Source organism: Cheilinus undulatus, linkage group 16, assembly GCF_018320785.1.
Source record: "Cheilinus undulatus linkage group 16, ASM1832078v1, whole genome shotgun sequence".
Classification (NCBI taxonomy): Eukaryota; Metazoa; Chordata; class Actinopteri; order Labriformes; family Labridae; genus Cheilinus; species Cheilinus undulatus.
In genome coordinates this window covers 39315316-39376738 of record NC_054880.1, presented here as the reverse complement: position 1 = coordinate 39376738, position 61423 = coordinate 39315316, and the positions used below count along the sequence as shown (strand labels likewise).

Sequence of the window (61423 nt, the reverse complement as noted above, 5' to 3'; positions counted from 1 at the left end):
GATGGGTGAGTGAATACTTTTGGCAATATAGTGTATCTCAATCTTTTCCCTGCTGCATAGGTGATAGGGGCTAATCTCATTGTTAATGCCTAAAAATTGAATCAAATACAAAAACAAATACAATAAAACATTCATTAAACCAAATTATTTATTAAATTTAGTTCATTTAAAAGTCTGGCCCACACAGTCTGTCAAAACAAAATCTGGACTATGTACAAATGTAGTTGATGACCCCTGGTGTAGGTGCATGTTTTGTAATAGACTTTGGATTACAAAGGTTGGCGAATTCAGGGAATCAAATTGATGCATAAAGTATTCACTAATTATGAAAGGATAAAGTAAGCAATCTAAGCCATATATCCTTGCATCAGAGTGGATATTTGTGCAAAGTTTGAGTGAAATCCCTTAAGGTGTTCTTGGGAAATTGCATCCACAAGCAAGAGATAAGCATGAGGACCTGTGACCTTTGACCTATGACCTCTAGAATCTAATCTCTCCATTCTTAAATCAAAAGGGGTATTTAAGAAGAGTTTGAAGACAGTCTCTCAAAGTGTTGTTGATATTCCGTTCACCAGAATGGCCCAGATAGACATCCAAAAGCAAAGTTCCTCTAGCCACACAAATCACCTGTGTAGCGGCATAAAATAAAGCCTGCACAAGTGCAGAACAGATCAGACTACCTACACTCTACAGAAAGACCTTTGGGTGCATGGGTTCTAGGCAGTTATTTGATACCTGCCCGGGTTAGAGTTCAACAGAAATGGTGGTGGTTGATGGTTAAAAGCAGCAGATTTGTTAGCAACAAACTAACCCTTTTTACCTTTTATTGTGCTTTTTTTCAGTGATGCACAGCTCATTTGTACCAGGCATTAGAAATATGAGAGTCATGAGATGATGAATCTTGAGACAGAATCAGAAGTTCAACCAAATGTAGAATAATATGATGAAAAATTGCTTTCACTTTTCTACTATTTTTGAATGCTGTCAACAAAGAGATAGCACTCTGCAAATAGCTAAGCATGGCTGTTATCACTGCAGCCCCTTTACACCACACCTGCACCTCCTCTTGATATATTATATCAAAAGAAGTGCATCTAAATATGACATCACCCTTCATCACTCTCCGTCTTCCTGTGGACGGATGCTTGCAGTGCCACTGTCGTATCCCATTGCAGTCACAGTGGCCGGGCGGCGCTGCGAGGCATGGCGGGAGTTTTTATGGCAGTCATTTGGGCCGCTAATATGTCATCTCCATTAGCCGACTTTTAACACTCGCAGATAGATGGCCCTGTGACATTTATCTGTGAACGGCTCGTATTTTAGCGGTTAAATGGCCGGCGATGTGCAGGAGTGCGTGCAAAATGAGTGTGTGTTTTAGGCATGAGGGGAGGAGGAGAGGAGAGGAGAGGAGAGGGAGATGCATTGACTTTTAATGATGCTTTATGCAATAGCACTTTAGAGGTAATAATCACAAATACAATGCATGGTGTCACCTTTGGCCCCTGCAGGAGAGAAGAGGCTTTCGACTCGGGCCTTCATCCTCGACAGCTGAGGTAGACTGCAGTCTGCAGCATCAGCAAGAAAAACATCCTGCTACAAAAGAGTACAGCTAATTAACTTAGCAGCCCGTGGAGATGTGATGAGAGGTTGAGAGAGAGAGAGTGAAGAGTAATGTAAAGACTCTATGGGAGCAAAAATAAAGGGCAGGGTGAGAGATATGCGGGCTAATTGCTCATATGGATTTTGCCATTGTTGGCTTTTGCAGGGTCAGAGAGGTGAAGCCATTTGCTGCAGCGGCTTCAGGTGAAAGTCTAAATGAGATAATAATTTAGACCCATAAACTAATACTAATATTGGCGTCCACCACATATATTGAAAAGCATTAAGGAGATTCCAACCATAAAACAGCTGTAAATATGATCTACTATCTTGTCATTTAACTTATCACATACACAGGCACCTTTTCCCCCTCGCACATAAAAACACCATCTACACAGCTGCATCAAAAAACTGAGATGATGTTAAGTGTCGTTTTACCCACAGGAGCTCGGTCACCTGTCCACGGGCTCTGAAGTTGACTAATGTGACAGAAAATTAACAATTAAAAATTTCACACGGGCCCAGAGCTGCCGCAACGTGCTGCGTTCACAACTCAGTGGACACCCTAATTGCTTTGAAATACAATTGGGTTTGGGCTTTGTTTTGTGTTTTGGAGGTATGAAGCGCATCAATGCACACTGGAAATTGAGTTATAAATTACCGAGATGAAATAGACATGTACCGTGAATACTCAATATCCAAATGCTAGATGTTCCCCGCTGCAAAAAGGCACACACATATACACACCAACACAAGATGCCACCCCTCGCAGTTGCATTTCATTTTGTCAGAAAATTGACTCGCTCTGAACCATGTGTGTGTGTGGCGCTGTATTCCTGTCATGGGGTGTGTTGATAAGGTCAACCTTAACAGCAAACAGAGATGGAGAGCACCAACCACAAACCAGGGGGACTGTGAAAATGACAGTGGATGAGGAAAAGAGAGAATGTTCGTTCATCCACAGCTTCCCCAGCAGCAGATATATGTGTGTGTGTTTTTTCAGACACGTCTCTGTGTGTATGTACGTGTTTGCCGTGTGAGTACTGCTCTGTGGCTGCTGTGTGAAGTCACTGACAGCTTCATTATGGCCTGTGCGCACAGGGAGACAGCACCATCCAGGGGAAGGAGAGAAGAGGACAGAGACACAGGACAGGCCAGGTTTACTGCAGGGCCAGCCCACGTCAACTCAGCTGTTGGAGGGTGGGGGGGGGATTCAAAGGAGGGGGGGCAGCTGCTGTCTCCTTTAATGAGCCTTCGTTTCTTTCATCAGCTTTCAATTTATAGGGCTGTCCAGCACTCCTGCATCCACCCAGATCCCTATAACACACACGGTTTGAAGCTGTCTTATTTCTTACAGGTGATTCCCAAGTGTGATCTGTAATGGTTAAATTAATTTGTCATCTTCCTTTAATTAGAACCTCTCACCTGGGAAAGGAGTGACAGGGGTTTGAAATGTGACCCAGCTTGTCATTATCAAAATGCTGCTGGAGATTATTCAAATTATACATCCACATAGAGTGCCTAAAAAAAATATTCACCCTCTCGGATGTTTTACCCTTTTACTGGTTTTGTAAACCAATCATGGTCATAATTTCACTTTTTTTGACAAATAAAATCCTCTTTAATGTCAAAGTGAAAACAGATTTCTACACAATAAAGTCAATTAAACAAAACTATGCAATGTTAAATAAGTGACTGCATAAATATTCACCCCTTTCAAGTCAGTATTTAGTAGATGCACCTTTGGCTGCCATCACAACACTGAGTCTGTGTGGATAGGTCTCAATCAGGCTTGCACATCTGGACACTGAAATTTTACTCCATTCTTCTTTGCAAAACTGTACAAGCTCTGTAAGGGTGCACAGGGATTCGGCATGAACAGTTTTTTTTCAAGTCCAGTCAAAAATTCTCGATTGGATTGAGGTCTGGGCTTTGACTCTCTCCAGAACATTCACCTTGTTATTTCTGTGAGGCTTTTTCTGTCTGCTTCAGGTCAAAAATAGGCTGAAAAATAAATCTTCTTCCAAGCTGTAGTTCTTGTGCTGACTAAATAAGGATTTTTTTGCATTCATTTTACCCTATATCTTTACATGCCTTCCAGGATGGCTACCAAGAGGCATCCCTACAAAATGATGCTGCCACCACTGTGCTTCATAGTGAGGATGGTGTGTTTGTGGTGATGTGCAGTTTTTGGTGTGTACCAAACACAGTGTCTTGTCTGATGGCCAAAAAGCCCCATTTTGGTCTCATCAGACCAAAGAGCTTTCTTCTACTTGACCATGGAGTCTCCCACGTGCCTTTTGGCAAACTCTTGTCTTCATTTAATGTAAGTTTTCTTCAAAAGTGGCTTTCTCTTTGCCAGAACCCAGCCCACAAGTTGTTGCATGCAGAGTCTCTCCCATCTCAGCTGCTGAAGCTTGTAACTCCTTCAGAGTAGTCATAGGTATCTTGGTGGCCTCTCTCACTAGTCTCCTTCTTGCACGGTCACTCAGTTAGTGAGGACTGCCTGATCTAGGCAGATGTCCACTCTGGGGGATGTTCAGTGCCTTGGAATTTTTTTGTATCTATCCCCCGACTTATACTTTTTAATAACCTTTTCTCTGAGTTACTTGGAGTGTTCTTTTGCCTTTGTGGTGTAGTGGTAGTCAGGAATACTGTTTAGCCAGTGACAGGACCTTCCAGGCCCAGGTGTCTTCATACTACAATCACTTGAGACACATTCATTGCACTCAGGTGATCCCTGTCCCCCTCCTTGTGAGAAAACTAGCACCAATTGGTTGGATCTCTGTTGAATTAGGTCAGTCACTTTGAAGGGGGTGAATATTTATGCAGTCATATATTTAACCTTACATATATTTATTTAATTTACATAACTTACCAGAGATCTGTTGTCACTTTGACAGAGGTTTTATGTCTTTATTTTTAAAAGCCAAATTATATTGACCATGTTGATTTATAAAACCAGTATAAGGGCAAAAAATCCAAGGGGCTGAATACTTTATATAGGCAATGTTAGTATAAAAGAACATTTTCACAACCTACATAAACAATAACATTGCCAATATTTTTGTGCATTGGTGGGAGCTTTCCATCAATTGTTGATTTAAAAAGAAAAAAAGTGCCCTAATCTGGTATCTTGGACTTCTGTTTTAATTTTTTGGTGTCACATAGGTTTCATAGCAGTTTGGCAAAGTTTATTCTTCTGGTATTGTGACAACCATTTTTGTATTGCTTCTCGCCTTGATAGAGAGATCTCAGTGGGACTAACCTGGGTAACTACAGAAAATATGGTTTGTTTATTGCCATTCAACTAAAAGATACCTATACAGTTTTGGATCCACAGGTATGACTCTTAATGAAAAAAAAAAAACTTTTGTCCACTTGCTGCGATCACATTAAAGACCCTGTAAAGTGCATATAAAACTGTATTAAGGTTTGCTGTATGCACGTCACTGCTCTGTGATTTTATATCAGTATTAGGGGGGCGGGGTCATTCCCCACTGTGGGCTTATGACATCACCAGCCTACATATTGGCCCCACCCAAATTAAACCCAGCCAGGAAAGAGGTGAAAAACTTTCTGATGGTCTTTTCACATTTAAAGCAACCATATTCAAGTGTTAAGACACATTTTGGATTTCACTTTACAGAGTCTTTAAGCTAAACTGTGAGGGCGTCCAAAGTACTAAAACCAATTCCTGGTTATACAAAGAAACATACTGTTTTTACTACTTTTAGGTGTAGGCTGCCATTGTGCAATACACTCTAGGTAGTGATGTCAAATGATTGCCTTCTTCCAATGTTGCTTCATCCTTGGGCTTTTAATTTAAACCCAGGTGCAGTTTTAGTAAAGAGGGCAATAAGGAAGAAGTTACTGTAAGGAAGACTGAGGTGCACAATTAGACGCGAGAACTACAACCATTTGATGTCAGTACTGAGTGGAATGCACAACAATCTACATGTAAATCTATTTTTGCAGTTTCTCAAAGTGTAGAAGTCCAGTGTTTTATGCAGCTTATATAAGACACTAATAGTCCATGTCTTTATTTGCAGGGTTCCCTTTAAGTATTCTTCAAAAACATACCAAACTGATTTTTACTGCCTGATGAAGATTATTAACTGAACTCAGACTTAAACTACTGACATGCACTCTATGTAGTTAACACTAACATTTCTTGACAAAAGGGCATAAACTTTGATGTAATAGTGCAGAATTTCTTATTTTAGATCTGAAGTTGGAATCATCCAGCAGCACTGTAGACCTCCATCCCACTGCTGCTTTTACTAGTCATCCAGTGATGTCTACACTCCCTCTACTGGGCTGTAACAACAATGCATGACTGTAGTACTGGATTCAACAGTACGGGTCAAAGACAAGCTGAAGAAAAATGGTGATGGTTGTTAAACCTTGCAAGTATTTCAGACATCACAGATTCTCTCTATAAAAAGGACTATTTATTCATTAGAAAATTATACAATTCTTATTTTTGTAAAATCTCTCATTCGAAACACATTCTTTGCCAGCCACAGCACAGCTTCAGTACAGATAAAAATATACTTAATACTTAAGAATTCCTTTCACAAATTTAAGTTTACTTTACATTTTTTTAAAACAGAAGTATTTGTGTACACAATTAAATCAACAAAGTATGACTTTAAGAAAAAAAGTAAATGATTAAAACAAATTTGACAATAATGCTGATAACAAAAGTAAAACAAAGCATTCTGCTCTAACTGATTAAGAAAAGCGAGAGCTCTATGTAGTATCACAAACAAGCAGATAAATTAATGACCACAGGGCAGGTGGTCAGGTAAAACTGCTGTGCTTCAGGACGCACCTAACGAGGTTTGGGATTGGGTGAGACAGCTGCACAGCTCAGGGTCTTCATCGGGGGAGTCCGAGAACGGGAGGGGGCTTCCTCGCAGCGTGGTGTCCACACTCAGCCCAAAGCCTGACGAAGAGGAGCTGCTGAGAGGGGAAGGGGAGGTCGTCATTGTCAAGTACAATGATTTAAAAAAAAAAAATTAAAAAAAAAAAACACAGGGAACAATTAGCGTGAGCTCTACCTTTCACTGTCAGAGTCACAGGAGGACGACTTCTCCAGCCTGCTGATGTAGCTGCTGCTACTGCTGGTGCTGCCAGAGCGCTGAATAGCTTCACCCACTGAGTAGCGTGTTTTACCTCGAGCACACCGCTCCATCCTTCTGATGCTCAGATCAGACTGGAGGAACAGATGGAGCCGACTGTCTGACAACAGCAGAGGTGTATGAAGAACACTAAAGGAAAAAAGGGGATTAAATGATGGCAGGTGGAAAAAGTACACAACTATATCACTCATGTAAAAGCAGTTACTGAGGTTAAATTTTACTTAAGTACTGGTCAATAAGTCTTCAAGTAAAAGTCAAAGGTATTTTATCTAAAGTTACTATAAGCAGGGCCACTCAAAGGGGAGAGCTTTCTGGGGCCAAGCCCAGTGGAGGGCCCATGGGGTCAGCAATATGATGGTCCACTGTAAAGTTAAGCTGTGATATCCATATTTATTTTTTTACCTGAATAAACTCTTACCAAAACAAATACTTTTATGCTGTAGTATAATTATTTAAAATGTAATCCTTTACAATGCAATGGAATTGTAGAAGCAGCAGAAAACACATTAAAGTGGCAAAAAAAGGTGTTTAAAGTCACAAAAATGGGTCAAAGTGGCCAGAAAAAGTAGTGCAAAGAGATTAAAAGTGGAAAATGGGTTTGAAGTGGCTAAATTGGGCATAACAATTAGTGAAACATGGTTGAAATGGGCATAAATGAAAGAAAAAGTGGGGAAAAGGGAGTACAAAGTGGCAAAAAAGGTAGAAAAGGTTTAAAAGTGGGAACAATTTATGTAAACAGGAAAAAATAGTTTAAAGGGGTTAGAAGATGCAAAAATAAATAATTTTAACATCAGAACCCAATAGTTTTACACTTCTCAGGTCAAAAGTGAGAAAACCATTAGCTAAGATGCTAGCATCAATGCTACTAAACCAACACAAACACTACATACTATCATTAAAACACAGCAGGGGAGGGAGGGCCCGTTCTCTAGGTTTGTCAGGGGCCCTACCAATTCTGTGGGTGGGCCTCACAGCAGTAATCCACCAGATACATGACTAAAAGGACTACGGGTCCAAGTAAGAGCAGTTACTCTGGTTGAAACTTAAGTACTGATTTCAAATGTACTCAAAGAAGTACAAATACAGGAAAAAACTAAGTAACACTAGTCTGAGTAAATGTAATTAGTTACTTTCCACCCCTGAATGATGGTAACATTTAACCATTTAAACAGTGTGCAACACAGGGGTGTAGCAAAGGGATTTTGGGCCCCCAGAAAGATTACACAGGGCAAATGCAAATTTCAGTCTGTTGACCAATTCAGTCACTTTTGGTTCAATGATGACATTAATTACTAAGAAAAAATAAATAAAGACACTTCAGTGCAGACTTCTTAAGGGCCCCTTCCCAATATGGGGCTGGGTAATCAGTACCCCTTTTCCCCTCTGTGCCTTGCCCATGGTGCAACATCATCTGTAAGTTCAAAAGAGCACCCTTCAGCAGATAATTTCTTCACATCCTACAGGGTTGTAAGAAGAGTCTTAAATGACTAACATACCACAATAATCCAATTATTGCCGCCGCTTTAACTGCCCAGAAACTCACTTTTCCAAGAACTCCTGCAGGCCCTGCATCCTGTTAGAGATCTGCTCCTTGTTCCTCAAGCTGATGAACGGGTTCCATGGCGGCAACTTGGGTAACTTTCTGGATCAATGTAGAACATGCATTCAGAACATTGTAAGCAATAGGGATCTATTAAATGTCAAAGCAGGGGTGTCCAAACTCTTCACTCAGGGCCACAACTAGAACATTCAAGGATAAATGGGTACTATGAATACCCCTCTCCTGTTCATGCATTTCTTCATCCCTAACCCCCCTTCTTTCTAGTCCTTTCCAACCTCAGCACAGATTCAGCAGAGGGCCGTCAACATGAGCCTGGTCTGCTCAACATTCCTGCCCTATAATAAAGGTTTTTGTCGCCACTATTACAAGGCAAACTATTGCTAGTGCTGTGCTCATAGTGGTTAATTCTGGCCTCTATTATAATAGAGTATAGTTTTTATTCTAATATTAATGATCAACACTGGTCTCCATTATAAAAAGGGTAGGATATTTTCATGGTTAAGTTCAAGTTGTAATATTGGATTTATCCTGTTTCTCATTTCCTTTTAGAATAAAAGCAGGTATGTGTTAAAAAGTGAATTACCCTTAAATGAGAACAGTTTCAGTTTAGAAATTGTTTTAACAGCTCTGGAATCGAGGTACCATTGTTTTTGTTGGCAGCATATTTACCAATTACAAAGCACATCAATAAATTCTTGTCAAAATGTTTGTCTATAGAATCAAGACAGCAGCACCACCTAGTGTCAGAACCAAGTGTAGTTCAGTTTAGCACGACTTTCATGTTCTCATGTGGGTCATTTTATTTTTTGTATTTGCTGCAGGCCAATCAAAAATGGAGATGTTGGAATATAGGCGGAGCGAGGTGGGGGCTTAAGTCCCGAATATTTTCTTAAAAGCACTCAATCTTTCGGGTTGGTTGAAAGTATGTCGCTTATGCATGCTATGATAGAAAGATGGAAAAAGAAATGAGTGATAAACAATTGGGCCTTGCTGATAACATGAAAATTTGATTCTTATAGCTGAACATAATTTTTTTACAAGTCTGATCATTTTTAACATTAACATCTTGTGCGCACACTGCATTCAAAGTACTTTTAATAATTTTCAAAAAAAAAAACATACATTTTAGCCTTTTTTGAACTAGTTCCAGTTGTAAACTTTAACATTAACTTCAAACCCCAACTATGCAAAGTAACTAAAAGAAATATACATTATTGAATACATATGAACATTATTCAACTTCAAAAGGGAACTTTATCAATTTAGAATGATAATGACACTTGTAGCACAATAAAATTGAGAAAAAAAACTATGTAAGCACTGAGGGTTTTTTTAGATTGAACTGTATCATTTTACCCAAATGATGCGCAGATTTGTTGGCATTTTGATTCTAAATTTGTGTTTCAAATTGAGTAAAAATTCTTCATACAACTGCCAGATAAGCAAAACTTTCTTTGGAAGCAGGCCCCTGGACTGTCCTTTGTTAGGGCTTAGCCCGGGATATTTAACATGTATGGCTCCGCCCCTGGTTTGGGCCCCCATGCAATAGAGGATATGAATTTAGAATATAAACTTTTAGACATACATGATCAAAGCGTTCTGCTCCAGACAATGACGCAGCCAGACAAACTCGCTGTAACGCCGCCTCACACAGGAAGTCTTCTTACGAAAGCACATGCTATTTGTCTGCAAAGAAAAACCAATGTTAGATTTGTAAAGGCTCCAAGGTGAAATGATCCAGAAGAGAGAGCAGATTTCCCAAGAGTACTTACATGGACACAGATCTCATAGTCGATGTGTGTGTGCCAGAAATCATCCCTAACAAGCCTGGGGTCTCGAACACATATGCTGATAAACTCCTATAAAAGCCAAACACAAGGTCAACAAATCTGAAGATGCATGGGTCTTAAGTCATGACAATGACAAAAACAAGAATTTTCTAGCAGCTCCTGCACTTGACAAAAATGTCGAGTAAAAAAAGTGCCCAAAGATGCCCCAGTAGGGATTCAGGGTGGCTGCTTACAGATGTGGAGAGACTGTCCAGGATACTGTCCATACTCGTCAAAAACCTGCAACAGAGAAAATTACATTAGTCACTTAATTGGTATATGAGCAAAAAACTGCCCTTAATTACCGACGTGACAAACAACTTTACAGCTTAATTTAAAAATTAGACCGGGTTGGTTTTACAGTAATAACCATTCAAAGAGCCAAAGTCCACATTTATCAATGCTAGATCTGCTTTGCAAAACACATGCCTGGCTGCTGATTAAAACTTCATGAACTCAAAAGAGCAGACATTTGGAGCTGATATGGCATACCAATGGGCAAGGTAGGACTTAGCGTGCGTGTCCCTATTAAGGTTCCCTTAAAGCCTTCAAGCTCACAGGTACAGCCTGGAACAATTAGAAAGCATTTTCTGGCACTCTATCGACCTGCCAGCTCCTTTCCCATTGTTTAAATTAATATTTCCATGATGATGGATCTGCAATAAGTTGGAGCAAGTTCAGAAGAACTTTCAAACATTTGCCCTTTGATAAGAGCACATGAAAAAATACAGATAGTCAGACCTATGCTTAAATTCCTCAATATTAAAGGGAATATATGACTTTCACCTGAAATATCAGAGCATGATTTAAGCTCCTGTTCTGCTGTTAAGCATGTGGAGCTTTTGTTTACAACAGTTATCTCGTCAGTCTCTGAGTCTGAGAAGCTGAAGTGATGTACTTTTTTTATCCTACAATGCAGGGCTTTGTGATATGGCCTAAAAATAGAGTAGACCTCATTATACCAAAGCCAATTTATGATTCTGACCGATTTTCTTTCCTGGTTTAAAAAAAAAAAGGAATGAACAAGGAATAGGTCAACGAGTACACGTGTTGAGGAGTGTGAGGAAAAACACGCTGGTGCACAAATGATCCAAATGTTTCTCATTCTGACGCAGCATTTCTGACCAGCCCGTCCTGTGCTAAACTGGGTAAAGCCCACGAGGAGCGGTGGAGGAAGAGAAAATCTAGATTTTCTACAAGGACGATTTATCATAGAAATGACTTGTGGCCTTGTCTACAACAAGGAAAATTTCCCTCGCTTTCTCCTTTCACAACCACTGTCTTTGCTGATCTTGCCGTCTCCATCAAAGTAGCACCAAATAAACTGCAGGTCAAATCTGTGAGGGACTTCATCTAATATTCATATCTGCAAATTTATGGGACTATCATAATCTTATAATTTAAATGCATGTACCTTTTCAGACAACTTCTGCCATGTGTTTCAAAGCAGACTACAGTGAGATTGGGTTTTACTGTGACACTTTTCCCTCATATTTTCACCCAATCAAGTACATTCAAATTTATTCTATAGAACATTTTAAAAATTATCTTGCTAAAATGCGTCTCAGACACAAAACAGTTTAAAAATACAGAGCCAAAACTGTTAATACAAGACAGCAACATGCTGTGTCAGAAAATCCATTCAAAGGTGTAAAACCTGAGCAGAGCTTGTTTACAAGTACAGCTTTAACAAACACAGTTAGAAACCTCAGTGACACTGAACCCAACCCCACTATTTCTGCATAACAAGTTGCAGCAAACACAGTTTTAGGAAATAACTAGGGCTTACATAATACAGTCACACTGCAGAGGAGCAATTATAGGCTGATGCAACAAAAGAGCAATAACTCAAATTTCGGAAGAAGACAAGTGGATGACAGAGTGGTAAGGAAGAGCCTCAAACATCAACATGTGCAGAACACAGGCATCAGCAGCATCCCAGTTAATCATTTCGACTGGCTGGCCAAAATCATGCTAAGATTATTCATTTAAGTGATTGAAAACTTACAACTTAATAAACAGATCGCTACCATTCCAGAGGTAGTTATTATAATAGGCTAATACCAGTCTAATTAAGAACACAGCAGCAGATATGTGAACAGGTTAAAAGCAATGGAGCTATAAGTTTGGACTCTGTTTAAATTTTGCCTTTCAACCTACCTTTCCCGTCTTCCCGTCCCGAGCAGTGGCCCGCAGTAGTGTTTGAAAAACAACCACGAGCAGCTCAGTGGTGTGGCTTCAGGCTCGCGCTGCCCCAGACTGAACTACTTAATGCTAAAGCTGTTTGCTAATACAAACTGCTAGCTGCTCAGCGTGACCTCTGCCTCTTTAATTCTTCACTGCCCAGGGTAAACCATGTCACTCTTATTAAAATACCCGCTAAATACTAAATAAAAATGGTAAAATAATGCATGTATGTTATTTCAACCTAGCCACAGAGACAGACGGTGGCTTCCCTCAATAGAGAAATGAGTCAGGCTTTGCACCTGTGCTTAATGATTTCACCACGTGATCAATTTTAAATGGTTTCACCTGGCTGGAGGATTGGCTGGCGGGTTAAAAGGCTGGAATGCAAAATTAATAGGATGTGTAATTCTTTAATGGCCTCAATAAATCAAACTGTTTTGTATGAAAGGGGATTAGTGCAACTGAATTTATTTATTTAGATGCAATTTATGTTCCAAATATTAGAATTAAGTCAGATTCTGAGATTGAAGTCATAATTTTAGTCATAATTCTGAGATTAAAGTCAGAATTCTGACTTTTTCTCAGAATTTGGAATTTCACATCAGATTTATCACTTTAATCCACGAATTTCAGAGTTGTGACTTTTATAAAGAATTATTACCTTTTTTATCAGAATTATGATTTTCTCAGAATATCGACTTTTCCCCTCTGAATTATGACTTTTATCTCAAAATTATGACTTTTTCTCAGAGATATGGCTTTTTCTTGTGATTATGACAGTAATCTCAGAAATATGACTTTAATCTCATTAAAATTACTTTAATCTTATAATTATGACTTTCTTTTTTTCTCAGAAAAATAACTTTAATTTCAGATGTATCACTTTAATCTCAGAAATATAACTTTTTTTTTTCTCCAGCCATTGGCACTGCTATTTGCTAACATAAGCTATCATGTCATTTTAAGACAAGATACTGTTTTTATTTTTGTTGCTAACATGTTTACTGTGCACAGTGCGGTCTCAATTTCATTACAAAAAATAGGAAAAAAAAATTCTTGTCAAAATGTTTGTTTACAGAATTAGTATAGTAGTACCGCCTTGTGCTGAAACTATTTTGTGCAATAAATCCAGCACAAGCTTTATGTTCTAACGTGCCATATTTTATTTTTCATTTTAGAATTTACTGCAGGCTAATCAAAAATGTACTGTAGGCCACATTTGGCCCCCAGGCCATAGTTTGAACACCCCTAATGTAGACAGTCTTCTTTTTTTAATTAGCTCATGCTGAGAAGTTATAATCCCCATTTATCATAGACACAAATCATAAGTGTATAAATTCTCAGCAGGTAATTCTTGAAATTCATCGCTGATTCAAGCTCTTTTTAAAGTGTGCCAAACTTTTAATAGGCCTTTAGCAGTGTGAAAAATTAAAATAGCAAAGAAGCAAAGAAGCAAAATTGTATGTCAGAATAGCTGAACTTTTAAAAGAACGGGCTTTTTAAAGGAAAATGCAGGGAATAAACATTGAGTGTGTATGTATTGTGGCCTAGATTTTTAAAACGTGCTCTAGCCCTAATTGTATTGCAGACTTTTACTACTGGATCCCACAGATTTGTTTTCACTTAAAAGATTTTCATTGTATTCTTTGTGAACAATACAAAAACGCAAAAAAGAAAATCCCACAAATAGAAGCTATAATCCTGCAAAATGACTTCATCCACAGGAATTACAGTAAAAACAACAGCTACAAAAAACAGTGCCCCTGTTGACCTGAAACTAACTATGAATACTCTGATTTTTCAATGTAGAGTTTGAAATGCACGAGGATTTTTGCAGCTATGTAGAGTGACGTCTGTTCCTGAGGTACTGCAGTGACACCATACAGACACAATAAGCATTTCCCACAGAGGAAAAAAGAGGTTACTGCGAAAGAAACAGTTAAGCAGCACCACGTCTTAAGAGGATTTAGCGATATTCTGTGATCAGTGTATTAAAGTTCAATTACACTGCACCCAGCATTTTAACAGTTTCGATCTTATTTCATTTTCTTAAGCTGACTAGACTTTAGTTTACCAAAAGACATTGCTATTTTTGCTTTCAATAGCTTTCACTACTACACAAAGGCTGATAACATCAAACTTTACTCTGATAAAGCAGAATTATTCCCACAAAACCCACACCAAACATAATAGCAGTTCAGATTAACAAAGAACTTCAAATGGTTCATACCTTGACCCATGAGACATCTGTTCGAAAATCCTTTGCAACCTCAGAGTGGAGAAAAAAACACCTAGTAAGGCCTTAAGTGCCTCACGTAGAGGCTTTAAAGGAGCCTACACTGCTCACTTGTATATATAGGTCACCTAATCTTTGCTCATATCAAAAATAGGAGGTCTTTTAGTGGCTCCCGTTCACTCTCAGGCAGTCCTGCGTGGTGACAGGAGAAAGGTTTTCCTTCAGTTTCAAGCCTATAGGTAATCAGATTGTTTGGGTATGGCTGATAGGTGCAATACAAAAGGGTCTTTAGACAACAAACTGACTCAGGAAAGGGCCCCATGATCTGGACTATAGACACCAACATGTGCTGGAAAAACAAAGCCATAGATAACAGCCTAGTAGTGCATTCACCTCACACACACCTATTTCTCTGGGACGTTTTGTCACTCTGAGATTTTTGTTCAAACTTACCAGCTTTTCAGAACAAAGTTAAGGTTTATACATCATTCAGCAGCATAAATCTGAATAAGAATTAGAAATGCTTATATGAGATAGGATAGGATAGGATAGGATAGAAATCAATAAAATACAACATCATACATTGTGAATATACAGGTACAGCTAAAAAAAAAATGGAATATCATGAAAAAGTTCAATATTTTTGTCACTCATTTCAGAAAGTGAAACCCATATATTATATAGACTCATTACACATAGAGTTAAATATTTCAAGCCTTTATTTCTTGAAATGTTGATGATTATGGCTTACAGATAATGAAAACCCAAAATTTTGTGTCTCAGAAAATTAGAATATTGTGAAAAAGTTCAATATTGGAAAGTCATGGTGTCACACCCTAATCAGCTGTTTAACTCCAAACACCTGCAAAGGTTTCTTGAGCCTTTAAATGGTCTCTCAGTCTGGGTCAGTAGGCTACACAATCATGGGGAAGACTGCAGACTTGACAGATGTCCAGAAGACAGTCATTGACACCCTCCACAAGGAGGTGCAAGGTCAAAGGTCATTGCTAAAGAAGCTGGTTGTTCACAGAGTGCTGTATCCAAGCATATTCATAGAAAGTTGAGTAGAAGGAAAAGTGTGGAAGGAAAAGGTGCACCAGCATGAGGGAGAACCGGCCTTGAGAGGATTGTCAAGCAAAATCCAGTCAAAAATTTGGGGGAGCTTCACAAGGAGTGGACTGAGGCTGGAGTCAGCGCATCAAGAGCCACTACGCACAGACGAATCCTAGACATGGGCTACAAATTTGGCATTCCTCGTGTCGAGCCGCTTCTGAACCAGAGACAACGCCAGAAGCGTCTTACCTGGGCTGTGGAGAAAAAGAACTGGACTGTTGCTCAGTGGTCCGAAGTCCTCTTTTCAGATGAAAGTACATTTTGTTTGTCATTTGGAAATCAAGGTCCCAGAGTCTGGAGGAGGAGTGGAGAGGCAAAGAATCCACGTTGCTTGAAGTCCAGTGTGAAGTTTCCCCAGTCAGTGATGATTTGGGCTGCCATGGCATCTGCTGGTGTTGGTCCACTGTGTTTTCTGAAGTCTACAGTCAGTGCAGCCATCTACCAGGAAATCTTAGAGCACTTCATGCTAGCAAGCAAGTGCTACAAGCTTTATGGAGATGCTGATTTCATTTTCCAGCAGGAGTTGGCACCTGCCCACACTGCCAAAGGTACCAAAAGCTGGTTCAGTGACCATGGTGTTACTGTGCTTGATTGGCCAGCTAACTGGCCTGACCTGAACCCAGAGAGAATCTATGGGGTATTGTCAAGAGGAAGATGAGAGACACCAGACCCAACAAAGCAGATGACCTGAGGGCCACGAGCAACCTGGGCCTCATTTACACCTGAGCAGTGCCACAGGCTGATCGCCTCCATGCCACGCCGCATTGATGCAGTAATTTATGCAAAAGGAGGCCCAACCAAGTATTGAAGGCATAGAAATGAACATACTTTTCAGAAGCCTGACATTTCTGTTTAAAATGTCCTTTTTTATTGATCTTATGGAATATTCTAATTTTTCGGAGACACTGAATTTTGGGTTTTCATTATCTGTAAGCCATGATCATCGAAATTTCAAGAAATAAAGGTTTGAAAGACTTCACTTTATGTGTAACAAGTCTTTATAATATATGGGTTTCACTTTCTGAAATGAGTAAGGAAACTTTTCAACTTTTTCATGATATTCAAATTTTTTGAGATGTGCTACTTATGATTCAGTACAAAATTATACAATATGAAGCAATACAAAATGACACCTTAACAACTATCACATTTTTTAACAGATCCTGTATAATTAACAAGTATATTTTTTGTGATATGATCTTATATGATGTATATGATGATATGATTTGATGATATGTGATACAATGATACATGATATATGAACTGATGGTGTATGATATGACATGACATGATGTGTAATGATAATGCATGATATATGAATTTATGATATGATTTGTATATGTTATATATATGTTACACTATGATGCTTTATGATAGACATATATGTTGACACATGATAAGATATGATACTATATGTTTATATGATGTGATAATATATGATTTGATAGATATATGTTATGATTATATATGATGATAAATATGATACAACATGATTCTTTATGATAGACATATATGATGATACATGATAAGATATATGATCATATATAAGATGATATATATGTTATTTTATGATATATGATGTGATTTATGATATGATATGGTACAATATTGAACAATCTGATACAACACAATATGATATAATATAAAAGTGCACATCATGATACAATATGAAAATCAACCATATGTTACATTATGATATTGTACAGTATGGCACAAAACGGTAAAAATGATATGTGCAAATGATAATGGTACAATACAGTATTATGCAGTATGATGTGATTCAGTATGATATGATACAAACAATATTTAGTCAATCAATCAATCAGTCAGTCAATCTTTGTATTGCGCCAATTCATAACCAAAGATATCTCAAGACACTTCACAAAGATGGCAGGTCCAGACCACATCCTCCATTGTGACCAGCGTTAATCATTAACATTATAATAACGACTATACCCTATTATATGATACAGTATGATATGGTACATTATGATACAGGGTGATATGATCTGATATGATACAGTAAGATTTGATACAGCACAAGATGATACAATATCAAACAGTACAGTAGTATACAATTTAAGTCAGTGCTACATGATATAATGTAACTCAGTAAAAGATGATACAATATGATACAGTACAAAATTATACATTATAGCACAGCATATTATGATATTCTTTGGTACTTGACATTATGGTACAAAATGAAATAAATTAAGATACAATATAATTTGTCTTGGACTTCAGGTTGTCACACATTTATGTACCTCCATGGTGCCATGATATTTATACATTACAGTATTATACAGTATGATGCAGCATGATAAGATACAACATGGTATGGTACAATATGATATAGTACGATGTTATATAATATTATACAAAATGACATGATACAATATGATATAGTGCCATATGCAATATTATAAGACAATATTATCTATCTTGGACTTCAGTGTGTCTTACATTTATCTGTCTCCATGGTGTCATAAGTGTAAAAAAGGACAACCATTCACTTAAACAGTTTGAACAGTGAACACATGCCACTTTAGAAAAATAAATAACAGATGTAATGTGTGTTACACCTGGTATTACAGTATTATTCCCACATCAGACTCAACATAAATAAGGGGACAGAGAGAACATATTGGAGCAGAAATAAGAAATGTGTAAAATATATGTGAATATATATATATATATATATATATATATATATATATATATATATATATATATACACAGCACAATGTATGCAGTGAACTCAGAATAAATAAATTCAAATTTATAGGTACAACCTGCACCCCCAGCAGAAGACATTTTTGTCTGCACAGATAGGTGGGATCATTATGATGTAAGAGCACACTGGTGTAAAATCCCCCCAAAAAAGGGTCAAAGGACAACAACAGTACAAACATGTTTGTTTCTGTCCTGACTCCTGTTTTATTGGCTGGGTCTCATGTATGTAGACGTGTGAAATTTGCATACAGTGGTCGACTGTGCTGCACTGATAAGAGCTTTGATTTAATCTAGAGACATTATTGACTTTAAGATGTCCAGTAAAATGAACCTCTTATCTTTTCCATATGTACAGGTGTTAACATGAGCCTGCATCCTGCACTTTATTCCATCTCAGCCTCGCAGCAGAAGCAGACCTAACTGTGTAGCTGCTCTACATGTAAGTAAGCATGCTGCTCCTGTCTGCTGCACTAGTCTTTTACAATTCAGCTGCCAATAATGAGCATTTAATTTCCTTTTAGTAGTCCCTCTGAACATTTTCAATGAGATGCCAGTGAAAACTAATGTGAACCTTGTTGCCTTGGAAACATCATTTACACTAATGCTCTAGGGTGCAAAGTCCATCTCCCATGCCCTAATGCCAGTCACAAGACTTCACCCTACTGCTGCAGAGCCCTGCCATCTGGTGACACGTCCCAGCAGAGACAGCCATAACTGCTGATCGCTGCTGTTTTTGAGGAGCATTACACAGTATTATGCTGATGATGTAAGAGTGTGTCACTAAGAATAGCAGGAGAGGAAGCGATTAGCTCTGGCAAAAGTAAGTGTTGGAGAAATCTGCTTGTTTTACATAGTTTGCTGTAATAAAGAGTCATTTAAACCTGAGCAGTTACTCCTGATTATTGGCTTTTTAAGTTTTCAAGTACACCTAAAGTGGTAAGACAAGGCTGACTGTAGTCTAAATTGGAGTCTCCTCTGGTCAGAGGAAGATGATGTCTCAACTGTGCCAGTGTTTATACCTACTAAATGTGAAAATAAGATACAGCTGTATGTAGGATGTATGTGCCCTGTATGTCCATTTTAATATCAATAGTGACCTATAAATATACAAGCACTGACTGACCTGAGAAAATGTATAGCATAGTTGTGGAAACACATTCACAGACTGAAACAATTCCTGGTGGATAAGACAAATGTTATCAAGCCTGCTTTGGAAATGCTAACTCATGACTAAACAGCAAAGATGTGAGAAAACCTAGGGACCTTTAACTATGATGGATTTAAATTTAACAAAGGATGGAGTTAAAAACTGATCTCTGTGGACAGTGCAATTTCTAAGCATGCAGATCTGTAATATACCCTCTAAATACGTCATATCCTTAACATTTATCACATTTATATGCTCAGTTTAATATGGATGAGCTTTTTAAAACAAGGAGAAGCGTACTTGTTTTATTTGGGCTGTTTTTTCTTTTGCTTCTTTTTTGTTGGTAAATGCACCAACTTTATATTTTTATTTCAACTTAAAGGAAGGGAGAAGCTTTAAAGAGTAATTATGTCATTTGTATGTTTGGGAAATAGTTGGGAGTGCCTTACTAGTGAGGCACTATATGGCAAAGGGATAGTCCAGCTCCCAATTACTAGGTTAAAGTTCCTGTAAAGTTAACCCTCTATGGTACACAATAAGATGCCAGATGGAAAAAAAATATTTGTAGGTTTTTTTTTCATAAAACAGTCTGAACAAACATAGTTTATATAATAATAATAATAATAATTATTATTATTATTATTATTATTATTATTATTCAGGGGGTACTTTTGGAGTTGCATTGCCTTCAGGCAACACTGTCCTATAATGTAGTGGTTCCCAAAGTAGGCCATTGGCCCCCCCAGGAGGGCGTGGCAAGGCAAGGCAACGCCAAGCAACATCCGCTGATGACTTCACACTGCAAAAGAGGAGCAGTTCAGTGATGTCACATCAGATTCAACAATGTTATTGTAGTTCTAGTCTAAGACATTGTCAGCATTTTGGACTGGAGTGGAGGAGAAGTACCTTCTGCTTGGCTCAGAGCCTTGGCCACAATCTTTCCTTTTGCAACATCCTACCAGTGTGAGACAGGATTTTTTCTGCTGTTGCTTCAATTAAGACGTAAACAAATCAAAGCTGGACATTGACAATAAACTGGTTGTGGCAGCACAGCTGCGCCCAAAACTCAGTAAGATCTGCAGCACCAACTAAGCCCACAGTATTCACTGAAATTATTGCAGGACTTGGTGTATAAATCTTGAAGATGATCATTAAGTTTTAATTTTCAGGGAAATGTTCATCTTTAGCAAATCAGATTTTTAAAACTCTGACGATGTATTTGTTAAACACTGAAATGTTTTTACATGTTAATATGGACAGTGAGGGAAAGCCTGACAGAAAAAGTTTGGGAACTGACTTACAGGAACTTTAACAGCAGAGTTCAACTACACAAAGGTTAGAACAGAGCTGTTCATATCAGGGAGCAAAGATAGAGTAATTAGCAGTTCCAAATCCAACTAGGGAGGAAATGGAACCCCGGACAGGCAGTACAGGAGGCAGAGGCAGCCCTTAGACACGCTGAGATTGAATCCGATGAAGCAGTTCAGGCCAGTCAGTGGATTTGGATGAGTACTGCCAGCTGAGGCAAAAACAAAGGTTGACGAAACCTCTTAATTCCTCTAATCATTAGTTTCTCATAATCTGCTCTTTTCTCTCTTCCCTCACGAAAATGAGGGAATGGGGGGAGGTAGAGCATCAAGATACACCAGGTGGAGGTGTGTGTTAGCCCATGTCAGGGTACCACACCCTGAGCTCTGCCTTCCCATCTTTGTACTTTTTTTGTACGTGTAGCTAAAGGTTCGCACCAGGAATAATTCTCTTTCTGTAGTTGAAATTATGAGTGGTGTTTGGGAATGTAGCACCAGCATTGTAACTACCTGGAGCTTGTATGTACTGAGTCTGGGTCTGTTGAAGGTGGCTTTGCTTTTTGGGCCATGTGGTAAGGTAGGTCAGATAATGATGTCTCGTGTTCACAGGGTGGGTGGTGAGAGCCAGCATGGAGGGGGTGCCTCCTGGATGCTGGAGATCACTGTAAAGGGCAAAACTATCTAGTGTTTATTCAGAATCTAGGCATCTACCATTTAAATGTAAAAGCTCTATCCTATTGTACCAAAACTGAACTCAAAATACAGTGGCAAAAATTGTAAACTTAAGGGCTACTTTCTCCTGTTTGCCCATGCTTATCCATCCTACAGATGTTCAAAGCCCCCATTTGGGTAATTTTATAGTAAATGAGTGGCTGTACCAAACCATAGTAAGAGAATATTCTATATTCTAATGTTTTCAGACAGTTTTTTTCATGAGCTGTAAACCATAAAGATTAAAACAAAAAATTCACTTTGCATGAGATGAATACAGAAAGAATGGAAATTTAACTTTAAGTAAATCGCAGAAATTAACTGAACTTCTACTTGATGTTCTAGTTTTTGAGATGCTCCTGAACATGAATGGCAGCTCATGGACCTTCATGCAGCACCATTCAGGAAATGAATCACAAAATTAAATCAAAATGTTTGCCTTCAAACCTTTGTCCAAAGCAGCAATAGTGAAATACTTTTAATCATCTAGACCCAAGAACATTAGTGTTGAACAGTTTTAACATATTCCAGCTCATTTTTCAAACATTAAGATCACCAATTAACACCAAAACTACTGATATAGCCATTACATCAATGTTTAGCTTGCAGTCAACTCAGACTTTGTGCATTGAACATTATTTAACGAATTACTTGCAGCTGAATTTGGTCACATAAAACCTTTATTAGAACTTCAAATAATATTTACAGGCCAAGTATACAAAAATGCATTTTAGAACAAAGACAAAAATACCTTCTGCTTAGGTTGATACAGAGGGTGGTCGACAGTTTAACAGATAAAATAATCAATGAACCATGTACTAAATGTAACTGTTTATTAATATGGGGGTTGGCGGATTCTGTCAAAGAGTATGCTTTAAACTAAATTTCCTTCAGATCACATTTGATTGATACTGAAAGACGTACATCACAACACAGTCACCTGCTCACTTACAATTCACTCAGCTCATATGTACAACATCTCTCTCCTTGACTGCCCACATTGCAAAGATTGAAACAACTTCAAAAACAACTAAATCACTAAAACTAGACAGCAAGCCAGAGGAGGACAACTCATTCCTGAGGACAAGGGCATAGGTGGTGCAAGGAACTGCAGAGGCCAGAAGAACTACTGAGCTTCATCCTCCGGACAGGCATGCCATGTCAGTCTCTCCTCGTAGAAGCCGATAACCACCTGAGGGCAGCGAGTGTTGGCTTCACGGGCCGGGACTAAATCTGCTTCATCCGAATCTTTCCTAAAATAAAAAATAAAGTTATAAGGGGAGAATAAAGAACCATTGCATTTTACCGGGAAAAAACAAAACAAACAACAAAAAAAACTCCTATATGTCCCTTCAGGTTCAAAGCTACCTCAACTGATGTATATTGAAACAGTATCTAAATACGGCCTATATGACATCTATGAGACGAAGAAACAGTATCATCACAAGGAAGATCAGCCTTCTGATGGGAAAATTAAATCTTTAAAGAAATAAAATCAAAGGGACAGTGGTTTCTGCTTTTACACAAACAGATCAGATCCTTCTTGGACTCACCATTTCATCAAGAACATCAGCTCTCCACTACTGTCAGTCGCTCCAATGATGCGCTCTGGTTCAAGGTTCCTTGCAAAGCCACGTGGTTTCTCAGGCTGTCCATGGAGACAATAAAAACAATGATTACATTCAAGAAATTACTTTTGTATTTCCTGAACAACTTTCAGACATCTAGGAGGAGTTCAGTTGCCTTTGATTTAATGACATATATTCAGTTAAAATGATGCTTTAACATTTTGAGTGGTCCAAACTTTAGGTATTTAAGAGTGCACATAAATATCCATCTCACTGCATTTAGTTTTATGTGGGACCATTTACTTTTATTCTTTTGTTTCTTATTTAATTGATGAAGCAGTAATAAAGAAGCTTGGTCAATGTCTAATGCAGCAAACATTATGTTCTTTCAGAGGAAACACACTGAAATCCCCAGGTCTGAAGCCATCCTCTGCATCTGTCAAGATAATTTAGATGTCATTCTGTGGGGAAAAACAGACCCTTTTCACATTCAATTTAGCCCTATGACTTTGAAAAATGCACTTTAAGCATTTCAGAAGGAGTTTCTACCAATAAGTAGTGGAAAGCAGCTCTTTTTACAGCTCTAAAACCAACCAGTAACCATAATATATGCTTTGTAAGTAAATGCACTTGAAAAAAAAAACCCAAAACAGCCTAAATTACAGCTCTCAATTAATGTCTAACAAAGCAAACAGCCAGTCACAGAGAAGAGATGCTGACAGTTCATTTCCACATTTGGACACAAAAGAAGAGCAAACTGCTGGAAGCTGACTAACTTTATAGAAGTGTTGGTGCTTGAGGATGATTAGAGTAATATGATTTGGAAATCAGACCTTGAGATCAGACAGAGGAGTAAATGAGCTCCAATCAGGCTGCTTTTGCTGCAGTTACCTTTTGTTTGTATTCATCTTTTTTTTTTTTTTTACTTTTGGCAGGACCAACAGATAGCTGAAGTCTTCTTCTGTGTTCATCCTCCTTCAACTTTAGTGTGTTCCAAAGACTGGAGCTTGTTTCTTGTTCATCCGTAAACTGTGTTTCAAGGACTGAAGTGTTAGGTCTAGGCGTTTTTATATTGGTGTTGATAACGGCTAAATTTAATTAAGTAAATATTCCCATATTGTATAAACCCCAAAACTGTGCATTCCTTGTCAAACTAAGAAATAGAGTTTTCTGTTCTTATGTGGACCTTTTAAAGGATTTCTTCCAGACCATTTTAAAAGGACCAAGGGCCACAGTTGGCCCATGGGCCATAGCTTGGACAACCCTTGTATATTAGCTGATTCTCAGTAGTAAGAAAACATGTCTAACATTACTAGAAATTCATTTAATACTGTTAGAGTTTGGTCTATATTTTACTATCACACTGGGTTCTGACGTTTATAAAGCTAATGTAAATGAACGGATCCCTCTTTTCTCTCTAACACAGTGTAATGATAACATCAGAACAACTGAAGTTAAATTGCAATTAAAACAACAAAAAAACCTTTTTGAAAATCGTGGTCGCCATGTTTAAGAGGAGTGCTGCTTAAATTCAAGTTTTAAGGCATGTAGTCTAGACGATCTCTCCAATTACACATGAACGGTCAGTGAGTTGGCTGTGAGAGGACAGTCTGTGCTCACCTCTGATTAAAGGTTAACGTATAAAACCATGCATTTTCCCTTCACTAATATCGTAGGTGCTGCTGTTTGGTTAAGTTAATACACGTCTGAATTTGGCAAACAGGTCTGATATGACAAGGACTAAGACAGCAGTATATGACAGACAGATGAGGGAGGGAGAGAGAGAGACAGGAGCACGGAGGAGTAGATCAATACATCCAACACTGCATAAACTTATGTTTATTGTTAAAGACATGGCCCTGAGCCTGCCCCATCTGTATAAGCTGCTGCAGGTCACTCTCGCAATCGCATCAGCTGTGGAGCGTGGCCACTCCAGGTGTGCAGGATTACGCACGACGACGAGAGTAAATAACATCCCACTTGAACTTAAAATCTGCCAGAAATATAAAATAAAAGGTCTGGGCATAAATTTCAAATCTCAGATCAAAGTGGAGGGAAGTCATTGTGGCAACCAGTAAAACCTCAAGTCTTATTTGCGCACCTGGCATGCACGCACCTCTCTTACTTTGTCATAGCACCTGTGCGATGAGGAGTGACAACCTCTTACCACAGACCAATTTTCTTGTAGCATTTGAGACATACAGTGCTTAAATTTATTAGACCACCACCCAAAGTAAGGTTTATGCCAAAGCTGCCCTAAATTAACAGCATTGGTAATTACCAAAATCATTTTTTATGTTTCTGCAATGTTTAATACACCAATATGTAGAAGCTCTTTAACCCAAATGATATTTTTAATGCTAAAATACAATTATTGTTATCCATGAATTTCCAAATTTACTGATTTACAAAAAAACTGAATAAATAGTATATTAAGTTATTATTTCTTGATTAATATGTCAAATTATAGTTATTTACTTGCATTCCTGAAGAGAACAATGAGTTTTAGTGGTTGATTGTTATGCTTGATTAATTTCTGACTTCTAAGAGAAGCCCAGTGAGCCGGCTCAAATTTGGGTATAAAAATGTGAAAAATGTGAAAATTCCTCATTCCTGTTCAAAATGGTAAAACGTGGAGAGCTCACTGAAAATGAAAGAGTCTGCATTAAAGCACTTCATGATGCTGGATGGTCTCTGAGACAAATAGGGAAAGACATAAAGTGTTCTCACAGCATGGTCAAGTATGCTTTGGTGTCAACTGCCGAGACTGGTACTTATAAAATGCGCCAAGAAAGAGGCAGGAAACCAAAGTTAACTGAACTAGATGTCAGACACCTCAAGATTTTAAGTAAAAGAGAAAGAAGGAAGACCACTGTTGATCTTCAGGCAGAGATGAATGCTTCTAGATCAGAGTCTGAGAAAGTCTCCAGAATGACCATAAGCAGACGACTGAGGGAACAAGGCTTAAAGGAAGAGTAGCTGCTAAGAAGCCATTATTGAGGCCTGCAAACATTCAGAAATGCCTCAGATTTGCCAGGGAGCACAAACACTGGACTGTTGATGACTGGAAGAAGGTACTCTGGACGGACGAGTCCAAGTTTGAACTCTTCGGTCAGCATGGTCGTGTTTATGTCCGCAGAAAAGCTGGAGAACGTTTTGATGCCAGATGCATTGCACCCACAGTGAAACACGGTGGAGATTCCATTATGGTATGGGGTTCCATTTGTGGATACAGCGTGGACAAATGAGTAAAAATGGGCGGTATCATAAACAAGAACGTCTACCACAACATCTTAGTGCATCACGGAATCCCTTCTGGACTGAATCTGATTGGTCGTGGGTTCATATACCAACAAGACAATGACCCCAAGCATACTTCAAAGCTGCGCAGAGACTATTTGATCAAGAAAAAGGAATCTGGAGTACTGGAACTGATGGACTGGCCAAGTCAAAGCCCAGATTTGAATCCTATTGAACAAATTTGGGATTTCGTAGATTCAAAGATCGATCACACAAAAGTTTCATCTAAAGCAAGTCTGTGGGAACAGCTAGAAACTATTTAGCACTCAATAACAAAAGAGACTGTGGAAAAGTAGATAAAAACAATGCCAGCAAGAATGCAAGCTGTTATCAAGGCCAAAGGAAGCCATACAAAATATTAATTTCTTTGGTTATTATGTGTGAAAAAGGACTATTTAGTTGTTTCAGTTTGTTATTTGCCAAATAAATAACAATAACATTTTAAGTTTTAAACAAGTTTTTGAAAGATTTCTAAAATATTTGTTTTCTCGTTTTTATGACAGCCGGTCTAATAAATTTGTTAGGCACTGTATGCCACACTGTAAAGCCCTGCCGAGCAAAAGTTTCTCCATTACATCCAAAATTTGCGGTTGTACTACAATTCATTAAAAATACGCCTTTGATTTAGCATGAATAGGTCAAAGCCTCATTCTCTTGCTTTTTTCATGCAAAGGAAAATCATCTTTTTCTTTTTCAGGTACCTAATTTTACTCTTTGGTACTCTAAGTAATCTTGAAATGACTTAATTTTACTTTTACTTTAGTAGAATTATACAGCAGCAATTTTACTTCTACTTAGGTAAATTTTCATCAAAGTAACTGTTCTTTTACCCGAGTACAATATTCTTGTACTTTTTTCATCCTTGCCAATAGGAGACATTACCCAACACTGTTAACACAGCCTTGCAGGATAACATCAGTTCATTAGTCACGATACTGTTCAATGATTAAAAACACCAGTTTAAGTAGAGGGCCTTTCAGCCAGCTGCATATTTCATTAAAAAGTTTTAACTCATTATGCTAACTAAAATCTTCTTACTGATGCATCATTGTGTTTATTGAAACACCAACTGCTCCTAGATTATGAAGGTGCCCTGTTGAATTTAACTTTCAAGCTTGACCAGGGGAATGCAAATATCCAACCCTACGGCATAAATCTTTCTATATATTTACTCTTCTGTAACTAATTGAACAGACCTCTGGATTTGAATTATGCTCTACATTATTTGCCTCCACGTGAAAATTTACCAGTCACTAGGGCTGAGTATTGCCACTGATTGCTTGATTCAATCCAAAGACGGAAGTCTGCTGTGAGAAGCGGGCGAAAACGGGAGAAAAACGGACCAATATCTGCCTAAATGGGAAATACCTGGACTCAATGGAGATCCAAACTGTTTCCTAGTCTATGGATATTGGTATCTGGCCACAAATCAAGTTTCCTGACGTTTCGCTGGATGATTTTAAGAACACAAAGCAGAGCCTGAAGGCTCACACCAGCCTGATCCATCCACGATGGATGAGAAACTAAATCAATGCAGAAGTTTTATGAATACGAAGCCTCTGAACAGTTCATTCTCATCAGTAACTAGTTATTAATGTATGTCTTACGTTAGATAAACTGTGAAAACATCGCTCTGTGGTTGTTGAACGGGCTCGTAAAACTTCAGGTTGCAGACTATTTTTAAACGAGATCAGCGCACCCCAGATTTCTGACTTAATCTAGCTTGATTTTAACACCAGCTGAACTTTAACTTTATTTTGAATATGGAGAATTCTCACAGTACAGCTCTAAACTTTCATATTTTGTCGTATAAACTGTTCTAGACTAGATATATTCACATATTAACGTAGCGTTACGACTTAAACTGTCTCTATACACGTATTCCATCAGCTGAGGATCTTTACTGACAGCAGTTAACATCATTAAGATGTAGTTATTTTTTTTAAAGCACTTTCAGCTGAAATAAAGCTGTTTACTGTTTATTCCCGACTGATTTCTGTCACTCATCCTTTCTATAACTCTGCAGCTGGAACAGCAGACTCGCGCTGTCTGTGACTTTACATGCATGCTTTTACAGCCCCGCCCACCCAAGTGAGAGCACGGGTGTCTGTGGAAACGCAAACTATTTTGGGGTTTAGCGTACCAAACCAGACCAAACCGAACTGAATCAAACCAGACCCCCTGATGGAAACACGGCTTTAGTCTCTAAAACAGATCCTCCCACTGCAGTTTTTGATGTAGTGCATGCAATGTGATGCTCTAATGATTATCTGCCCCTACACCATACACTTCTGTCCATGAGGTGTGTACTATAGACAAACACCTATGCTCCTTGAATTAAAGACAGAAACCACAGCACTGATAAACAAATATGCATCATGTTCAGTATTCTATTATGTACACTGTATGTTGTTGTGAATGTTATATCATTCTAACTTCACAAAAAGTCTTTACGAGATGCCATTTTATAACTCATCTCTTTCTAAATAACCAGGGTTCCTCATTTTTTCTGGGTGCGCCCAGTCATTTCCCCACGGGGCCATGCGTAATTTGAACAGCTGTGAAATGGAAATAGGGGGTGGTAAAATAAAGCACACTGTACATAGTGTCGTATACGGGGCTTTCACAAAACAGTCGTTCGCTCCTCTTGAACGTAGCATCCCAAACAATCACCACTGAGTGTGTGAGTCAGCCTGGTCTGCCGGTAGCAGCAGTGGCTTGAGTGCTCTCCACCGAGTCACCTGTAGAGCTTGTGGTAGTCTAGCTGAGATTTACGTTCGGGGAAAAGATACAGCTTGTATTGATAACGTGTACAGATATCTGAAATAAGATGATTGGGTGCAAGATTCAAATGTTAACTCAGAGTCTAAAGGCTTATAAAGGCGAGTGCAGGTCACGTTCCAAGCTGCATGAGCGAGGTAGGTCCGAGACAGGTAGCGCGCCAGGAGAAGGAAAGGGCAAATATTAAAAGATCGATCTTAGGATTATATGAATTGCTATTGTAATTTCAAAAAAAGAATTTCTGAATCGGAGAATTGATTTTTTTTAAACTCAGTCCTACCATTCACACTGCGGTATAAGATCTAATTTAACTGTTGAATATTACAGGACTATTTTTCTGAGTAATTATTTCATAATAAGAAGACAATAACACCGTCTGAATTTAGAAAATGTGAAGTTGGAGTTCCTCTGCTTAATTCAAGTGGTATTGCCCCAACTCACTTCTTTCTTCTTGCTGTCTCCCGCAGCCTCATCTGTCGATGCCTTCCTCTTTACCGCAGCAGGCTTCTCCTTCACATTCTTCTGTGCTTCCAGAAAGGCTGAAATAAGCTCTGGACAGTCGAGGTTCTCCTCTGGCTCCCAGGTATTGTCTGCACTAAATCAGGAGGGAAAGGGGTCAGAATTTGCATCTTTAAACCTTCTTTAAGGCAAAACACCAGCTTGCATCAAAACAGATGAAAATCACATACTTTACATGAATCTAGGTGAGACTCAGAATAGCAGCTTAAACATGCAAATGAAATGACTATGGACAAAAGCATAGCACAACCCCATACCAGGGAAGCACTTCCAGCTCAGCAGGAGGGGAGGTGTCCCGGGTAACTCACTCTGTAAATCCTTTCCACTTCAGGTAGAACTCTACTTTCCCATTGACAATACGCTGGTCGAGAACTTTTTCCACAACAAATTCTTCTGGTTCCTCCGGTGGCTCTTGTGTCTCCGTCTCCTGTGGGTCCTTCTTACCCTTGGAGTTTTGTTTCTTGCCCATGTTACTCACTAAGAACAACAAAGGGAAACTTTAGATAGCCTTAATGCACAATTACACAAAATACACAGTCATTAAGCTGAAAGTCTCCTTTACAAGACTCTTCAGAGAAGACAGCCACATAAGTTTCAGGACTTATTGATACGTTGTCATTTTCACAGCTAGTTAACGGTGATATACACCAACACTGTAGCTTGCAAGGGCGCATAGTATACAAGTTAGCTTGAATAAACGCTGGGAAAGCGTTTGTCAGAGGAGGGAATTTGAAAACTAGCAACTTAAAGAGATTGCGAATGCAGGCTAGCCAGTATGCTAGCTGTTGTGTTAGCTACTAAAATTTCAGGCCTAGCCGCTATTGACTTAACTTGAATGGGGCACCTGCAAAGAGTTCTTAACAAAGATGTGTAGTAAAGCAAAATAGCCCGAAGCACTTGGTTGTTCTGCGAAAGTCAAATTTACAACATCTGTATTCCGGATAATGCGATATTCATTATATAGAAAGGCTCAAATAACCGTTACAGCCCCAACAATGCAACTAAATCACTGAATACATATTTAAAGTAGCAGCTAGCCGACCTCCATGTGACAAAGGAGGCACTACTGTGACACAAGTTAGCATACACCGACAATCTACTCACGTGAACAGGTTACAAATTTATAGCTACGATCAGTTAACACTTTTTGGTAACGTTGTGCCTCACTCTTTCTGCTCAAACTGCGTTGCCTGCCTCGAAGTCCAACTTGTCCAACACAGCTTCCGCTAGCTTGTCTGGGTCGAGCAGAAAAAGAACACTACACTTGTAAGTGTTACACGGTTCAGCGTTTACAGTAAGGTTTCTGCATACGCACCCGGAAAACCGCCGAAATTGATCGAGTGATACCTCTTCACCACGCGGTCAACCTTTGCTTTATCTGTTGTCTGCAGCACTGGGCGGGCGCCAAAAGCCGTAGTCCTTCTACGGTAGCCTGGAAGGAAAACGCGCTTCGCTTTTTACCTCGGTCCCTCATGGATGGGTGCCATTTAGTTTAGCAGTTCCACACCGACTCCATTTACAGGCTGTAAAGGTTACTTAACGAGACCATTATGTATTAATGTTTTATAACCAACGGAAACTTTAATAGAAGAACGAAAGAGGATAGGGGCTCCTGGATTTTTTTTTAGAAATCCAACTGTTTTCCTTTTCTAGGAATAAAGTCAAAAAAATGAGGGGAAAAAGAAGATTTTTTAAGATTAAAGGCGCTGAGATAAGAGTCATAATTCTGAGAAATGAGAAACAAGTCAGATATAAAAGTTTGATGTGATAAAAAGTCAGAATTCTGTGGTGAAAGTCAGAATTTTGGGGGAAAAGCTAGAGAAAAAGTCAGATCAGGCTTTGAGATTATTTCAGAATTCTAAGAATGAAATTTAAAATCAGAATTCTGACTTGAATTCAGAGGAAAAAGTCAGAATTCAGAGATGGAAGTCAGAATTTGTGTGTGTGTGTGTGTGTGTGTGGGGGTAAGAATTGAGAGATTCAAAGGTGCAGTGTGTAATATTTAGCCTAGTAGCATTTTGTAAAACAGACAAACTTGGTTAAATGAAACATGATGTCTATAGGTAGGTCTATCCTAATTAGTGTTTATAAAAATGTGTTATATATATATATATATATATATATATATATATAAACTCAGAATAAGCAATCAATTCATACATGGGAAGGGTCCCCTCCACGGGTGCCGCCATCTTGAATTTTTGCATTTTGCATGTTTCTATGGCGCCACAGAAGCAACCAAATAACAGATACTTTTTTTTAAATTCCACTGGTTGTCACAGTTTTCCCCAGAGAAACATGCAAAATGCAAAAATTCAAGATGGCGACACCTGTGGAGGGGACCCTCCCATGTACGAATAGATTGCTCATTCTGAGTTAATATTAAAAAAAAAAAACACATTTTTTCTCAGGTGGATAAACAATAATTAGGATAGACCAACCTATAGACATCATGTTTCATTTAATCAAGTTTGTTTGTTTTACTAAATGCTACTAGGCTAAATATTACACACTGCACCTTAAAGTCAAACTCAAGAGATTAAAGGCAGAATTCTGACATCAGAATTTTAAGCCAGAATTCTAAAATCAAAGTTATATGAGATGAAATTCAGAATTCTGAGATAAAAGGTCAGAATTCAGACACTAATAGCCTGAGATTAAGTAAAACTTCTGTGAATTAAAGTCAGAATTCAGAGATCAAAGTCTGAATTTTGGGTGAAAGGTAGGAAGTCTGAAAAAAGTCAAATTCCAAAGAGAAAAAAACCTCAGAATTCTGAACACAAAGTTGGAATTCTTAGTAATGTTAGAATTACAAAACAGAAGTCAAAATTTTGGGAAAAAGTCTAAATTCAAATTAAAGTCAGAATTCTGAGAGAAAGTCAGAGATATAAGGCTCTGAGATTAAGTCAGTCTCCTGTGAATTACAGTAATATTCTGAGAAAAGAAGTCAGAATTCTGTGAATTCTGGTACTAAAGTTAAATCAAGAGTTTAAAGTCAGAATTCTTACTCTGAAAAAAAGTTTCAATTTTTTTTTTTTTAACTCTGAGAAGAGTCTGAATTTTTCTCAGAATTCCAACTTTGTTCCCAGAATCCTCTTCCACATAAAGCATTAGAGAGGCTTGAAATTCAAATATATCATTACAATGTAGTGTTTAGCTACACAGTACCCCTTCATCTTTCAAGTTGCTCCAGCTATGGGAAACAGTGGCACAAAAATGAGACACTTTTTGTTTTACTTATTTTAAATCAGAAAAAAACATTTGCAAGAGCATTCAAAACTTTAAGCAAAATCATTCTATCATCATTCAACAATCACCATGCGATCAAAAACATTTGCCCCCAAGCAACAAAAAAACAGTAAGTAAACTCGGTCAAACCAGGAAATTAAATATAAATTTGTGAGGGACTTACAAAAAACAAAATAAAATGAGTCACACTCTTCACTGTTATGCACCACGATTCACTTAGCTCATACATTTTCCTGTATAATGCAGTGTGCATAAGATGACATATTTATTCAATTCTCAAAGAATCTCAGTTATGTAGAAAGCATTATCATTTTTTTAATAAAAGTGGTGATTGTATTTTTCATAAATCCAATTCTTCATGTTTTTGGACATCTAAATAATAAAAAGTGTATTATAAATGAGTGCGCTTTAGTTTGCCTCAAAAATTTTACCTTTGCCTAAATTTAAAACATAAACCAAAGTGTGAGGTAGAGTGTAATGCAACAAATCTCAAATAACTGAAATGAAAAGGTTAAGCAAAACTGCTTAAAACAAGTTATCCACAATAAATTCAAAACTTAAAATTGTAGCCTCTTTTTATGTGAAGATAATGTGCATCCGTTGTTTATGTAAACACACATATCCAAAACACCTCTCCAATGCAAATTAAGGCCTTGTCAGTTTAATCATTGGTATATTTTATGTCATCAAGACATAAGGAAATCAACAAAATCTTTTCTTTTTTTAACATTTCAGGTCATATTCCTACCAAACAGCACATGCCCTCAAATATCAGAAAAAAAATCTGTAAACTTCAGTTAGATAATGTCCCAATATTTATACCACTCTGACATAAAATTACCCTTGTGAAAAAGATACTGCCCTTAATGGTCCCATAATGCATATAGGCATTTCAGAAACCTCAGAAACTTCAATAAATACAAGTTTAACCCCCTCCTTATGCTAAGCTGGTACACACTGAGGGACAAGATTACATGGAAACGAACAAATAGAAGCCTCCACCAAGATCTCTATCCAGTAACTGTCACAATGGTGGCCATGTTGTCTGTAGACATGTTTGGTTGTCTATGCTTGTCTGTAAAGGTAGGACTCATTACTTTCATGTTAAGAGGCACAAAGAGAGACTGGTAGCATCGCCTGCAGCTTAACTCTTCCCTTAAACTGCCCCCAGATGACTTGTGCATCTTCATTGAGCAAAGAATGTCCAGTGTGTGAGCTACGTTTTTCTCATGAGGAGTTTTATTTACATAGATTTTCTTGAATGTTCAGATTTTTTTTTTCTTTTTGCAGCTTTTGCAGATTTAGGCTCCCAACAGCGGTGAATCAACACCCACTTTTACAGAAGAGGAGATCCCAAAACCAGAGTCAGGCAAATAAGTTCAGAAATATTCAAGAAAAAAAGCCAAGTCCAAGCAAGAAATACCGCATCATTGCTTCTTCTCCTTCTTTCTCTTGTCTGTTTTGTTGCTAGTAGATGAGGAGACAGCGGGCCGCCTCACAGGCTGAACTACAACCCTCCCGTTAGCCCCGCACTGCAGGGTGTATCTGTCCGGGTTCAGGGGCTGTCCTGATTCATCCCTCAGCCGGGCCAGGACGTCTCTGGTCAGCTGCTTTATCTGCTGGCCCACAGCACCCATTGTCTTGGCTGTAAGCTGTTTCTCCCTCAGAAGACGGTTTCTTTGGGCTTGCAGCCTCTCCACCTCCTCTTGGAGCCCTGTGATGGCGTCTAATTTACGTTTCCTGCAGTTCTGCGCTGCTAGCTTGTTCTTCCCCCGTCTGCGGATGTCCCGCAGCAGGGTCACCTGTTCAGGGGAGAAGCCGTGGCCATCGAGGACTTCCAGGAACTCCTCAACGGGCATGTTCACAATCTGCAGGACTGAGAAGGGGATGCACATGGCACGGGCACGAAGCTCATCACGACTCAGCTCTCGCTCATCTGAAAATGACACCTCGTCGTCACTGAGAGGCTCCTCTTTGATCCCTTTTCGGGGAAGTGGCACTGATGGTGGGTTGAAGAGAGCAGGAGAGGAGTAGCTGTGGTCATGCCACACACTCTCACTTGGATCAACAGGAGACCATGTGGCGCTGTAGTCTGAGATGGATTTGGGGGGTACTGACTCCACCTCGCTGCTGTAGCCTGTAGCTCCACACTCATCCTCACAATAAGAGCTGGAGGATGAGGACATCTCAGATGAACCTGCATGAGAAAGGAGTCCAATTTTTTTATTAGTTTTGCAACTAAAAACATTGATAATATAAGTATTAGTAGAGATATAAACTAACCTGGGGAGACTGGACCTCCAGAGCTGCTCTCCAATGAGAGACCAGAGTCTGAGTCCAAGTCTTCAAGCACCTGTGGGTCTATACCCTCAAAACAGTCCATTAGTTGGCTGTCCATGGTGTCCAGGCCTTCCAAACCAAGCTGATTGATCTGATCAAACACCGCCTCATCCAAACAGCCACTCAGTGCTCCGGTTCCAGTTAAATCACATACTGAAGCGAAGGGGAGAGCAGCCAGGCCCAGAGCCATTCCTGGTGACACATCTGAGTGCGAAGAGCCCGTAGATTCCAGTCTGAAGAGGGTTCTTGGTTGTTGGGAGGATGGCCTGGGCTCAGATCTCTCAGGTGCAGCATTGGTTAGCATGGCATCATGCAAGCTGACATCCTGGCTGATGGCACTGGTGATGTCTGAGTCAATGTCTGACAGACGCCCGGACACAAGGAAGTCCTACAAGTGGCATACATTTAAAGTTAAAATGAGTCTTTGCATTATTGAAAACACAACAGAACATTGAAGGACACTTAAAGACATTGTCATAATACACTCAAGCAGTGTTACTCAACACTAATCGACCAAAGAGCCAAATTGTTGAAAAAAATACCTTTGCAAGTGCCACAATCCAAACCTTGGGGGGGGGGGGGGGGGTGTCCAATAATTACTTAATCTCTGATGTTAAAATTTCACTTTTTAAACGATATTATGGGGGAAGAATTAAGAAAGGCACATGTGTCATGCAATGAGTATCACTGCACTAAAGGATTGTGCCTAAAGACAAAGATTTGAATCACAATTGAAAATACAAGTGAAACTGCATTTTGAAAGAAAAACATCTGCAAGGGTCCATCTCTAACCAAAAAGAAAGCCCCAGTGATTAAACCGGCAAAAACACAGAACAGAACACATTCCAGTGTCTGTCTGATGCTTTTCTTTCTAATAAAGCTTTGTATCAAACTGCCAGAGCTAATTCAACCAACTGAATTTTACTAAGAGAGCAGCACATGACTTTATTATCTTGCTGGCCTGCTGTTTTGCTCTTTGTGCTTTTTATGAAGTCTACTGTAATATAAGCTTATGAAACTGCTCATACAGATCACATCATATAAATTACTTCTTGAAAACTGACATGCCTTAATATTAATCCTCAGGCTGGAGATATACTTGCTGTTAACTACATGGACACATGATGGCTGCCATGCGTCCCCTGCATTGGTTTGACATATCAGCTCTGCCTGTCCTCAAAAATTAACCCAAAACAGGCACGATGTGGCATACACAAAAAACCACATCTTTCAAACCTACTGGAAAAAATAAACTGTTTCAAAAGTCTGTGTTTAAACCTGTGAAATTATGAAAATAAGATTGGTGTTTCAGTTCAACAAGTGACCATGTAAACAGTTGGCTTTTAGCTGAGTGTCTGTGGCTGCATGTGTTTTTCATCAAATACATAGCTAGCGAGTATATTTTGACTTAATGATGGAAAAGCTAAACCAAGACATTCCTGAGTACTGTTCTCATCAGCCAATACAGAGCTCAACAGTGACAACCAACTTTTTTGGTGGCTCTTGTTCCTGAATAGAAATTTCCCATTCTTCAAATCCTTTTAACACTTTGACTGCATGAACCAAGCTAACCAGCTGCCTACTTACTCACAATGATAAAACATTTGATTTGGCACAAAAATGGCATTAGAAAACAGAGAAAATGTCAAAGGCACAAGACTGTGTACATTTCTTTATAAGGATGAAGGAACTATGCATCCCACAATTCATTTTACTTCTTGTCAAGGATAGTTTTTGACAAGGATATAAAACATACAAACGCAAGGTAAGCCAGAGATGTTGCTGTGACACTCTAGGATTGTGTGTATTGTAGTATGTTTGGCTGGGATTGCAAATAAACTATATTTTTCTCAAAAACAGGTTGGTATCTTATGAACTCTTGTGTTCACTCTAAATGGATTTCTACGCTGCAATTATCATCAGAAAATTTGTATTTTATCTTAGCCATGGTAGCTAGCTGCTGCTTCATTGCCAGTTTCCTTTCCTCCACCCTTTGTCGTTATTTAAAGCCAAACTGGTACACAACCAGCTCTACTGAGCTGAGCCAATGATCTCTTAAAGGAGATAGATTTCACATCACCATGAGCAAGGCTGGAAGTTGGCAGGACAAACTTCAGCATGGGCAAGATCAGAGTTTGATGTGCTAAACTGTGGCAAAACTGTACTGAACCAAGCCAGAGATGGACCACACATCAGTCTTGTGTGAAACTGCTCTTCCAGGCTTAAGTAGATGGTATTTTTTTAAAATTTCTGCCCACTGTCGTTTCTCTGCCGAAAATTTAACTTCTCATTTTTGGCTGTAAATGCCGCTACTTTTGGGACACAAAAGTAGCTCATTAATTAAGAATGTTTATACTTTCACACTTGAAATGCTTGGCATAATCGTAAACAGCAACAAACACCGTTTTGGTAGCATTTCTCCACGCAGAAATCAATTCCTGCCACCAAAAGGGTTGTTCTCTGCTGCTGTGTGACGTTATCTGGAAAAAACCCATACCATTGTCTCACACTCTGGTAGCTTGTGGTAAATCTGCCTTGGATATGTCTAACAATATGGTCAATAATCAAATCCACTATGGAGAAAATTATGGGGAATTTTACTTCCAGAACCACACTGTTGAGCTCCATTATGCAGTCAGCTGAAAGTCACCAGTTAACATAGTCACTAAATAACTGATAACATGAGGAGTGTTACGTCCTTGCTTTAAGGAAAATCTAAAAACAAAGTGCACATGGTGCCGTCTGATTTCCAACCATCAGTCTGGGCTGTTCTGATCTTACAATTAATTATTGGTCATAAAAAACTACGTCTGATCTTGGAATTCACATTAAAGTAGCCTCCCTGAGCATCTTCAAGTTTGTAGTTTTAATCCCACAAATCAAGGAGTTACACATCACCTGAGCTATGATGTGTACGTTCTACAGGTATCCTCCAGTAACATGGATAGGTAAATTTATTTAAAGAGCTCTAATGACACAGATGGACACATACACAAATGCAAGGCAAAACAGCAAGACATACAGTGTGTAGTGAACATGAGGGAAAACTTACATCAAGGTCTGTAACAGACAGAGAGAGCAAATTGCTCCAATGCTGGTCAATATCAATGGCAGAAGGGTGGTTCAGAGCGTTGATGCCATCAAGCAAACTCTAAATTTGGTACAGAGAGAGAGAGAGAGAGTCAGCATAGACGTACGTTTTCTGTAGTGCAAGTTTAGCTCAATGTCAATCAAATGTGTATATCTCAGAGTTTACAGTTAGAAATAGGAGCTGTAACACTAGCCCTTCCCATCTGAGACACACAAGACTGAATTAGCACAATCTTATTCATTGATACTTAAATTCCACTGTCATGAGAGTGGCGCAAAATGTGTAATCAAGTCATGTCAGAGCGTGACTTCGACGTTAAAAATAGTAGTTGTGTAATTTTCAACACTTTCGCTGCAGTGCGTCTCATAAGAAATCCAGTGTAAATTCTTTTCAGAAAACAGGAAGTATCCAAGCTTTGATTCAGAGTGTAACATTTTCACAAGTTAAGGAAACTGGGTCAAACTAGAATCATACCTCGTGTTCCAACGTGGAGCTGTGAGCCAGCTGAGTGAGAGGGACAGGTTCTTCCTCCTCTTTAACTTTAGCATCACTCTCCTAATAGTGCAAAGAGGAACAGATGGAGAAAAAGGAAAAAGTCAGTTAGTAAAGTGACATCCAATGACCTTAAAAGACTAGTACATCTCAGGTTTGGTGACCTGAATCCAGCCTTTGCAGATAATCTTACTGAAGGATTACTCTTTTCTTCTGACGGAGAAAGGTTTGTTAATGAGCAGTTGTTGTGACTCAGGGGGGATCAGAGATCAGCTGAACAGATCTGATTTAATTCTGACTTCTTTCATCACTCTGCAAACTGTGGCCAAGGGCTTCTGCAACATGTTTAGAATGTATATTTGTTTATGAAACTTGGGCTTAAGAGCTTAAGTTCAGTGGGGCTAATAACTCATAGATCTTACTCTGTTACATGTTGTGAGACACGCCTGGGACATCATGTACCGCATTTGGGTCACCAGCTGTCTGTCGAAGACATGTTTCTGTGATATAAGAGGATGGATTCCGGTTTTCAAAGAAATAAGTGTTGAACTGTTTTTTTCGTTATTGCCAGAGGCAAAATTTGGCAAACATACTCTAAACAAGCCAAGTTCTGACAAAGCTCTGTCTGTGCACGTCAAAATGTCCTGACATATTTCTTCAGCTTTAAATGGCTTTTGAAAATAATGGAGGTATTGATTTTTACTCTGATGTCGCAGCTGTAGTCCCACATATATTTTGCAAAAGTAAGGCTTTGGAATAAACTATGTGTCAACATCACATTATCTCTGTGAGCAGGAACACAGGGAGGCGGCTGTGTTCAAGAATGGACCACCGCTTTTGTGTAAGCAAACAGGGTGTGGATCTAAGCCCCACTCTAAGGCCCACAGCTGGCAGCTGAGTGTGAAGAAAGGGGGTATAGTTACACAAAACGGTGACATCAACTACCCTCAGGACATAACATACACCGGGCAGCTGTTTCTACCCTGAGCAAGTAAAACTGGATCACTGAACGGATTGATTAAAAAGGTCTGTGTGACTGCAGTGTTTAAGAACATAAGGGTAGTAACAGGACACTGATGGCAGTTAAGGTTGTCAGAATTTTAGATACTTCACTACTCTTTCATGCCATGTGTTTTAAACAATAGTTTCTCCATTATAACACTGAAATTAGCAAAGCTTTAGAAAAAATATATTTTATAAGAAAGGTGCTGTGGGGACTAATCAATCCATTAAAACTGCAGATAACACCTACATACTTTTTAAATTAGGATTGCACAATACTGAATTGTTGCCTCTCACATTATTCCTGGGGGCTGTTCTGTACCTACAATTATGAAGCAGTAATTATTCCTCTGTGACGCCTATAATTAAACCTCCAGTGACACAGGGACAAAGAAAAAAAGACAAAATAACCATAGTGGATAAGCACCAACAGCAGTTGTTTTGAACAGAATTTACCCTCAATTTACGGCTTTTTTAAATAAAGAAAAAAATCAAAATCATCCAGCTAAATGTTAGCATAAGTTACATTTTCTGAAATGCCCAGGTTCTGGTACTTGTTGCTCTCTTTGTGGTTGTACTAACTAGACAATGTAAAATGTGAAGAGGAGGCTTTACTTAAGAAACATGGATATAAAATAATATTGATAAATGTTGACAAAATCACGTATTAAAGGACTAGTTAATGAAATAATAATTTCAGAACATCCACAAACAAGAGAGAGAAAAGTTAAGGTTCTGGCAGGACATCTGCTTCAAAGGAAGCCGTTAAAGTTGTTTTTATATTGCAGCACAATTAATCTAATTGTAGTTGTGATGACAGGCTGGATGATTACATAAGAGCTGCAATTATTTTTGTATTACATAACACTGTTTAATGTCTGGTTTACAAAAGTGCCAATATTTCACTGTACCTCTATTTAAGGAAAGAAAACCTTTTAATTTTTTTGGAAAACATTATTTTGAAGGAGTACTGTAAAAACTTTGGGTTTTTTTCATGCTACTTAATATTTGTATGTTTCGAGTTGAGAAATTAACACTTCATAACTATCAATATTCAGCCAGAATTGACTCGGGCAACCATTTATATATTATATCTTAGACCAAATATTGTCCAGTATTACCTAATCCTGCAGGACTAATTCATTACAATATAAATACTAATATGGAGCCTGTAGAGTTAGCTAAATAAGCGTACCTACATTCTCTGAGGTAATTTCTTTGTACTGCCCTCTCATTCCTTGTAAGCAGAAAGCAGAGAAATAATCCCATCATGTTTGTGGTGTAACAGATGATGTTCAATTTTTTATTTCAAATCTCTGAATCATTTTAATGATCAGGAATATCATCTAATTACCATGGACACTGCTCATCTGACAGAAGCATATCACCAGAAGTCACATCTGCAATTCATGTACAGTATCATACGGGCTACGAAAAAGGTGTATATCTAATATACCAACATATCTGAACCTTTTTTTGCTGATATACTACAAATAGCCCTGTAACAACCTGCTGACAGACAGCTAGCACTTTAAATAACAATAAATTCTAATTAAACAACAGGTTTGCAGGGTGGTTTCCCAAGACAACCCTGCCAAAGTGCTTAAAATAACACAAAAATACATTCTTCTCTGCAGCAAAAAATGAAACCACTGTATAAATAGAACAAAAACATCAGTCCGACACTTTTAGGTTTAGGGAATGAGGATGGATAAGGAAAAAACCCTTTGCTTGAGGTAGGTCTGTTGGTTCTGCTTCAAACTTAATGCTTCATCTTATCTTTATAAAGTAAGAAATGTTCATATTTGCTGATACCGATATTTAACTTTGAAAGCTCTTATATGCATCCCTACTTAGTCTAAACTAATGGTTACATTGTTAACATTGTGGTACCAACATATTACCAATGTATTTGCACAATTCAGTATTAATGAGATTTCTGGCAATTTTTCATAACTGGAGACATGAGAGTTCCCAATATCAGGTGTCTAAGATTTCTATTCTTGCTGTCATGGTATTAATAGTTTCAGTTTTACTGGTATCATTTTGAAATTCTTGTATTGTGTCAAACTTAATGGTGACATTCAAAACAGGGAATGTGTTAAAATAGCAGTTTTCTAGTCAGTGGAACTGCTGTCAAATACTCTACCAGCTGCATGGTCACACTGCTCTCATAAGGGTCTTACTTGTGAAGTTAATACTACTGTGCTGACTATTCAGAGGGGGCTTAATGTGACAAGCTCCAGACTAAAGGGTGACAGGTGCAGTAGACGGTTGAATGCAAATGCTGTACATAAAACAAGATGTTCCAATCACCTGGCTGTGTGCTAAGTTATATATTTAAGAATCCTGTTTAGGTGTTGTTGAACATAGCAGTAACCATTCTGAATGTCAGTGCTCTGATCAAACTGGGCAGGAAGTTTATCTGTGAATGGAAATGGAGAAGTGTGACCCCACACATGTAATGTGATTCAAAGTGAAAGTAAAGGGAATAGCATGTTTTACCAACAGGTTATCATATCATATCATGTCGCCTTGTTTCCTGGTTCAGCAGGAACATTACTGTGTGAGAAGTCAGTGGCAGGATTGACACCCATCATTGTATAACATGGGCTGGTGCTGCTAGTTAGCTAGTGATAGCATTAGCCGTTCTGTTAAACATTGAGGAAGTAAAAGCCTGGCTCGTTAACTTACATTTTCTGTGGTACTCAAGCTTCCCAGTCAATCTTATTCGCTCATAAGTGAGCAGCAAAGTCTGTTTAAGTTTATGTAACATCTTCCACTTGCCTCTTTGAGGACCCCGCAGGCTCCAGCGTTACAAGGCCCCTGTCCAAGTTCTGTGGTTGTTTGGCAAACATCTTGGCCTCTGTCTGGCAGGTGTTCACTGTCACGCCTGGCCTCGTCCCCGGAGCTTTCTAAGCCCGAGCTGGTGTCAGTGTCGTTGCTGGTTGAAGGGCCGCAGTCAGCCTTGTCAGTGGCAGACACTTGGTGCACCAGCCATGCGTTCAGCTGTGTGGGGAACCGCTGGGAGCCGAGGTTCCTTACCTCGTCTAGCAGCCGGCGACTTGCAAAGAAGTAGTCCAATTCAGGACATTTTGGGTGAACACTGTATCCGTCAAGATTGTCTCTTAAGCTATGAAAGGGGGTCTGGGTGTAAGCTGAGCTAGGACCTAAGTTAATCTCTATCAGGGGCGAGTAATAGCCGCTTAAGTAGCTGTCGATATCAACACGAACTCCAATCAAACTGAGTAAGATTGTTAGCTGAATCAAACCTTCTGTGAGGTATTTTTTGGCGATTTGCATTTTCTAAATACTTACAGAGTTGCTGTTAATTTTGAAAACCTGACCCAACAGTTCCTCTTTCCCGACCGGACAAAGGGAAAAGCCTAACAAAAGAGCACGCCTTCCCCTGTCAGACAAAGAGGTCCGCCTGTACCGGCGAAATCGTTAGACAGCTATGCTAGCTGTTAGCAGTTAGCTATCAGCTTTAATTACCGATTAACGGAAGCCTCGTGGCGCAAACATAGCACAAATGTTGCTCTTCATTCCTTTAAAGCGCGATTATTTTTCGTCGGTGACGCCTGCCTCCAAACTGTTCCAGACGTGGTTAATTTAACAGAAAATGAAACATCTGAAGAGCTAAGTGCTGTCACTGGAGAGTGCTGCTACTGGGGAAACTTCGTTTCAAGATTTGCATAGCTTGTCCGGATTGGACCACAGCGTTAACCGCAACAGAATGTGATTGGACAACGACGGTGTCACTTCTTCTTCTGACCAATGACAGCAATGGGCTGTTGTTATCATCACCAGTCCCACCCCATTTACAACTGACATTCATTTTAAAGGTAAAAGGAGTATTCGAACTGATATCACTTCAGAACCAGTTGATGTACAACAAATACTCTGTAATCCACCGTTTAAACATTCAACATTACATCAATTACATCCATTTTACTATTTTAAAGGACTCCCTCAGGATTATGGCCAGCCTTTAGTTCCGGGACGTTTGCTCCACTGACCTGCATTTGTGCCATGTCTGGCCTACTGGTAAGTGGATGAATTACAGTTTGAACTTGTTCAACTGTAGCGTTACCAACCCCCTCCTCATGCAAGGTAGTCAAACGGTGGCATCCTGTCCAGGCTTCTGTAATACAACAGTGGATTATAATAGTTACAAACAAAGAACTCTGTCTAGGTAGAACTTTTCTGACCAAAATCACCAAGTGCTTTTTTTCCAATAAAAGCCCATGCAATATAAAAAAGATGAAAGCAGATAAAATAACACAACAGTTGTGTTGGACTAGACAAATATTAAATAGGCCATGAATAGAAGACAGTTTTCTAAAAGTAAACCCCATATGCAACAGTAAAACAGGAAATGAATGTCAGACTCAGTTCACCTACTCACCTACTCTTTTTTAAAGCTACAGTAAAGACCTTGAATAAAACAGTGCACAGATTTCTACCACAAACTAACTATTTGGTGTTAAATACTCTTTTTTTAAGTTCAACATGCAGTCCACATAATCTGCACTACAATATTTAATCAGAGCTAAAGCTTTCAAAACACACATACCTTTACTTCTTTACATTATTCCAAGAGAAGATGCACATTTTCCATGTCCTGAAAATGGTGAAACAAGAAGTTTCTCCTATTACATGGAAATCTGTTCTGGTGCAGCTACAATGATTCTCTATGATTTACTTGTACTCTCCTGTAACAGAGAAAAAAACTGTTCCTTAGATTGAATAAATAATGCAAAGCCCTGTGTGACAAATCTGTACATCATACAAGAAACTCCTACAAAAACTAATGATAAAGTTCTTGCACAGTCATAGTTTTAGATGATCAGTCCAGCCTTTCTCCAGGCTCTCAGATGTCAACTAGTTTTCCTTTATCAAAATGCCAGCTTGGCAAAAATAAGTTAGAGGAAAGAAGTTCCAATCAGACTTTCTTTTTCAGGGTCTTTTTCTGGTTCCAACATGTGTTTGCTCAGTGTTTCTCAACAGGTGGTTTTGGGACCCAAAAGTGAAGCTGTTTTGACTGGGTCATGAATGTATTTCTGGGGAAAAATGGTGTCAAAATATTTGTATGAGGGCCCTAAGTGGACATACCGTCATGTACAAAAGTCTCCAATAGGATTCACCACAGGCCGATGTGTCACAACCTGGGAGGGACCCAACTGCAGTCAAGATGGCTGCCATGGGCGTCGCTATACATCCAATCCATGCCAGAAATCCCAAGCGTAAGTTTATTCTTTGTGTTGGACTCAGCTGCCAGTGTTTGTCAGTCTTTTTCGTGCCTAAGCCTAACCCTTGGTGCTGGATCTCAAATATATCACCTTCCCCACTGCCTTACCCTGAACCTAACCTCTCGGGTTTTAATGCCTAAGCCTAACCTCCGGTTGAGACTTCCGGTATGGATTGGATGTATGCCAGCCATCTTGTCTGCAGCAAGGTACTCCTGCACATCCTAGGGCTGGAGAGGGGGCAGGGGTGGCCAGAGTCAAACTTAACACAGGTCGGCACACCTGTGTTGCTCAGCAGCCAAGGTCAAGCTAAACGGCATTTCTTGTCCAGGCCTTTTCACACCTGGTAGTACGCCAGGAGACCACCAGTGGTTTTTGGGCCCTTGGGACATCCACAACACAACCAGGGGCTCGTGGCAACCCTGCTACCTGCCTAGATGATACACTGGGCCATGTTCACTTGCCACATCCATCCCTTACTCTGCCCTGAAAGTATAGACTTTGTTATTTTTCCAACAATTATTTTCCCAATCCCCTGATAATATGCAAAGACGTCCAGAGCACAACTGGGGATGTGTCGGTCCTCCTTCTCGCCCTCAGATGCCTTTCTCCCCACATCTATCCTTACTTCAGCCTCAATTTTCGGCCCAAACATGCCTAAAAGTTCTGCATAGTACTGTACACCCATTCATTTCATCTGAATATATTTCCATATAATACTTTTTTAAGATTTCAGCTATTTGTCTCTTTTTTTTATTGAAATAACAAACATGGTTTCCCATTTTGACAAGATAATCCCTCCAGTTCTCCTAACAAAATGCTAACGTGCATGTTGTCACAGGAAAAAGGGGTAAAATTAAATGTATGCACTCATGTCCTACCAGGGCTTCTCTTATGATGTATTTTTCAACATATTTGTTTTGTCCTTCGTCTTTTCTCTTGTTTTGTTGAACTTAGTTCCACACTGCAACGTTCTTCATCGAATATGTTGTCTTGTGTTTCCTCATGTAGGAGATGGTGGAGGGTCCTGAGGCCGGACCAGCTGAGAACCTCAGAGCTGATAGGGAGTTATCCAAGGTCTTGTTTTGTAATTGCTGTTCCTTTAAATCACAGTAGCAGAGGTCACACTGCATAAAAACAGGCACAGCGTGTACCTTTGGAAAACACATTGTTAAATAAAACAAGGTCTGGTATTTATAACCTTTACATAACTTAGACTTTGTTTGAATCAGGTCAGATGATAAATGCATTTCTAGAAAGCAGATGTTTTTAAAAGAAATTATAAATCAATCTGGTGGAATGCTTATGTATATTATTGCTCCAGTATGGTTCTGTAATGTCATAATACAGTGGCTTGCAAAAGTATTCATACCCCTTAAGCTTTTCCACATTTCTTCACTTTACAACTTCACATCACAGCTGCAAGTCTTTTGGGGTATGTCTGTACTAACTTTGCAAATCTAGAGACTACAATATGCCCTGTCCTCTTTGCAAAATAGCTCAAGCTTAGTCAGATTTTATGGACAGTGTCTGTGGACAGCAATTTTTAAGTCTCACCACATATTCTCAATAGGATTTAGGTCTGGACTTTGACTGGGCCATTCTAACTCACGATTATGCTTCAACACCATTCCATTGTAGCTCTGGCTGTATAGGGTCATTGTCCTGCTGGAAAGTGAACCTCCTCCCCAGTCTCAAGTCTTTTGCCAAATCAAACAGGTTTACCTCCAAGATTGCCCTGTATTTGTCTCCATCCATCTTACAATCAACTTTGACCAGCTTCCCTGTCCTGGCTGATGAAAAGCATCCCCACAGCATGATGCTGCCACCCCCAATGTTTCCCGGTGGTGATGGTGTGTTCAGGGTGATGTGCAGTGTTAGTTTCCCGCCTCACATAGCACCTTGTGCTTAGGCCAAAAAGTTCCATTTTAGTCTCATCTGAACAAAGCACCTTCTTCCACATGTTTGGTGTGTTCCCACATGACTTTTGGCAAATCACAATCAAGACTCCTTATTGCTTTTTTTCAATGATGGCTTTCTTCTTTCTTGGGATATTTTTTATAACCTAACCCTGCTTTCAAGTTCTCTACAGCTTTCTCCCTGACCTGTCTGGTGTGTTCCTTGGTCTACATGGTGCTGTTTGTTCACTGATGTTCTCTAAAATACATCTGATGCCTTCACAGAACAGCTGTATTTATACTGAGGTTAGATTACACACAGATGGACTCTATTTACTAATTAGGTGACTTAGGCAATTGGTTGCTCTGGATTTTATTCATGGGTATCAGACTCCATGGGGCTGAATACTTTTGGACACCACACTCTTCAGATTTTTATTTGTAAAACGTTTTGAAAGCCATTTATGTGCCACTTTGTGTTTGTCTATCACGCAAAATCAAATAAAATATATTTACCTTTGTGGCTGTAACATGAAGACATTTGGAAAAGTTCAAGGGGTATGAATACTTTTGCAAGTCACTGTATGTAGGCTGCATTTTTTGTCAATTTTGGCATGAAAGAGCCTTTTTGTATCTCTAAGTTGAATTTTAAACAATTTTACTCAATAATTGTCATGGTAAACTTTAAAGAGTAAACATAACAATATAAGTTAAAGCCAGTATTTATGGGCAGGTAAAAATCTCCGGCCCTCAAAATTGTAATAACTTCCTTTAAATGTGACATGAACATGAAAAATGAATGCTGTTGTCATTGTTGGTTATATAAAACTCTCAGTGGTTTAGGCCAGCTTAGTAGAAAATATAACAGATTCAGGCAGAGTGAATCAAAATGTGTCAAAGCAGAACTCATAGTGAACTATAAATAACTTTGACTGAAACTGATTTACAGGTCGTTACTTATCATTATTGTTTTGATGACCCGGTACAGCCTTGCTCTGTGAGTTTGGTACACATGCAAACATTTTTGTCAGCTCTCTATGAAAACACTTCTACTTGGGTCAGAAACCACTAGAGGTGGAAATGTGCATCACTATTGTACTCAGGTAAAGTTACAATTTCTCTGGGTAAAATCTATCAAGTAAAAGTAAAAAGTGTTTAATTTAAAGTTTACTTTAGGTTCTGAGTATTGAGTAGCTTCTAGGGCTGAACAATTTGCAAAAAATAAATTAGTTGCAATTTATTTTCCAATATTCGTTTGCAATTTGACATGCAATATTTTTTAAAGATCCTTATCGTATGTATTTTTCTACAAACAAGCAATAAATCCTCTTATCCTCTAACACCATATTAGATAGATTATACATAAACTGTTTTATCCTGTAGGCCAGGTATTGATGTGAGGATTACCTAACATGATGCATGAATCAGAATGAATTACATATCTATATTTATTTATCTTGAACACAGAAAATTTTACTAATTGGTTTAACTCAAACACTTGTAGCAATCATCATTGAAAGGGGGGCTGGAGAATTTTGAAAAAATATCTTAGTGCGATTATTTCGACTTATATTGCAGATGCTATTTGAATTGTGTAATTGAGGGGAAATGATACAAACCAAATAAGACACACACTCATCAGCAAATGGGTGCTAGAACCAAAAAACACCAAAGAAAAAGCTCTGCACATCAGGAAGCTCCCATTCCAAGCATTTACTAATGAATGCATCTTTGAGTCGCCGTCTTAAGTAGACATGCAGAAACATGTGACCTTACACAGCTGAAGTCCATCAGTGACTAGTTAGGTATCCGGACATCCTAATATCAAATTAAAAACACAAAAAGTGCATAAAAAGGTCTTTGTTTAGCTAATGTTTGAACTAAATACTATCTTATGGTATTTTACATGTTACTGTACTCAGATTTGTCAAAGTTAACTTTACAAGCTCCTCTTAAAGAAAGTACTTCAAGAATACTTTAAGCTGGATCCTCTTTGAACGACAAACTTTGGAGGATGCATATCTATTTCTTGTGTGTGTGTTATGCAAACATGTTTTAGTGTGCATCACATGTGGACATTCAGAACTACATAAAAGTCATTTTCTTGTATATTTTTTGTATTTGTACATATTTGTATATTTTTGGGAATATGCAGTGACATTGACAGATTGTTTAAGGTGGGTTTTTACTTTCTGACCTTTCTAGGTGTTTAGACATCACACACACGCTGTTGTTTGGGAATGCCATTCTCCCTATAGAATATTTTTCATATTTTTTCTATTTAATTTTTGTGTTTTAAATTTGATATTTTGATGCCAGGATACCTAATTAGACACTGATGGACTTCAGCTGTGTAAGGTCACATGTTTATGCACGCTTATTTAAGATGGCGGCTCACAGATACATTTGCAAGTCTGAAGAGAAGCATGTTGGCTCTAAATGTCACTTGTTGCTAACAAATACTTGGAATAGGAGCTTCCCGGTGTGTGGACAATTTTCCGTTTTCTTCAGTTAACATTTTTAATCAATTTTCATTATTACATTTGAAAAAAAAAATTCAAATAAAGAAAGTAGGAATTTTGCAAACTATTCTAGAAAAAAATGACACTGAAGTGTTTGCATGATGTGTTCAGCATATCATCTCTGCTGCAAAAAATGTATGAAATTGGTATTTTGACACATTTCAGGTAAATAAAAATATTACAGCTCCTGTGATTTTAAAATTGCAATAGGATATATTGCAATTTTAGGTGGAAAAAGTACAAGAGTATCATACTCGATTAAAGTACTTTTTATTGGGGTTATCTCATTGTGACAAACAAGGCATTAATGAAATAATGAAAAGTCTGACAAATGCATTATCTCCTTGAAGGTGCAAAATGCATAAAATAAAATAATATAAATTAATAAATAACAAGTAAAGAGTAGTTTTTTGGTAGGCTACTTGTACTTTTTGAGTACATTTGGAAATAAGTAATTTTAGTTTTTCTTAAGTCAGTTTTAACCAAAGTAAAAGTACTTTCACTTTTTTTCAAGCAAAATTACTTTTATTTTGGTTAAAACTGACTTAAGAAAAAGTGAAATTACTGATTTCAAAATGTGCTAAAAAAAAAAAGTACAAGTAAAAACTTCTCAATTAAAGCAATTTAATATATATATATATATATAATTAGCTATGTTCCACTTCTGGAAACCACTTAGGGGAGTTTAATCCCAGAAGAACACCTTGAATTTTGCAGGGGTTTAGACCAGTGGTTCCTGAAATGGGGGTCGCGAGACAGTGAAGGGAGTCACAGGATGCTTTCCAAAAACAAACATAAAACCCAAGGAGAATTTTAAAATGGCTTAAAGTGGTATATTTATCCATTATTGTTAAAAAAAAACAAACATACAGTATAAAATATAAACAACTTCATTTAAAATAAAACATAGTTAGAAAGTGAGATTTCTGCTTGTGTGCTCAAAAACTCCCAAGAATTTAAATTTATATATGATACTTTGTGCATAGTTGTACACTTTGACCACCTCCATAGAGGGTGGGGGTCCCCGTCTCTGCCACAGTTATTTTAGGGGTCACAGGCTGAAAAGTTTGGGAATCCCTTGTTTACATAGACATAATATATGTATATTATGTCTATGCTTATTTAGACATAAATGTCTGACACACAGCCAGGCCCTCTAGGTTTTGTTTTAAGGCTGAAAAGACTACGTTTCTGGACATGTCTCATGGATGCAACTGTAATCGTTATTCGCCTGCATTTATGGGAAATGTGTTATTTCATTTGTAGACAAGTGCTATTAACGTTTTTGGGCAGTTACAACATTTACAGGTGTAATAATCCAACTTCCACAGAAAACAGGACCTCCTTCAAGCTCCAAGTCCCAGAGCTGTCCCACAGTCACTGGGACAGTCTTCGCTGTAGTCAAGAAGACGAGAGTGTGTCAGTAATGTGGGTCACTTGCGACACCTGCCGGCGTATTGTGATATCATAACTGGAGAACAGTATTCGGGTCCTATTTTAAATAAAAATGAAGAAGGTATTTAACAAAACGTGACATATAGGCTAGCCTGTGTTTAAATAAAGGCAGAAAAGAAAGGCAAGTAATGGCAGCAAGAGGTAGATTTTTTTAAATATTTCGTTAGAAATGTTCTGTTTTGCACTAATCTTTGATTTGATTTAATTATGAAAAAATATTACAAAATGTTTTAATAGTTTCTCCTTTGGCTCAATATTTAAGTAAAGACAAAGCGTGCCAGAAATCCGTTTCATAACACCTTTATCCTCAAGCAATGCGAAGTTAGTGTTGGTTTGTGAGGTTAAAATAGTCCTCGTACTGCACTGAACTCCTTTTTCTGAGTGTGGCTGCTGCCTATGCAGTAAGCTTTCTGAAACAGACTTTTAGATGCTATCTCAGTGCAAAAAAACGTGCACAGTTACAGCATTAAGGGGCTTTGAAGAGTCTGTACAATACAAGTTCAACACCCACTGCCTTTGACAGCAGACAGTGGAGCCCTCCAGCAGACCACAGGCACAGATCTAGTGCAGACACGTCAGTGATGCTGTAGGGCTTGTCTGCCGTGTGCTACATCAAAGGTTACCAAATTTGCTGCCTTGCACTGTTAACACTCTAAGACCAATTACATTAACAGCTGAACCATGGCAGATCCACGCCTTGCTATCTAAAAACTGAATAGAGATTAATGTTGTCCAACGGCGGCCTAAACTATTTTGTTTTCATTGTATCACAGTCTTACAGAGTTTTAACCAACCCCACTCTAAAATCTAAAAAGTGACATTTGCGGTCCGTGCCCTGCAGGCTTCACACATCGACAAATCCAGGATGTAAACGCTCCAAATCGCGTCGCTTTAAAAAAAACTGTGGAACGTAATCTGCTCCAATTGATGTGACGCCAACACGCAGTCATCAAATTAATCCGCACGTATTTTCATAACGATGTGAAACACATTTAAATCAACTTTGTGAAGTTCTGACAGATTTATTGGGGGAAAGCTCTTAAATCACCCCGACGTACTCCTCTGAGGACGACGCTGATTGGTGGAATGACACGTGACGTTTGTGAGGCTGGGGCGCATGCGTGCCTGCTCTTTTCACTCCGCAAAGACTCATGGGAAACCTGAGGGAACTCGAGGTGACATTAATGGGACTATTTTTCGTAGTTTTCTGTGTTTTACCTAGAATGACAGTTAAGACTCGTATTGAAAGCCCTTTCTATTGACTTTTATTAAGCTAAAGCTAAGTTGAGGCTAATTTGAATCGCCTATGGCAGTTTTTTTCTTTTACTTTTTTCGTAATTTGTTTTCTTTGTAAATATTCCTAAACCATAACACACAAAATTTATTTAGCCTTGAAGAAAAAATATAAAACTAACATTCAATGTTTTGCTTTTTCTTAGATAGTCTACATTTTCCAATGTTATTAAAATCCACAGTTTACGTGCCATCATGGATTCAGGTACAGACAGACGATGATATTATCAACACCCAAGGCTGTAAAGTACTATATCAATGCAAAGTAAAACACTTAATTTTGTAGTTTTGATACTGCATGTAAAAGCAGTTTAAGTACAATATAAAATGATTGTAAAATATTTGTTTAAATAGACTTTAATAAAATATCCCTATCGCTTTTTCTATCGGAAGTGTAAAAAAATATTACATTCATTGGATGACAAAATTCTTCAATTACAGAACGTACGAAATAAATATAAAAATAAGCAGTATTTATAGTTTACCATATGCATGGTAAATTTGATTATATACCAGCACCATCATTGTGACTTTGCTTTTTTGGATTAAAAAAAATACAATGTGCGGCACATTTAGCTGTGTATTTTTTATAGATTATAAAAACAATAATAATTATAATTATTATTTAAAATGAATAAGAGCTACAACATAATAAAATGTCCAACCATTATTGCCTTGAAATTAAATCAAATAAAGTAATTATCCTGCATATTTACAAATGCAGCTATAATTACAATTATAAAATATTTTTTAAACGTAGTGATTGTTCCAATTACAAATTCTAATGTTACTACTGTTTTTGTGCTCTGCCATTGCTGCTCCAAGTGTGTGTGTGTGTGTGTGTGTGTGTGTGTGTGTGTGTACGTCTCTTTCGGCGGAGCTCTGTCCTCCAGAGAGCAAAACATCAGACTGGCCGCTCTCAGCTTCCAGACCCCTCCGCTGCTTGATTGACAGCCCTGTTCAGCCAATCACATAACGAGCCTTCATCCTCGCTTCCTACTGGATCTTCGCAGCAGCGCCCAGCACCCTGCACGAGCCAATCACAGAGCTTAAATCACCATAAAATTTAATGTGGCAGTCCTGGCAGACTCTGTGGCGCCCCGCAGCGGAAGCATATGGAAATAATTTTACTCTGGGCTCTCTCTCTACAAAATTGAGCTATAATGATGAAAAATGCTCATTTTCATGGTATTATTTTTTTTTTCCTTTTCAATGCAGGTTTTGTTTGAATGTTGATGGACTGTGCAGAGCTCCTCTGTGGTATGTCTGAGGTCTATCTGCAGAATACTGAGTGCTTTGTTCAAGTCCACTTGGAAGCATTTCTGCTTTACTCCATATATTTCCTATTGACAGCAAAACTGCTGATTTTATTACACAAACTTTGTTATTTTAGAAAATGATTCACAACTTTTATCCCCATTAAGGGCGCAATAATCCACAACTTAAATCCCCATTCTCATATGTTACATGATATATTATCTTGCACTATTTTTCTAAGCTTTAGTCATCCCAAAAAGTGTCCACAAGAGGGGGCTGCTGTCCTATATTGTTATAGATTATGAGGCCTGGTCTTTGAGTTTTTCCCTTCTCACAACTGGAAGTGGCTTTTGCCGCTCCACAAGGCACATATACAACTTAAAATGTATCAATATGTTAATCTGAGTTTAAAAATATCAAAGCTGCTTCAATCCACACTCATATTTTAGAGCTCTTCCTCACTTTGTCCTCCCTCCTTCCCTTTCTCTCACCACGTCTCAAGGGTCCACATGTGAAGGGGCCAGCAGTGGGGCGAGGTGCTGACAGTTTGAAGTAAAAAAAGAAAAAACAGCAGGAAAAGCGATGGTGTATTTAATGTCAGAGACTGAGATGGCTGCATTGATAGAGTCGGTCTGGCAGGCTGAGATTGGCAGCCGTCTTGGTGGAAAAGAAAACAGAAAAGCCGAACATAAACAGCCTGACCTGGTAGCTCTGGAGACATATCAGCTCAGACAAACTTATATACATTTCTGTGACTGTTGTGTGTGTATAAACGTTCAGGATGTGTGTGTTCTTTGAAGGAAACCTCCCTGTATCCGCTCTATTGTGTCTGCTTCACTAATGGACTCCTCTCACCCTGTCTCCTTTTCCTCCCTCTGTCTTCCCCTGCTCTTTTTTCCTCCCATATCATATCCATGTATTCCCGCAGGGGCTGATTAAAAGGCTTTCTAGCTGGGGTGAGGAGAGAGGAGAGGAGAGGAGGGGGGAGGATGGCAGTGGAGAAGAGTGGTCCTTATTACCCCATATGTCTGGACAGGAGAGGGTGGAGTGAAGGTCCTCTTCCAGTTAATCAATAGAGATACCGTCCTCATACTCTCTGTATGTGCGTCTCCCTCTCTTTCCCCTGTCTCCTCTTCCCTCCACCCTCAGACTCTCCCATTAGAGATAATGCGTCTGGTATTGACACTGTGAGGTCTGTGTACTATGACAGAAATATAGTTCGTCTTCGGAGAGGCCGAGTTTCACGTCAAAACCCTGTGTTGGACAGAAACGACCTGACTCATGGACTTGTTTAACCAGGTTGATTGCTGGCCTTTGACTGGAAGACGACTTAACGACTCAAGCCAGAACAAGAGCAGTTCTTCTTCTTTTCCTTGTTTCTTATATGAACATTCTGAGCTTTTAATCTGAACACATTTTTAGTTTCCTCCACTTATTTGAGATCAGCAGGACTCAGTCTAGTATTTGCACAGGAAGTAGTTTTGACCATAAAATGATGTCCACAAATCTCCTGAAGGTCCTGTTTCTGCAGAAAATACAGAAGTGGATAGGTTTCAGAGCATCTGGTTTGACTTGGAGTTATTTTTCTAGTTATTTTGATGATGGACCACAAAAACTTGCTCAGGCCCAACATGAACAAAATTTCTACTGAATCTTCTGAATTTGGGGAATCTTTTCTTTCCAAATCCATACAAATTCCCCCAAATTTCAAAGAAATTAGCAAAAAATTCTGTGAAAATTCCCAAACATGTCTTAAAGTTTCACATTGAAAAGTACCGAAAAATTTCTCCAAATACTCCCAAAACTTTGTTGTGAAACTTTATCATAAAACTAGATATTCTAATGAAAATGCCCTCAAAAATCCATGTAAATGAAAATTGCCCCAAATGTAAAAACAAATTACCCCAAAACAATCTGTACCAAATTCATTCCCCATAATTTTAATTTAAAGGATGATTTTTTTTTAAAGTAATGACGTTTCAAAAGACACCCCAAATTCCCAGTCAAATTGCCAAAAAAATTGCAAATTAATTTCCCAAAATTCAATGAAAATGTCTAAAAATTTCAAGGCAAATTCCCCCCAAAATTGAAATCAAATTCCACAATATAAAAAGCACATTTACCAAATTTTCTTTTTTTTTTTTAATTCCTGAAAGTTTTTAAACAAATTTCTCCAAACATCCAAACAAATTTCACAAATTCCCATGAGAATACAAAAAAAAAAAAAAAAAATCAAAGAAAATTTCCAGTGAAACTCTCCAAACATTTACTCCAAATTTCCCTTTAAACACTTGGACATTTCATAGCAGACTGTCCTATCATTTCAAACAAATTACTGAAACTTCAGCGGACATCCTGGACAGTAACTCAACAATTCTGTAGGGAGGCCAAGATGCAACATCACACGCAAGGTCTGATATTCCCAAATATCACAAAAAATATCTAAAGGAATTCCCTGAAATTTCCATCAAATTATTCACATTCACATTCCTAGAAATTGGTAGCACAGATGTCCTAGCGGTTATGTCAAACCTCATGCATGTTGGCGGCCAGGGTTCAAGTCTGACCTGTGGCTTTCCTGCATGTCTCTTCTCCCTGTTTCACACTCTATCCACTATCCTTTGCTCCAGATAAGGCATGAAAAGCTAAAATAAAAAAGTCTTTAAGAATGAAAAAAAGCCAAAATTTACTCATAAATTTCCATGAAAAACGAAAAGAATTCAAAGCATATTCACCCCAAAACATGACAGCTGTGTGACACAGTGAGGCCAATAAATTCAAAGAAGAATAGCAAGACGAAGTAAAAAGGGCAACAGTTGAGGTCATCCAGATTTTTATCTCTGTTCTTGACTGGCTGCAACTATTCACCAAAAGTCTTGAAATTCCTCTCAAAATCAACAGGATATTTGAATATTTAAACACATTTTGTGTTTGTCCATTATTACTGTTGTCAAACAGGAAGTGTCTAGCTCCACCATTTAGGGTTAGATTCATACCATTGGTACCACAACAGAAGGGGGTAGAATAGCAGGACAGTACAGATCGGTTATTTGGTTACCTTTCTCAACATTCTACTGTGGGAACACAAATAATTTTGTGCCGCACTAAAACTGAACCAGACCTTACCAAAACTGAACCAGAACGTACCAAAACTGAACCAGACCGTACTGAAACTGAACCAGAACGTACCAAAACTGAACCAGAACGTACCAAAACTGAACCAGACCGTACCAAAACTGAACCAGAACGTACCAAAACTGAACCAGAACGTACCAAAACTGAACAAGACCATACCAAAACTGAACCAGAACGTACCAAAACTGAACCAGAACGTACCAAAACTGAACAAGACCATACCAAAACTGAACCAGAACGTACCAAAACTGAACCAGACCGTACCAAAACTGAACCAGAACGTACCAAAACTGAACCAGAACGTACCAAAACTGAACAAGACCATACCAAAACTGAACCAGACCGTAACATAACTGTACCAGACCGTACCAAAACTGTACCAGACCGTACCAAAACTATACCTGACGACATCAAAACTTTACTAGACTGTACCAAAATTGAACCAAACCATACAGAAACTGTACCAGATCGTACCAAAACTGTACCAGACCGTACCAAAATTGTACCAGACCGTACCAAAACTGAACCAGACCGTACCAAAATTGAACCAAACCATACCCAAACTGAACCAGACCGTACCAAAACTGTACCAGACCGTGCCAAAACTGTACCAGACCGTACCTAAACTGTACCAGACCATACCAAAACTGTACCAAACCATACCAAAACTGTACCAGACTGTACCAAAATTGAACCAAACCATACCAAAACTGAACCAGACCGTACCAAAACTGTACCAGACCATACCAAAACTGTACCAAACATATCAAAACTGTACCAGACCATACTAAAATTGAACCAGACCGTACCAAAACTGTACCAGACCGTACCAAAACTGTACCAGACCGTACCAAAACTGTACCTGACCACATCAAAACTTTACCAGACTGTACCAAAACTTCACCAAACTGTATCAAAAACTGTACCAGATCGTACCAAATCTGAACCAGACCGTGCCAAAACTGTACCAGACCGTACCAAAACTGAACCAGACCGTACCAAAACTGTAACAGACCGTGCCAAAACTGTACCAGACCGTACCAAAACTTTACCAAACTGTATCAAAAACTGTACCAGATCGTACCAAATCTGAACCAGACCGTGCCAAAACTGTACCAGACCGTACCAAAACTGAACCAGACCGTACCAAAACTGTAACAGACCGTGCCAAAACTGTACCAGACCGTACCAAAACTTTACCAGACCGTACCAAAACTGTAACAGAAATGCAGCCTTAGCACGGAGGACAACTCGTACTAAAGCAAATGAAGCTAAAGGTATTAAATTGATTATATTGGCTCTTTTTCTATGAGGTAGCCTCATTATTCCAGCATTTTGCAGAAAAACGTATCCGTCATCTTATTATTAGTCTTTGGCTTTGATGGTCTTAAGTTCACCTCTTTATTTTCACATCATTATTGGTGGTGCAGTTGAAGCAGTTTTGCTATAGTTTAAAATTTGGACATTTATACTTTAATCTTCAATTAGAATTTTATTTTGTGACCCCTTAACTTCTAATCAGATGTTAAAAAGAGCACATTTTACATATTTTTTAAAAAGCTAACGTAGTTTTTCAGACTGGATACACAGTGATGTTATAAAACATATTCATTTGAGGCTATAAAAGGGAAAAATGCAAGAAAAGGTCAATTTCTTGGGGAAATACCAAGCACAGAAGTTGCAGTGTTAAAAAAGTAGCATTCAGCACCAGTGGCAGAGTGGTTTGGGATTCGGTTGACCGGGGCTTGAATCCGGGCTGTGGCACTTTGTCACATGCTGTCAATAAAGGCATAAAAGACCCAAAAATAAAACTTTATAAATAGTAGCAATCCCTTATGGACAGCATGTATTCCTCTCACAATCAAATATAGATAAATGCATTAAAATTGATTTTATTGGCACTTTTTCTCTGAAAGCTACGCCCAATATTCACAGATTCATCAGGAAATGGATCTGTGAGGAACCTTTAATCCCATTAGTCATTGATTTTCATGGTCTAAGCTCAGGTTATACATATTCACGTGGTTGGAATAAACTGCTTGGTTCTAGTGTAGATCTCTTAGGTGTTTGGTAAAAATGATAAACAGCTATAACTTTTAATTGAGAAAAAGATGCTCTTCTGTTTTATTTTGTTAATACAGATTTTAAAAACACATGTCTAATATTTCAAATGGAGCATATATCACAGTGACATGTTAAAAGAAACTGAATAACACAAAGGAGGGCAAAGTCAACCAAAAATAAACATTATTAATCAGAAATCCAGGAAAATATTTAATCCAAATGGATCACATCAGTTAAGATCCACTAACCACTTCAGATCTACAGATTTTTTTTTTATTTCCAGTCTTCACTCTATCCTAAAGCTCTGGAAGTACAGCAAGTTTTATGTGTGCCTTTCCTGTGTGTCAGACAACATTTCATAATAAAAGAGACGTGCACATGGCTGGTTATTTATACAGAAGATGGTTTGCTCTCAGTTGGGTTATCCGTCTCATCATGTCAGAGCTGGGTTTGGACCTTTCTTCTTTCTGAGGTGAGCAAACAGACTGTGGGTAAACCCAGTGCAAGTGCATCGTAGCACTAACTCCTGCAGTACAATTCAGTGACGCACTGGCACCTCATAGTGGCAGAAAGTTTTCCCATCTTTCACAGGTCAGAACTGTGCAGGCCAGTCACATCAAACTCATCAAACCATGTCTTTAGAGTGCTTGCTTTGTGCACTGGAAAAGAACAGGGCCTTCTCCAATCTGTTAGCATTGACTTGGAGATATAGTATTGTCCAAAATGTCTTGCTATGCTGAAGCATTAAGGTTCTGGATATAAGGGGTCCAAACCATGAAAAAGCCAGATTTCTGCCATCTGACAGCCAAACAGAGAAGCGTGAGTCGTCACTCCTCCACAGTCCAGTGTCAGTGTACTTTACACAAATCTATTTGATGCTTGGCAGCCATGGAAACCCATTCCATGAAGCTCCTGCTGCACAGTTTTTGTGCTTACATTAATGCCAGTAGAAGCTCAGAACTCCTCAGCTATGAATCAGCAGAGCGTTGGCCATTGTTACACACCATACTCCTTTGCTATTGTTGACCCTTCTCTTTGATTTTATGTGGTCTTCCATTGCTGTTGTTCCTAAACACTTCCACTTTCTAAATTGATCACTTACAGATGATTGTGGAATATCCAGCCAGGATGGAATTTCACAAACCGTCTTACTGCACAGGTGGCATCCATCATATACCACTATCATAGTCACTGAGCTCTTCAGAACAACCCACTGTGGGTCACAAATGTTTGAAAATAGAAACTGCATGGATAGTTGCTTGATTTTACACACCTTTTATCCCATTAGTCACTGATTTTAGAGGTGTTAAGCTCACTTTTTTACATTCATATCATTACTATTGGTTGAAACAAACCCTGATAGTATGTCTCTTCATCCTGCAGATGTGCTGTCATCCTTTTTACATTTTATTTTGTTTACTTATTTACAGCTCTGGAGAAAATAAAGAGACACTCCCATTTCCATAAAACCAGCACCTCTACATGCATGGCGGCCTTTGTGTTCCAGTGTCGATTGACTTTCCGTACACGTATGCCTCGTTTTACTTAATGAGGTGCTGATTTGATGATCACATGAAAAAAGCACTGAACAAAGATGAGCTGTTTGGATTTACGCACCAAGAGATGCACAACATCGCCAAACAGAGAAGTGAAAGAGTTTTATGAAAGCTGCGATTAAAAATCGAGATTATTCCACCAAATATTGACCTTGAAAATGAAACTGAACATCTTTTATTTCATTATGCCTGGAACATGCTGTAACTTTCTGTTTCCTTCACAAGGAGTCATTTACGGCACTAAAATGAGAACAACTGATTCGGTATAATAAAACAAAAATGTTAATTTTACTCAAAAACAAGCTTTAAACAGCGTGCTTTTAAAGAGGGTTCTTAATGTTCCCTGATCTCTAGATGGAAATTAGAATAGGAGAAATGGTGAATCCTTTGAGGATGATGTATTCTTGTCCTATAATAACCTTAACAGAGCAACCTAGTGAAGGTAATCTCTGGAAACATTTAAAGATGAAGAGCCACATTAATAAATGATGCAAATCTGCTGATCATAATATCATGACCTTTCCAAAGGCATGATGTTTTCTCTTTTCAGTGAGTCAGCTAATGTGATATAATTTGGTAAAAAGGCCTGGAGGCTGTGATCAAACGTGATAAACAGACTAAAATCATGTAGGAGAGGCCTCAGGAGAGCTCACACAGTATCCTGGATCTGTAGATGGATAGGAGGACCAATAAATTGATGGAAAAATTAAATTTATTAATAATCCCATCAGAGTGGACTGACTGGATCGCACCATTGTTGACCAGAAAGGAGGGGGCGGCGGCTCTCTCCCATGGCTGGCAGAGGGTCGTGTGGGTGTCGCCCCACAGGGCCGCGGGGCTCCAGACTTCTGAGAGATGCCTGGGGTTGCAGCAGGGAGAACCACCTCTGACCTTCCTGACTCAGTAACCCCCAGGGTCACGGAGGGGAGGGGCCAGCGCTGCGGGGGAGAGTCTGTAATTGATGCAGAGAAAGAGGGGGGGAGCCAGGCCCGCGTGGGTGGGAGGGAGGGATGGAGGGGAAACCTGAGGCTCCAGAGAAAGGCAGGAGTGGGAGAGCTGATGAGGGGATCTGGTCTGTG

At 38.7% G+C, this 61423-nt stretch overlaps 3 protein-coding genes across 7 annotated transcripts; all 3 read right to left on the bottom strand.

The window, feature by feature from the left end:
• Positions 1-6031: 6031 nt before the first annotated feature.
• On the bottom strand, positions 6032-12624 carry snx10a (sorting nexin 10a). 2 transcript variants are annotated; one of them, XM_041808092.1, is made up of 7 exons: positions 12297-12624; positions 10331-10376; positions 10080-10166; positions 9893-9993; positions 8290-8388; positions 6666-6875; positions 6032-6567 (listed from the first exon to the last, which is right to left on the bottom strand). In XM_041808092.1, exons 2-7 carry the CDS (start codon positions 10361-10363, stop codon positions 6426-6428), a joined length of 672 nt encoding a protein of 223 aa, XP_041664026.1. In that variant the 5' UTR covers positions 10364-10376; positions 12297-12624; the 3' UTR covers positions 6032-6425. The 2 variants fall into 2 exon arrangements, with proteins under 2 accessions (XP_041664026.1, XP_041664027.1); XM_041808093.1 differs by having other exon boundaries at positions 6032-6564.
• Positions 12625-22235: 9611 nt separating this feature from the next.
• On the bottom strand, positions 22236-31178 carry cbx3a (chromobox homolog 3a (HP1 gamma homolog, Drosophila)). Of its 4 annotated transcripts, XM_041809704.1 has the most exons (6): positions 31057-31156; positions 30909-30976; positions 30050-30218; positions 29664-29817; positions 23127-23221; positions 22236-22826 (listed from the first exon to the last, which is right to left on the bottom strand). In XM_041809704.1, coding segments are annotated over exons 2-6 (546 nt in total). In that variant the 5' UTR covers positions 30910-30976; positions 31057-31156; the 3' UTR covers positions 22236-22699. The 4 variants fall into 4 exon arrangements, with proteins under 4 accessions (XP_041665638.1, XP_041665640.1, XP_041665639.1 ...); XM_041809706.1 differs by lacking the exon at positions 30909-30976 and having other exon boundaries at positions 31057-31178; XM_041809705.1 differs by having other exon boundaries at positions 30846-31146.
• Positions 31179-32972: 1794 nt separating this feature from the next.
• Positions 32973-43575, bottom strand: nfe2l3 (nuclear factor, erythroid 2-like 3). Its single transcript, XM_041810027.1, has 5 exons — positions 42703-43575; positions 38896-38976; positions 38383-38481; positions 35274-35718; positions 32973-35187 (listed from the first exon to the last, which is right to left on the bottom strand). Exons 1-5 carry the CDS (start codon positions 43216-43218, stop codon positions 34418-34420), a joined length of 1911 nt encoding a protein of 636 aa, XP_041665961.1. The 5' UTR covers positions 43219-43575; the 3' UTR covers positions 32973-34417.
• Between the last annotated feature and the right edge of the window lie 17848 nt (positions 43576-61423).

Coding starts and splice junctions, on each gene's coding strand:
- nfe2l3 (XM_041810027.1), bottom strand. CDS start 43,218: ATGCAAATCGCCAAAAAATACCTCACAGAAGGTTTGATTCAGCTAACA. Junction 38,977..42,702: donor CCTGCGGGGTCCTCAAAGAG/GCAAGTGGAAGA, acceptor TTGCACTATTAG/GAGAGTGATGCTAAAGTTAA. Junction 35,188..35,273: donor TGGAGGTCCAGTCTCCCCAG/GTTAGTTTATAT, acceptor TTTCTCATGCAG/GTTCATCTGAGATGTCCTCA.
- cbx3a (XM_041809704.1), bottom strand. Junction 29,818..30,049: donor AAGTGGAAAGGATTTACAGA/GTGAGTTACCCG, acceptor CTCCTGATTTAG/TGCAGACAATACCTGGGAGC. Junction 22,827..23,126: donor CTGATGTTCTTGATGAAATG/GTGAGTCCAAGA, acceptor TTTTTATTTTAG/GAAAGATTCGGATGAAGCAG.
- snx10a (XM_041808092.1), bottom strand. CDS start 10,363: ATGGACAGTATCCTGGACAGTCTCTCCACATCT. Junction 9,994..10,079: donor ACTATGAGATCTGTGTCCAT/GTAAGTACTCTT, acceptor TTTTCTTTGCAG/ACAAATAGCATGTGCTTTCG. Junction 6,568..6,665: donor TGTGACTCTGACAGTGAAAG/GTAGAGCTCACG, acceptor TTCCCCTCTCAG/CAGCTCCTCTTCGTCAGGCT.